Source organism: Castor canadensis, chromosome 11 (assembly GCF_047511655.1).
Source record: "Castor canadensis chromosome 11, mCasCan1.hap1v2, whole genome shotgun sequence".
Taxonomy (NCBI): domain Eukaryota; kingdom Metazoa; phylum Chordata; class Mammalia; order Rodentia; family Castoridae; genus Castor; species Castor canadensis.
In genome coordinates, this window is record NC_133396.1 from 91,724,382 (window position 1) to 91,796,470 (window position 72,089).

The window sequence follows — 72,089 nt, forward strand, 5'->3', positions numbered from 1 at the left end:
ATCCACAGCAACTCCTCAAACCAAAAAGATGAAGACAAAGATGTGCCCTGACTGTGTTTCACTTTATATTACAGAATAGCATTTATGATGTTCTTCAAAACTTACTCCATGTATATATACAAAATTTGTTTGCTTAAATTTAGGAAAAAAAAAAAAACAGCTTTTTTTTTTTTTTTTGTCTTATTGTGGCTACATGACCAGGATGATTTGATTTTTCATTCTTTCACAACTTGAAACATTGTGACAAAGCCAGTTTCAAAAAAGGAGTTCCAATAAAACATAACAGAATTATGTAAATAAATGAATATAATAAACCCTACTCTCTGAGTTTCAAAAACTAATTCTGCAAAGCAAGTTAAAGGATTCACCTAAAGGAAATCCTTAGCACAAAATGGCAGTGTTGGATAAGTCTGTTCACAAGAGAAGGTTTTGGAGGAGCTGCAGAATCTCCCAGAGAAGTTGGTCAGGGCGGCATGCATTTGCATTCTCCAACATGTCTGGCAGCCATTCACTGAAGCCTGCTCTTTACATTTGTGTGAAGAGGTGATGAAAGTGGACAGTGTGGCTCTAGAGACTCCTTACCCTCGTCTTGGCAATTTTTGCAGAGTCATTGCAGAACCCAGAAGAAAAAACACCAAAAGAGAAGTTTTAAAAGGAAAGAAAAGAGAAAGAAAAAAAAGGGGCGGGGGGTAAAAAAGGAAGAAAAAAAGAACAGGCACTCTCAGCTCCAATGGAAGCTATGCCAAAAAGCAACTAACTAAAAACAGACTGAACAGAGACAGAAATGAGGAAAGAATAAAATGGTTTGGAGTCAGGCATGAGAGAAAAATTCACTGGTTTCAGAGCAGTCCTTGGCATCTGTCTGAGAGATTTATGTGTGTATGTATGTATGTAGCTTTAAATTTTTTATTTCTGGAAGAATATTTTGCAATTTCTTCCTGAACATTTTTCTTCTTTAAGATAGTGAAGAGACCACCCCACCTCCCATCACCTGCCATCCCCCAAATTCTACCTCCTCTAACTTACTGCGGTTTTAAAATGGTTTCTTGTGTTGAATCACTTAGATCACTTCCTAGGGTCTCCAGCCAAGTAAAACGCTAAAACCCAAATGTGTAGGACTACTGTCTTTCAGCTAGTTTCCTAACACCCCCTTTTGAGGAGTTAGAGGACCTCTTGGGTTTTTTATTCAGCCCATTGTAACAACATCAGCAACTACGAAAAGAGTAGCAGTTTCAAAAGAGAACAGGGTTCAGTGAGGGTCAGTTTTGATTCTGTATTTGAGTAGTTTAAGCAGCCATGGCTGAGGTCTGCAAGTACTTGGCTTATTAGTTCTAATCTGCTGATGGCTTGTGTGGTAATGAATGTCTGAAATGCTTGTCTATGATTAGGAATTTTTAATTCTGCCCTAATGGGCTCTGCTGAACTATCTTGTTTGTAAATAGAGACTTAACACACCCAAATCATCCCTGGAACTGTGCAAGCTGGTGGCACCCAAAGACAAAGCTCACCATGGTGCTGATAATTTCACTCTCACCTTTGACTAGGAGGAATAATCATATATAATTTGTGGAATGAGTTCTTCTGGAATGAGAAAACATAAAGGAAACATGGAAATGGTTTTCCTTCTCCCCTCTCCCACCTTCCTCCTCCCTCCATCTGAACTCAAGGCCTCACATATACTAGACAAGTGCTCTACCACTGAGTGACACCTTCAGTCCCAGAGATGTTTTAACAAATTGAATATAAGGAATATAAATAATTCAGACAAGGAATATAAATAATTGCAAATATGTCTATCTTGTCATCAAAGCAATGGGAAGATTTTAACTGCTCTGAAAAGCAGCATAGCTGTGTGGACATTCTTATTTAGACCCTTCCCTGCAAGACTACAAAGACCAAGCTTGATCCTCAACTGCCGCAGACTTTTGAATGTGATAGACACATTCTGAAGGCACTAATAGTGACGAATCCTAAGACTGACTGCCATGATTGTCCAAAGAGTAGCATTTAAGCGTCTATTTTCTGTGTTTCTCCCTTGCCATCCCATTCCTTTTCCTGCCCCCATGAACCAACCTTAACTGGGTTGTACTGGGATAGACATAAGAGGAGAGTCATTCTGAAGATGCATGCAGTTGGCTTCTACCCCTAGGGTAGCCCCCATTATTGCCTTGAGAACATTTGTGTAAGCATCTGAGTTCCCTGTGCCTTTAACAGAAGACTTGTGAAATGTATATTCTGCCAAATGCACCCCCATTTGTAGTATTTTTTACAACAGAAGAGAGCTCCTCAGTGGTCTGAACTTTCCAGTGGTATGGTAAGAAGACAAAAATCCAAGCAAACTGTGATGTGGATAACAGTGATGATTTTTATGGACAGACTAATCTCTTTTCTGGGTTATATTGTGGGAGCTGGGGTACATGCATTTTAACCAGTCGAGCAGCCATAATGTTTGTATTTTAGTGTTGATAAACATAATCTTTCAACCAGTTTCTGTATGTATATGGCTGAAAGTTCCAGACAAGTGAAAGTCGAAGCTGGGCTCCCAGGTAGGAAAGATAGCATGAGCTTTAAAGTTAGACAGCTCTGGATTCATATATTAACTATACTATATATTAATAATATGACCCTTGACCTTCCCGAATCTCTATTTCCTTACATCTAAAATGAACACCATATCAAGAGAGTTTTAAAATAAGGTATAAAAGGTGCTTGGTAGCTGGCACCGGTGGTGGCTCGCACCTGTAATCATACCTACTCAAGAAGTAGAGATCAGGAGGATCAAGTTTCAAAGCCAGCCTGGGCAAATAATTCATGAGACCCTGTTTCGAAAAAATCCTTCACAAAAAAAGGGGTGGTGGAGTGGCTTGAGGTGTAGGCCCTGAGTTCAAATCCCAGTACTGTAAAAAAAAAAAAAAAAGAAGGTGCTTGGTACATTAAAACAATACCCCATAAAAGTTCTTTTCTCTCTCCTAAGACAAAAACAATAATTATTTTGCAATGAACTATTTTGCTGCAAATCATCCTAAAGTCTAGTTATCAGTTCTTTAATAATTGATATCTTGTTCTACCATAACTAGGAAAAGGATCATGATAGAGTTGGATAGCTGCAGAAATTACAGGAACAATACTTTAAGTGGAATATACTCTGAAATTTACCTTTATTACCAAATAGCCACAGACTCTTTTCTAATACCATAACGGTGGTGATAATAATAAATCTTTTTAACACTATGTTGAAAGCTGTAGTTAAATTATTTCATTTTTTTCTCCTAAGGATTTTATGAAATAGTTATTTCTATTTTACAAATGAGGGAACAGAGACTCAAAATGTTAATAAATAAACAAATAATAAAATAAATAACTGCCACTACACAAGTAATGGAGATGAGATTCAAATCCAGGTCAATTTGACTGAGTCCCAAGCTCTCAAGCACTGTGCATATTATCTGATGCTAGCTAACCACCTAGTGCAGAATTCACCTAAGCATCATTGCAGAAGTCATTTAAAATCTGCTCAATACTTGGATGACACAAAACTCACTTTCCCAACTGTGTAACTCATTTCGTTTTTTGGTAGTTTTCTTTTTTCTGTAGTCCTTTTGCTTCAAGAGTGAGGATTGTGTGGAACAAAAATTTTTTGTAAAAAAGAAAAGCTGCTGGATTCTCTACAGGGCCCCTGGCCACTATCTGGTGCTAGTTATGTTCTCCAAGTGTGATTTTTTAATTGCTGGGATATTTTCATAGCTGATATATTATTATATTATTTCGTAGCTGCACCTGTGCTGAGGCAGAAGGATCATGAGTTTGAGGCCAGCCTGGGATACATATGGAGATCCTGTCTCAAAACAAAAAGAACTGTGTTTGCTGTGTGGCAACTTGAAATGTGGCTAGTCTACACTGAGATGCACAAAATGTACAGTGGATTTCAAGACAGAACAAAAAGAAAGATGAAAATGTAAAATACCTCATTAATTTATTTTCTATTGAAAGATAAGATTTTGGATATGAGTTAAATACATTATTGAAAGTATTTTACCTTTCTTTTTACTCTTTTAAATGTTACTACTAGAAATTTTATTTTTAGTTTTGCAGAATCCCTTTTTTGCTTAGCTCTGCATAGACTATATGCAGCTTATACTTGTAGCCTGCATTATATTTCTATTAGATAGCACTGATCAGGAACCTTGAAAGTAGAATGTTCCAAGTCATACTTTACCCCACGCAAATGCTTATTTAGCTTCCATCCTTTCTTGCTTTAATGTTTTGGCTACAAGTTACTTTGTATGCATGGAGAAATCACTTCTCTTTTGGTATGTGGCTTGTGTGAAAGTAGATAGTCCTTAATCATCCTTGTTTAAGGTTGCTGAGAAGCCAGGCATGGTGGTACATACCTATAATCCCAGCTACTCTGGATGCAAAGATAGGTAGATTGTGAGTTTGAGGCTAGCCAGGACAAAGCTAGAGAGACCTTATCCTTTGAAAAAACATGAAAAATTTCAGGCATTTGCGTCAGTCTTTCTGGATGTGGGTGGGTGGGAATGGAAGGGAAGCTTGGAGTAGGGGACAGAGAGTTTTACTAAACAGATTCAAGGTTCAAGGTCATACCAATATCACCCTGAGCATCCATATCTTTCCAAATCCTGAGTTCTGCATCTGTACAGAACAGAACACTATCCAGGGTAAGTACCCATGGTGAAGACCTGAGTTGGCCCTGATACCTGTTCCTTGAAAAATCAGACATTGTCAACCTCCCTCTCCACACCCCCTCCACACATACACACCGCAACTGATTGGTTCAGGTCATAGAGAAGAGGCTACAGCTGATTTCCATCTTGGAGGAAGGAGCTGTTTCCTCCGTCAGCCTGCCTGCCTGAGATTGCAGCTGAGCCATATTTAGCTCTAAGGCAAGATGTTTTAGTGCCTGGCTCTTTTTAACTGGCATATGTTAAGAGCTTTGAATTAACAGGTGCATAAAAACTGTCAAAAAACACTTAAATCTCAAGACAGACTGTCAGTTGTATTAAAAAATATGGTGTTACATAACCATGCACTCTCAACACGTCCAGCATGTTACAGCTTGGAAAGTCCTTTCTCCCTCCAAGCAATGCAGCAATGTTAATCCATACCATGAACCACAGGCCACGGTGCTTTAACTCATACAGAGGGTATTGGGAGGAGAATGGGATAGTAGATCCGAATCATGAGGCGAAGTTTTTCTCTTCTGCAACAGAATCTTCTTTTGGGCTTTGGGGTTCCATTTGTAAACCAAGCTTACTGAAGGGGAAAAGAACTCCTAGAGTTCTGTTACGGCGTTCTTAAAGGTGATCCTTTAAGGAAAATAGTTTATCATATAATGTAGTGAAAGCTAAATTTAAGTTAGCATAGAATGACAGAGAAAATGCTATGCTTAAAGCTGTATGAATTATAATAATTTAAAGTGAATGTACAGAAAGACACTTGGATGAAACAAGTAGAAGCAAATATGAATAAGTTAAAGCAGAGGATAAATCACATTTATTCTATGATATCAAGAGTCCCTTTATTAAATGAGAGAAAATTTTTGCCAGCTTTACATCTGACAAGGGATTAAGAAACAGAATTTACCGGGAGCTTAAAAAATTAAACTCTCAAAGAATCAACAACTCAGTGAAGAAACGGGCAAATGAACTGAACACAATTTTCAAAGGAAGAAGTTCAAATGGCCAATAAATACATTAAGCAATGCTCAACATTCCTGGCCATAAAGGAAATGCCAATCAAAACTACATTAGTATTTCACCTCACTCCAGTCAGAATGGCTATCATCAAGAGCAAAAACAGCAACAAATGCTGGCAAAAGGGTGAAGGAGGAACCCTTATAGCTGTTGGTGGAAATGCAAATTAATGTAGTCTCTATGGAAAGCAGTATGGAGGTTCCTCAAAGAACTAAAAATAGAATTACTATAATATCCAGCGATCCCACTCCTAAGCATATATCCAAAGGAATGTAAGTCAGGATAAAATAGAGACACTTACACACCAATGTTTATTGCAACACTATTCACAATAGCCAAGCTATGGAAACAACCCAGATGCCCTACAACTGATGAATGGATTGAGAAAATGTGGTGTACATACATAATTCAGCCATAAAGAAGAATGGAATTATGTCATTCGCAGGTAAATGGATGGAACTGGAGAACATCATGTTAAGTGAAGTAAGCCAAGTTCAGAAAGACAAAGGTCATATGTTTTTTCTCATATGTGGAAGATGATAGGTCCAAAAGATAAATATATACACAACCATGATCATATATTCATACATAATATGTATATATTCACAACATTCACAATAGTGTGACCAGTTGAGGGGACTAGGAGGAGGAAGGAAAGGACAAGAGAATGACAGCGAATAAAATTGAAATGCATTGTATCTATATAGGAGGATGGCATAAGGAAACACACTGAAAGCTGTGGAATAATAGGGAGTGGGGAGAAAAGGGTAAGGGAGAGTAATGGAGGGGTAATCTGATTAAGGTACAATATATTCACAAGTGAAATAACATGGTGAAAATCCTTTGAACAATACATATACACTTACAAAATGAATAGAATACATTAAGAAAAATGTATTTAAAAAAGTAAAAAAGTGCCTGTATTATATTTTTAAAGACTATAATTGTACATCACTAACTCTAAACTTGGGATGGGAAGAACCTAGCATTTCTGACTTAAGTACTTTCTTGAACAAAGTATGTAGCATAAAAGCATTGCTAGTGAAATTAATGAGAAGTTTGGAATGACCTTGGCTATGCTTTATAGTGAAATCTTAGATTCAGTACTGAGCACTAATCTACCAAATAACTGGGTGACCATGGACAAATTGGTTACTGTCTAAGCCTCATTTATGTTTTTAAACTGTAATATGGATGTAGATAGGGTGGGACATGTGAAAAAAACTCACTAACCATTTTAATTCTAAAAAGAGCAAAATCTTGTGATTTATGATGTTCTACCTGAAATAGAAGTATCATTATCCCTGATGTATTAAAATTTTGGGGAAGGTAGTTTTTATTTTATTTATTTTTTTCTGTATCCTGACATTTAGATTTTCAGATTTTTAAATTTTGTTTCTTTCTGTCATTATTACTTATCATTTTAAGGTGCAGTCCAGACCCAGATGATGGTCATAGGTCAGATTTTCAAAGAAATAGCCTCAGAGCCGGAGATGTGTGTACAAACGTCGATTGGGGAGTATGTTTGAGCCTGGTTTGTTACCATAATAAAGGCCTTTGCAGATCCTGTGGGGAGTTCTGACTGCTCTGTCCCCCATTCTTCCTGGACAAACATCGTGAGCTACGAGCAGCCAACACTTTCCGAAGCTGGGACAAGGGGTAACACAGTCCTGAGGGAATTACCTGGGCAGGACGCCTTGTGACACAGTATCCATTATAAAGGAAATACAGGATCTGTTCTGGAGGTTCTTACTGTAGTTCCTCTCTTATTAGATATGTGACCTCAGACAAGATATTTAATTATTGCCCTTATAAACCCACAATATCCTTGTTCCTAACCTGGAGAACAAGGTAAAGTTATGAAGACTAAAAGAATAGTAATTGTAAAACATTTAACAGTGTCAGATGTGGACTTTCTTTAAAAGTTAGTTTCACTTTAGTTTCACTTTCTTCTCTTACCAAATAATAATCCTTCTTCATGTGTAGGATAGTTTTAAAAAATAAAGAAGATGTCCTTAAAGTTGCAGATGTCCACAGATGAAAATGTTTTATTGTTGTTATAAACTGTCTTGCTCCCTGAAAGGGCTGACGTTTTGGACTGTATTGTGTTATAAAAAAACACAAAATGATGCAATCTCTTTTTTTTCCAGCTATCTTAGATGACTTATTTAAATTCTGGAACTTTGTAAATGAGGATAACCATGTCTACTTTGCTGGTTTGTTTCTTTGTTTTGAAGATCAAGTTTTAAAAAGTAAAAAGGTCCTAATATACTCCTAGTATGTAACCTAGGATCAAGACTTTAAATGTGGCCTCATTTGAAATACTTTTATATAGATAATCATTTGTGCCTCATTCTTCCAGATTTCAGTTAACTGATAAACAAGTATTATTTTTGTTATCCCATTCTATTCCTAAAACATTATTATTATTATTATTATTATTATTATACTGGGGTTGCATTGTGACATTTACAAAGGTTCTTAAAATAGATCATAGTCGAATTCATCCTATCATTCTCCTTTATCCCCTCTCCCACCTTGCAATCTTCCTACCCCAGAATCACCTCATCCTATCCTCGATGTTCTCCCCAACTCTACAGTTACTCAGCATTTAGCATTAAAACATTCAGAATAGAGACCAGAGGTATTCTCCAAAAAGGAGAATTTCTGCTCGTCTTAGGTGTGAATTTGAGGGATTATCATTAAGTATTCTGCCAGAGTCCTCTGACATCAGTTTATTAAAACAAAGGGGACTTGGATGCAATAGAAGGGAGATAAACAGAAGCATTTCGTTCTTTTGCCAAATCCCTTTTTAAATATGAACCCAAGCCAAAATCAGTATGTTATTTTATTTAATTACGTTATTATATGCCATATGTTTTTATTATGTATTATTTGTCATATATGAAATTACACTGTCAATTTGTTATATTATTGGAAGGTGTTATTGTTATTATTTTATCCTTATTGAATGGCAACAAGAAGTCAGTTTCTATGAAGGGCATTGAGGAGAAAGGATTCTTGCCAAAAGGAATTACATTCTAAGAAAGATCAAAGTGTAGATGTTTCAACTGATACACATTCCTCTCTGGATACTCAGCCTTGAGGCCTTATTTGAAATTCCTATGTGCATGTCACATAGTCAAGACTTGTTCCTAATTCTTGCTTACTTCTTCCTTCCTTCCTTCCTTTGCCCACAGAGGTTTTCTTCTGGTTTTTTCCCTTCTCCACTTTAGCCAGTCTAATATAACTATCACAAGAGGCCAATAAAGGAGATGCAGTGTCATAAAACCAAACAGTGCTGGTAAAAATTCTGACTTTGAAAAACTGAAAACCAAATTATTTCAGAAATTGAAGAACCCAGTTTTGGAAGGAAATTCCTGAAAAGGAATCTGGCCCTGACATTGACAATTTCTGTCTTATTTTGTTTTGTTTTGAGTCAGGGTCTTAGTATGTAACTCAGACTGGCCTCAAACTTGATATGTACCCAGGCTGGTCTCTGACTCAAGATCTTTCTGCCTCATCCTCTTGAGTACTGAAATTGTAGATATGCACCACCATGCCTGGCTTTGACAATTTCTTTTGCGGGAAGATATTTTTGTCTTCAAATATGGAACAGGAAAGATTTTTTTCTCCTTTACCAGCCCACCAACAACTTGTAATGGAAAAGAAGAAATTTCCTAAGCTCTAACCATGGAGAACTTAAAACCATAAAAATAAAATAAACTCAAAAGACCCAAGCAAAAACCATTTTTCATTCCACTATGTGAACTAAACAATCCCATTCTGCAGGGTACATTGGTTTTTATTTTAGTTTATTTACATTTAGGCATCAATTTGTCTCTCTTTGAAAGAGTCTAAGGTGTTTTAGAGATGGAAATGAGTTTTTCAGGGTTATTTACACTGGCAGTTTTCATTGTGTCATGGTGATTATTATCGAAGATGTCAGGTACTTCTTTTTTTTTTTTTTCCATCTTTAAAGAAGTATGTAACAGGTCTCTGAGAAATATTATTTAATTAAAGCTGTTTATTTTAGTACTTTAGATTACAGAAAAGGATATGGTCCATGGCTTCATAACTTATTCTTACCTGACACGTTGTCAAAATTTAGTGGACTGTATTTATGTAGCACAAATTTCAAAATAAACCAAGTCTTGTGCTAACTTATGGACTTCTCGGGGAATTCTGAATAATCACAGACTGGGAGGAAAGAGCATGGTGGAGATGTGAGGGGAGGGAAGTGATCTGACACGTCCTAAATATCTCTGGAGATTGCTTTGGAGTCCCTCATTGTCTTTGCTACAGTCTACCTACTCAGTGAGTTGGTGACCTCTGCCACCTGATGGCTCACTTGGTGGCTCAAGAGGTGAACAGTCTCCTGCTTTGTGAATACCAAGTCCTTCCCCTCAGCTAACTCCCCTACACCAAGTGTCTGTTTCTTCCCATCACTTTCAGACTCAGGGAAGCAGTACATCACAGGCATAGTATATGTAATACGGTATCAGCCACTGAGATGATGTAATTCAGAAGGCTGAAAAGTTAATGCCTTCCAAGGCAAATTTCTTCTAGTAGGAGAGAGGAAAGAGGTAGGAGTGGTCAGATTAACATCCTCGTCTTCCTGATACCCAGTGAGCTCCCTGAAGCATCATTTCTTAATATAGCCTTGCAGAAGTTCTGCTGGATATATTTGATGCACTCCTAGCTAAGTCTGTTTATTATGGTTGCAAAGCAGTGACCAGCACTATTGCTGTCCATTCCTTTACTTCCTCACTGCCTTCTTCCTCACTCTACATAACTCCTGAGAAAAACATCCGCAGTCAATCCTTACCTAGGGATCGATTTTCCTATAAAGCATGAGTCAAACAGCAGGGCTGAATGAAGTCTTCCAAGAGACTGGTCTTTTAACAATCTGCTTAAAGTATTGTTTGACTCTTAGAGGAAGGATGTAAAAGTAATCCTTCTGAGGAGTTAGAAATGCAGGATAGGCGAAGCACCGGGTAGCTCACACCTGTAATCCTTGTTACTCAGGAGGTAGAGATCAGGAAGATCATGTTTCGAAGCCAGCCCAGGCAAATAGTTCGAGAGACCCTATCTTGAAAAACCCTTCACAAAAATAGGGCTGATGCAGAGGCTGAAGGTGAAGGCTCTGAGTTCAAACTACAAAAAAAAAAAAAAAAAGAAAAATGAAAGCTAGTTCTCCTTTAGATTCTAGTAATAGAGAATGGCAAAAATAAATATGCATCTTTCAGGGCAGATCCTTCTGCAAGCCAGTATGGGCAAAGGTGGCCCTCAGAAACCATTAGATTGAAAGGCTAGCAGCAGGCAATAGTCCAGCCTCAGTGGGTGCAATGAAGAGTCTCCATATATCTTTGTAGGAGAATCACCACAGAGAAATAGAGAAGGAGGGATATGGTGGATGCTGCATGCTGGTAAGAAAGAATTTGGTCAGAAGAACCTGTGAATAGGAGTTTATAAACTCATAAGAAATTTGGGAGAGGAGAGGATTAAGTGAAGGGTAGACATTCTGAAAAACAAGTTAAACCAAAGCCAACTTTTGAAATGCTGTTGTTGGGTTAAAATGAGTAACAGCATTTTGTGTGTGTGTGTGTGTGTGTGTGTGTGTGTACATGTATTCAGCTAAATATATATCTAAAGGAAATGGAAACAGTATGTTAGACATCTCCACTCCCATGTTTATTACAGCATTATTCATAATAGCCAGATATAGAATCAACCTGAGTATACATCAACTGATGAACAGATAAGGAACTGTGACATAAATACAATAGGATACTATTTAGCCTTGATAAAGAAGGAAATTCTGTCATTTGTGACAACATGGTTGAACCTGGAGAACATCGTGTTAGGTGAAATAAGCTAAGCACAGAAAGACAAATACAGCATGATCTAAATTATACATGGAATATGAAAAAGTTGAATGCACAGGAGGGGAGAGTAGATAATGGTTACCACAAACTGGGGGTGGGGTAGGTTTGGAGTGATGTATGCTAAAAGATTCCACATTTTAGTTAGATAGGAGAAATACTTCCAGAATTTATTATACAACATGGTGATCACAATTAATAACAATGTATTGTTACAAAAATGTTAACAATAGCTATTAAGTGTTCTCACCACGAATATAATAAATACAGGAAATAATAGTTAAATAAATAAATTTAGTCACAGCATAATGTATACATATATCAAAGCATCATATTATATACTACATATATAATTTTTCTCAATTCAAACTTACATAAGGAGATGGGTTTACCTCAGTGGTAGAACATGTGCTTAGCATGAGCGAGGCCCTAGGTTTGTTTTGCAGCACTAAAACAGAAGTGGGAAAGGATGCAAAGGTGGTTAAGAAGGAAGCCTCAGGAGGCAGTAGTATGTACCAGACACAAAAACAAAAAACACTGAAGTAGATTCTGGGGACTGGCTTTGAAATATTACTTAACCACTTGATCCTCCATCTCCTCAAGTATAAAATGAAAATAATAACTGTAATTGCTTTGCCAATCTTAACTCATTGTCTGGAATATCAGTGAAATCTGTACTTGTGAACTCTGAAGTTTTGTGCGGCTATCAAGTACCATTATTATCCATATAATAATCTATTTAGAAGCTAACAGGGCATTAGAATCAGACAGATGTGGGCTCAAATCCTGAGTACACTACACCAAAACTGTATGATCTTGGATGGGTGACTTCATCTTTCTAAACCTCTGTTCTTCATTTTAAAACGAGCTTAATCCTATCTGGGAGTTGATGTAACAATAAAAGAGCATCATGTTGCCAGATTCAGCCTTTGAATTCTTTGTTCATGTAAAGTTTGGTTTTTAAATGTGATCATTTAAGATGAACAGACATTTGTTGGAGGCTTTCAGCTCAAGACTTTGGCAAATTGGACACTGTCATTTGTTTAGTAAAACAAATGGGATCTTTGATGCATTGTGTAAAATACATAATGCAAACTAAGCCAACTCCCTGAAGCTGAGGCCATCATGTGTTTCCTCACTAGTGACGAGACCCAGGAGGACATGCAATTTCAACCAAATAGCAGGATCTACATGAATGATGTTCACAAACAGGATAATTTATTTCCACCAGATCCTCAGAACTCAGTAGGTGAGCAGTAAGTGAGTTACCTGTGGTGAAGGATAAAAATGAAGGTAAGAAGGTTACACTCCTAAAAGTGTTTACAAATGACAGAGAATACAATAGCAGACCATTTAAATCAAGTTTTAAAAATAGAGAAAAGACTGGAAACAGAGACAATACAGCTTTTTCCCAAGACCACTGGGTTTTATGGACAAAAAGATTTCAAGTCTATTTGACCAGTTTACAAGTTTGCAAAAGGGCAAAATTACTATGTTGTCTTTTTCAGTGTTATTTTTCTGTTTCTGATGGAACTTGAAGAAAGGCACTTGCTAATGGAAAGGGAGCAGTGATTCAAAGGTGAAATCATTTTCCCTCATACAGTGACAAAACATAACAATCATGAAGAAATATACTAATGTAAAAATCCAAAGTTTAATAAAAAACAACTGTGAACATTTTCCACAGATAGACAAGAATTACCTGAAAAGATAAGGGCCTAGAATCTCCTGAACCAAGAAGATTCACAAGCTAAAGAGTAAGAGGAGAAAGAGGAGACATGTCCAGGTATGTGGCTTATGTGTGTAGCTATGGAGTTCCCCTGGGGCAGAGGAGTGGAAAGTCAGCTGCCTGGTGACAGCCGAGTTGAATTCTTGGACATTACACTGAAATATGGGACTTCTATCCCGGCTATTTGTGGAATGCTCTCCCATGTCCACCATCTGATTCTGTCTGTTTGTGACCGTCGCCTTGCCAATACTGTTGCAGTCACCTGTGTCCTGTACTATATTCCTGTGTCGTTCTAGATTCTTCTGTTCTCTTTTGGGCTGAGTACAACATGCATTTTTAAAAAAAAATCCTCATTGCTCTCCACTTTTCTGGTTGGAAACAAATGTAAACAGGAGAGTAGGTGGAGAGCAGTGAGAGTAATTAGTCCTGTCTGTAATCACAGGTGCCTCATTAGGACTGATTTATGTTTGGACAATTTAGAAAATGTTTTTGCCAAAACAATCCAGTCCTAATTCATAGAGCTGTGTAGCCTTTCACCCTCAATCTGACTTAAACTACTAACATGATTTAAACTCTGTAACTCACACATTGCCCAAGGCAAGGATTTAAAGTGAGAGTCAAGTTTGCAGTCTTTTGCAAAATATACTTTCTCACCCCCCTGTCACTTCTCTAGTTACCAAATCTTTTCCAACCTGTCTGGACCTTCTGGGGCCAGTGCATAAATCAGGAGAGATGTGGGTAGAAATGGCTTCCTTTTCTTCAAAGCAATGTGTACCAACCTCAGTGGAGCACTAGAAATCCATAATGGTGCATGTGGTTTCCATTATGCCAAGGGAAAGCCTGTCCTAACAGCTCTAAACTGTGGGGCATGACATCACAGTCTTTCCTTTGGAGAAAGCTGGTTTTTAAAAATCTGGAGACATCCCTGGGTTAAAACCAAGAAGAGATCATTTAGTCTCTTAGATCTAGTTTCTTATTCTGACAGATACAGAGAGAAGACACTGATGGTATGGTAGCTTGGCAAAGTCTCCGAAGGAACGACTGTTCTGAGGTTTCTGACTTTAAATGCCACTATTCTTTAGGGATTTCAGACTCCTCTGAGGCTGTTTGCAGCCTAAGCCAGAACAGTCATGGAAGGCCTGGGAATAAACCTAAGACATGCAACCTTAAGGCATCAGCAGTCTTTGTTTCCTCTTTTCCCTCTTTCCTTCCCATTTTCTGTCCTTCTCATCTTTCTTCCTTCCTTCCTCTGTTTCTCCCTTTCTCCTCCCTCCCTCCTTTTCCTTCTCTTCCTTTCTTCTTCAATATTGTTAATAATGGTTTGATTTTTGAGTTTTATGGCATACTCAGCATGCCAAGCAGGTGGCATCCATATTTTTCAAATGACACATTCCAACTCCCTGTTTTCCCTGAGATTATTTTAATTTTTACCTTGCTATTGCTCGCATCAGGGAGAAATAACATTGAGGCTCATAGACAAATGGATTAATTATTATGATAAATGGATCATTCTATGCCTATCTAATAGGAAGACCAAAGATTCATGAGAAAACTTTCATCAAAGCTCTTCGCAGTGAGTGTACCAAGAGAGGTATGCGTAAGCCTTGTCTTCCAAAGAATTACAGGTTATTGGAAGTAAAAAAATAAATAAATAAAAGTGAATCAATGTTTACTGGGTATCAAATAATCACCAGTTCATTCAATAAGCATTAATTGAGTATCTACTCTTCTAGGAACTTCGGTGCCAAAGATAAAGTAGTGGACACACAAACAAAACCTTACTGATTTACTTTGTGGTATCAGGGACTAGGCATTTTGTATGTGTAACTTTATTTGACACCCCCAAGAATTCTCTAAACTAGATACTACTACTCCCAATTTACATTTGAGAGAAGGAGAGGTTAAATTACTACAGTTTGTTAGGGAAAGAATCTGGATTTCAAACCAAATCTATTGTCTAATTTCAAAATCTATATACTTTCTACTATATGGCATGATCTTTAGAGACTAGTGAAATCATAAGAGATATCATTGGATAAGTGCCAATTGAGAAAACTCCAGATGAGAGAGACCCAGCAAAGGAAAGGGGAGGCTCATGAGAATATCACGGAGGCCCTGAATCTGAAGGACAGATAGAGCTGAGATGGGAAAATGGAGAAAACAACCCATAAAGTGTAGAGACAGACATGTGGCTCATTTAGGGACCATGAGTAGAAATGGCTAAAATGAAAAGAATGATATTCTTAGGAGAGAATTTGGAAACTATCTGGGATATGCCTTGAACACCTGAGTTTGGACTGCATCCTGGGGGCAGTAGAGAGTGTGCAAGATTGGAGTTGGACATTAGATGTCCTCTTGCTCTTATTAAAGATTTTTACCTTTCAAAGTTATTTCCTTATCTGTGAAATAGAGGATAATCAAGTGCATATTTTTAGATGACTTTAAGAATTACCAACTATTAAAAAAAATTTTTGTAAATTGCTGGACAAAAGGACCAGCCTAGGATTAGATTTCTACCCTGAATATATTTTTTAATACCTACTCAGATTCTTCTTTGAGCAGGCTTGATGTTCATATAACTGGATACATGAATATTAAGCCAATAAAACCGGTTGAAGAATGTGAGAAATTTATCTACTACATGAAGTCATTGTTTCATATTTGCCTGAAGCTCCCAGTGGACTCCGAATACCAGATTTTTGTTCCTTTCTGCTTTCCACATTGCTCTTTCCCATGAGGAGACTCTTTTGATATCAGCATGGGGTATATGGAATTCTTTGGGGGTGAAAGGTGTAACTTTTTATTTAACTAGTTCATTTCCACACAAAATCTGCTATTGATGCAATAAAATGTGAAGGGGGCATAACCAGATCTGTGTTTCAGTTTTCCTCTGGTGGGGTAAAGTTGCCGAGCAAATTTGTTGAGCAACTGGAATTGTTAAGGTCATACTAACATTGAAAAAAGAAGGTCCTGACATCAACATACCCAAAGATCTGAATAATTTTGGGTTGCCTCCAATTTTGAAATCCATTTCTCTGTACTGTGTTCATTTCTTCTTTTCTTTCTCCCACAGTGGTTTCTGGCTTTTCCCCTTTTTCTAATGAACCTAACTCTATGTGGACTTTTAAATTTTGCTTGCTGTAATGGAAACAATTCCTATGGTATAACCTATAGGTCAACTCTACCAAGTATTATTCGCTCAATCTGTTGAGGGGTGGGGGAGAAATCCCTTTCTTCTGCCCAGAACTTGTGTAATTGCCTGAATTCTCTGATTTGATTGACTCTGCAAATCTATCCCAAGGTGCACTGGCTGCAGAGATGGAGGAGAATTCATTATACATTCCCTGCTGAAAGTGACCTGCAAATAATGATGGGGAAATCAACCTTGATCGCTGTGCTTTTCCTGTAGTCTAATTTCTTCTGAACTTTAGGTTGTAACTTGTTTTTTGGCTGGGTAGCCCCAGGACATACTGCAGTCTGACCAGGCGGGTGCTGAGACTTGGATTTTCACACCATGACCTGGTAACAGTTTTGACTTCAATGCCTTGAAAAGTAGGTGATTTCAATTGCCCTGTTTCCTTTCAGGGGAAAATGCTTTCTTTGCACCTAAGCAATCTTCCGGTGCTTTTGACTGACAAGCATATTGTTATGATTAGGACTGGACTTCTTGACTCCTGCAGGGATAGCATTTAAAACTGCCTGAGACTGGCACAAATCAAAATACTCATCAACTTAAACTATGTCAGCTAAAATGGAAAAGCCAAAATTGTAGTGTTTTATATCACACAGTGTTTTATATCACACAGTGTAAAACCACTTAACTGTTTCCCAGCCTAGAGAAAACTGAGTGTGCTTCGTAATTGAAGTTACCTGAATAATTTTTTCAAAATGATACTTACCATATGAATGCCTTATCTTTCTCCTTTTATAGTGACCTTTGATTGCATGGACTCACTGATTCAATTAACTCCTTGATTTTCATTTATTGATTGATCATTTAATGCATACTTTTGAATGTCAATTATGTGCAAACACTGTTTGACTATGAGAGGAAGAGGAGCTATATTCACACGCAGTTTGCTGGTGGTAGGTGAGAAGAGAGAGACATATTCATGAATAGCTATAAAGAAACAAGTATAAGTCCTATGTGGTAGGCATGCATAAGCTGTCCAGGTAGTTCAATAAAAGTGAAATCATTTCCACGTAGGGAATGGTAAACTAGACATACAAAAGGTTGTCTGCCCAGCCTCCACTTTTGCAAGAATTTTTCTTTCCTCCAATTGGACGTGGGCACTTTGCAGACGTTTTGCTAAATGGGATCCTGTCCTTTCTACAAGTGCTCTTCCAGCTCCAGTTGACTACACTGGCTCATTTAGAAGCCCTTCCATTAGAATTCAGGTATTGTTGTAGTCACTGGTACACAGAAAATCCAGATTCTTATATCCCACATGGATGCATCCAGGCAATATATGTAGATGTAGTGAGAGTGATAATAGAAGTTTATTAAAGGTTAGGGGAAGAGTTACAAATAGCCATGATGGGGCAGGTAAGAGGCAGAAGCAGAGGGCTTTTCCTATATTCAGGTGCTTTTAAAACCTACACTAACTTATGGAAGGGGAAAAACTCGAGTAGTTCTTGATCACCAATAATGGATGAATGGGGAGGGGTTTGGTGGTCCCTGGGCTAGGAGTTGTCCCAAGGTTAGGTGTGAATAAACTGTACATATTTGCAATTGAAAAGAAGGCTCAGAGAAAAAGAGAAAAATGTTCAATCTGAAATACAATATTAAGTCATATATGTTTTAAGAGTCCCAAACTTTCCCTATCTTAGCCTCCACCAGTATCCCAGCAAGAGTTCATTCTCTCCATGGTAGGAGGACTGCAAATTTAGGCCCTTTCTACATAGGGGAAGTGAAAGTCATGAAGAGTCTGTGAAGTCAATATGTATTGAAGAACAGAAACCAAAGAAAGTATGGTTCTAATGGCAATTCTAGTATTTGATACTTTCATGAAGTGTGATCTGTCTGGGACTCCTGTTCTTTCCACCTCTTCCCCTAGCACCTGCATTTCATTTTCTCTGGGGAAAAGGGGGAATTGATTTCTATTACTTATATCTAAAGAATCCTATCTAATGCAGAAGACTTTGTAAGCAAGGAGAGCAGGTCTCCATTTAACAGAGAATGGGAAAGAGAATAGAAATCCTAATGTAGCAGACTAATATTTTGATGTATTAACCAATCTGTTTTTCCCCATGATTTCCTGTTACCCTTGACCCTCCCCCATCTGGGCAGCTAGACCATGAGTCATTCCTTGCCTCAAGGGAGGGTTGTCACAGCAGAACCAGAGAACAAAAGAGACAAATTCTTGGCTTTGGAGTTTAAAAAGCTCAGCTTCAGGCTTCAGACAAAAAAGATTTGGAAGACTATTTGATCCATTTGAGCCAATTTTTTTTTTCCCTGCCCATGTAAGATAAAAATTCCCCTGGCTGGGATACAAGAGGCAAGTCTAAGACAAAGCCAGAGGGTTAGAAGTTATTCAGTTCCTAAGAAAGAACTCCAGTGCTCTTCTACGAACCCTCTCCCTGGCTAAGACCTAGCTGGAGTGTGGTGTTTTCAAGTTCAGAGAACAAGGAGACCCGTGCCTTATGGACTCCAGTGCTCTTCTGCCCCTTTCCCTGGCTAAAACCTAGCTGCAGTGTGTGGTTTTCAAGTTCAGAGAACAAGGAGACCCGTGCCTTACTTCCTTCCTATTTGGACTCCAGTAAATGCCAAACCTCAGAGAGACCCTTTATACCCAACATTGTAACAGAGAAGCTTCCTGGCACATTTAGAGCAGAAAGGTCTGGAGTTGCCTCAAAGAATTTTCCATGATCCCAGAGAAATCAGGGAGATGAGCCTAGTATTTTCTGTGATCCTGAGAGAGATACAGAAGTGGCCAAGAGAGAGTCAAACCCGGAAGAATCCCATAGTTTGGTTTAAGGGATGATGATGTAATCCACATAGATTAAGTACCAGGGGCCAATAACATCATACATAACTTAGAGTTTGCAAAGCTGGACAGACAACAACCAAGAACCAGACGAGGAACACTAGTGTGTACTTTAATCCCAGCACTTGGGAGGCAAAGGCAGGAGGAGGATGACTTTGAGTTCAGTCTGGGCTACCTAGAAAGACCCTGTCTGAAAAACAAATAACCCCTGCTAAGAACCAGACACTTGCAGATGCTGAAGATCTTGCACAATTCTGGGAAGGCAACTCAGCTTCTCTTTGTATAGGAATCTGAGCTTGTTGGACTTACACGTCTCTCCTATCTACACTGAATACTTTTTTAGACCCTTTTGGGAGAAGTAAACAAGTGACCTAAGAATTTTGCAAGACCCAAGTAACTTGCTGGGGCTCAGAAAAATGATACCTCAAAGACCGGTGTTTTGACATGCTGAGACACTTTAGAAGCTTCTTCAGCTACAAGGTTCCTCTGACCATCCCTTGCCTCCCTTCCTCAGCAGGGAGAGACTTTCTGCAAAGTTTCCTCATCTACCAGATTCACTAAAAGAGTTGCATTTAGTTTTCTCACTTATTTCAGGAAGGCTGAAAGTCAAACATCACATCCAGATTTCAGAACTTTGTCCCATGCCTTTGTCTCATCCGAGCCCATTTATCTGCCCTAAAAAATAATTTACTATCACTTTAGAATCACTTATATCCCCATTTGCCTCTCCCTTATGAAGACAATTATTTAAGCTTCAATTATCTAATCTCTTCTTTGATTCTCATACTCTGTGTCTACTTTGTTTCTACAGGTTCACAATTCTGTATGTTTTCTCCTGTAATCTGTCTGTTGCCAGTTTAGCTCATAAATTAAAATTATCAAGCTTTTGAGGGAAAGTTGGAACTTCCCTTCACTGTCTTTAGATATTTTCCTAAAAGCATATTTTAACCTGAAAGAGGAGCTGATTGTCTAAGAGAAGTCACTGTTTGTCCAGACTTCTGTCCAGGACACAGCCTTGGGAGACATTAAGGAGCATGACCCCTGTCCTGGGTTTCATACAGATTTTAACTATCTTATGAAAAGGTACGACTCAGACCCATGGCAAGGAATCTAGCAATAATATACCTGCTCTTTAGGGCCTTTTCCAGTTTGAAGATTTCTCTATCTTAAGATACTGAGAACCTCACCTCTCAACTTGGCTAAAGACCTGTCCCCAACACAGTGCTAGTTGGTCACTAGCTCTAGGGTCCTCCCACTCTTCTAGGAGAAGCAGTAAGGAGTAGGAAAGGGAAAGTTTAAACCAAAAGGCTCAAGATACTTCTGGATCTACACGACGCAGAGGCAGGCCATGTCTATTTGTCATTTCTGAGGGAAATGCACACAAGGAAAATAAGCCAACATATGGAAAATGACTCAACGTGGTCACTTCAGTTATTTTTTTTTAGTTATAAAATTCAGGTCTAAGCAACTAATGGTAATTCTAGCAGACTGTAGTTCCATGTATATGGCTATGGATTTGCAAGTTTGTATCTGCATTGCTTGGTTTTCACTTGACTAAGCAAATGAGGAGATGCCAGTTTTGTGGCGTTTTTAATTAAGTGAAGGCTCTGGTGTAAATACATAGCTTAAGAATTCTGGGGTACAATTAATGGCTGCATGTACTATACACATGGCAATATTAACCAACAACTGAAATAACAGCTCATGAAATGACTCTTCTAATTCCAATTATTCATTTCCTTCTCCCTGTAACAGAAGTGACATTATACCTTATAGGGTCATTATTTCACTCATCACATGAACCTTTGGCCTAGTGACTTATCCCTGGAGGCATCCTAAAATCACTGAGAAATGTTATCCCTGTCACGTCTTATTGCTTAATTATATCTCTATTTTAGGCTACTAAAGTCATTTGGCTTGGAAAGACCTGTGTGATCTTTGAACAAAGCTCCATGTTGAGTTATTCTTGAACTCACACTGCTCCATTTCCATCTAGTTTTGGCTTAAATAAGAACTATTTGCCCTTGGTTTCACAATAAATTGAATAATTATAATGAGTTCTTACACTTATGCTATTCTCCATGTAAGAAGATACTTTTAACTTTGTCAGAACAGTCTGTCCTTACTCTTTCCTCTTTCCAATTCACTCTTGCTGTGGTGACTATATAAAAAAGCTCAAAATCTGTACACATTGTCTAAAGTATATTTTTGCTTTTATTTTGGTTATATTTGTTCCTAGTACAAAAAGTGAAGTAAAAATATGGCAGTTTTCAGACACATCCATAGATTGCCAAACAACTGAACAGAATATTTAAAATTAGGAGTGCTCTAAAAATTTAGGACTTCTGAGGGATTATTCACATGCAATATTCCAGCCACTTATTTTGCTTCCCATTACTAAAATACACCTGTATCAGGCTTTATCAGTATAAATCTTAGTCCCTCAATTAAGAACTCAGTAGACCGTTGGTATCCATGGGTATATGGTTCCAAGGAGACTGAATGCTCAGAATGTATAGAGTTCAGTACTCTAAGCTTACACTGTACCTATACCACATATACAGTAGGTCTGAGCATTCATAACTTGAAACTGCATGGAGTAGGCTACATTACTGTCCTGACAATTAACTAGTGTGTACATTAATATTGCTCACTGAAAGCTAAATCATATTTCATGCTCTTCACCTTGAATACTGAGGATGCTTGATTCATTTTTTTCCATACTACCACCCAACTTCTGCTAAAGACATGCTACCTTTCAACAAATCTAAACTTTTCACTTTATCACTTAAATCAAGCACATTAGGTGCTCTTTTTGGCTTCCCTTGCTTTTTGGGCACTATCTGCTTTCTGGGAGGCAGACAGTCACAGAATTAAGGGCAGGGAAACAACTCAGCAGATCACATAATGCTTCAAACACAACTGACATGAGACTGACCAAGAAATTCTCTACATCAACTGAGCTGCATAACACACATGAGGGAATTAAAAATTTTTGGTTTTGAAATTACTCTTTTATTTATTAAGGAAGGTTAACTATGCAAGCTTCTTAGGGACAGAAGGCATTGCTCATTTACCTCTTAAATAGTGCTACCTGTGTAGGTTGCTACATGCAGTTGTTTGATCAGTTACATAAACAGATGACACTGCATTTTCAGGACAGCTGTTTGGGATTAGGAGCTTGCAAAAGTAACCTAGCATTAAGGTAAAGGCAGACTGGAGAACAGTGTTCTGCTTCATTCCTCCAGAGAGCAGTTCAAGTCAGGCTTGGGGTAGATCTATGTTGAGAAGAGGTATAATTACCCTGGTCCAGCGTGGCCCGGTCTTGTCTAGCAGACTGAGTTATATCTATCAGGGTCTTTTAAAATGCTGACTTGGCTCCTTAGAAATACAAAACCCCAAACATCATTTATAAAGGTCACGGGGAATGGTCTGGGTCAGAATAACTTAAGTCCATTTTGTGCCAATGCCACGAAAGAGGAAGTGGCTGAATACTTAGATAAGCTCCTTGAGAGTACTATATTGCTAAATCCACACAAAGGACAAGGGAGGTTTATAGCTGAGGTTTTTTTTGCTCTATAATTCAAATGCCAATCCAGCAATGAAATATGCTCCAGAAATTCCAATTGGAGATTTTTATCATCTGACTTGGAAACCAGCTGTGCTCTTAGTGAGTATACAGATTTACCACCTGCGAGTGCTGTAATTCAGCAGAATTATGCAAAGGTGAAAATTTTGAGGAAAAAACTCAAGTTATTTTCAATGCAATGAGAACCGTGCTTTAAGTCTGCTTTTCTGAAACCCACAGACATGGATCGGTTTGTTTTTTTTTCAAAAAAAGGAGTAGGGAATCAAGGTTTAAGAACTCTTAAATTCAGAAATTCAAGTTTAACCAATGAAAGTGTGCTTTAAGACAAGTGAAATTTACAACAATTTAGTAAAGACTACCCTTTAAATAGAACAAGTGATGTAACAATTGTTCTATCAGTAATTTTAAACCAACAATTTCCTTCACAGAAAAGAACAATTATTGTATATTTGTGAATTTGTGTATCAAATCCATTTAAACATTTTTTTAAAAAAAGATATAACAGGGTTATCCTGGGAAAGCCAGTGCATATGGTCCTCATATCACAGAGCCCCCATTTCTCATTCATTCACTCTTGTTCCTTGCACACATGGGCCACAGCTGCTTTTGTATAAAACTGATGCAATAGAATTTTGTCACTTATATCATCACCTGAGCACTCGGATACCACCCTGGGAAAAATGAAGCAAGATAATATTTTTTTCCCAAAATAATGGCTTCAGTGGACCTTTTATAACCATATTTGAAAGCATTTCACACACAAACACAAAACCTCTAAATGACTTATAAAGCAAAATTGTTAAGTATAGGGATGAAGTGAGCTTCATAGTCTGAGATATGCAGGCTGTACATCACAAGTGCAGAGCTGCACTTGGTGTAGTTAACGCCGGCATTTGGGAGACTAAGGCAGGAGGAATGGGAGTTTGAGGCCAGCCTGGGCCACAGAGTGAGACTTTGTATTTAAAAGGAATGGAAAGAAAAAAGAAAGGAAAAGAAAAAGAAACAAAAGCCACTTAGATAACAAGCTGCTACCAAAATTTCTGGCTCTCAGTTTCTCCATTGTAAAATGAGATGACTAAATCAGAAGATGTATGAAGTCTCATCCAACTTATTCCTTCATGACTTTTATTTCTCCTTATAGTTTAGTTTATAAGTGTCTAGACTGAGAATTAAGATTGCACAAACCTGTTTTAAGCAGTATTATAAACTTCACTTGCTAATGAATTTTCTTTAGCAGCTCAAAGAATATAGTTTTGTCAACCACGAGGAGACCCAAGATTCATTACTGATACATATTAAACTGAAACTCTTAAGGTAAAAGAGAGATCATGCTATAAACATATCAGATTTGTTTATTCCTTAGAAAAATAAGAGTGTCTTAGGCAATAAAGTTTCAATTTGTAAGCAACTTGTGTGTATGTCATTCATAAATAAAAAACAAATATGTACATAAAATTTCTGTTTGGACAAGTCAGTAATGGAAAATTAGTTTCAACTCAAATTATATAAAAGTACAAAGCTCATCTATATTACCAGAAGATAACCTTAAACAAACCCATTTAAAAACAGGAAGTTCCTAACTTTTCTACAAACTATTAGGGATATAACTGTCTTTATCTTCCTTTACAACAGTTCCTTTTTTGAAGACTTAAAATGGAAGATTTTTATTTGCTGTAATTTCTAATAAATAGTGCATAATTTACGATAATATTGACAGGTTTTGTGACAAAACTACAATAATTATATACATATGCATATATAGCACAATGTAGTGGTCAAGTATCAGTAATATGTAATTAACAAACTATTAAAGCAATAAAAAGGTAGCGTTTTAAAAATTTTAATGCTTTATGACAGGATGATTAATGTTCAACATCTAAAATATAGTCATAGAAAACTTTAGAAGGAAAATTCATAACTGGATATTCAAAAGTAGTGATATGATTTTTTATATTTTTAATCTTCACTTTAGAAATGATTATCTAAATTTAACTAACCAATTCACTGACAAAATAGAACACATTAAAATTATACATATATAGCATGTTCATATGTGTGTATGTATGTCAACAAACAAAAACTAAAACCACTTAAAGACAAATTAAAGCAAAAGTAATGTTGGCTTAAAATATCTGATTTTGTACATAAACTTTAATTTTCAAGTTGTGTTTTAAAACTCTAGTAACATCCAGATAGGGCTAATTCAACCTACTACTTTTGTTTTTTCTGTTCCTGCCTCTCTCTGTTTAAATAATAATTTTGGCATCTTTTTAAATGATTGCATAAAATAGGATGTACACTCTCAATACTTCGCCCAGAGTTAAATAAGTTTGATTAGGCACTGAGTTGCCATTCTTCATTTTACTCTTCTGTATTTACTTAGTTTAAAACCACCCTAGCCAGGTAATTTTTCTTCCATCCTTTTTTTTCTTTTTTGCAATGCTCCAGCTCAAACTCAGGGCCTCATACTCTTCAACCCTTTGAGTCACTTATTTTAACTCAGTAATAAGGATTAAAGGAAGACTGAAGGAACTGAACCAAAGTCAAAGTGAAACATGCCCCTGGATATAAAATTATCATAATTAGGGACTCTGGAATGGTCAAACATGTTAGACCTACTAAAGCTAATCAGATTAAGAAATTAACAGTTTTAAAGAGGTTTTTATGAGATGTCAGGATATAACCTACTGCAATGTCATACTAACTGAAAAGAACACTGGCACTTCACGTGGCTAGAACAGCTGAGCTGTTATTAACTCTTTGATTTTGGCTATCTGGACTATGATGGGGGAGGCTACTACCATTTTCACACTGTTCATCTACCTTTGGGGAAGCAGCTTGTTCTTGAGGCTTTTTGTTCTCTTTAGCAAAGCTTAGTGTCACCCTCTCTCCACCAGGCTGACTTGGCTTCTCTACCACTTGCTTCCTTGCTTCTGCTTCCTGCTCCTGAAGCAACCTTTCCACCTCCACCTCGAGTTCCAAAGTCTCTTCATCAGCTTGTACATCCAGTTGTTGCATCAGCTCCTCCAACTTCTTGGCCTTTCGGAGCTCATTTTGCTGTATGATTGTACACAGATGCTCAGTGAGTTGCTCTTTTATCTCAGTCTTGCGCTGTAGATCTAGCTTTGCAGTAATGTACTCAGCTTCAGCTCTGTCAAACCGCTTCCTATCAGAACAGGTACAAAAATTGGTCCATTAGTTTTCCACTTAAGAAGATATTCAAAAGACAGTAGATAAACAATAAGCACCAAAAATCAAAAAAGAAATGTAAAATACAATGCAGATATTAATATTCCACAAACACTTGTCTGTACATTAAATAGGCTAGGTTATGGGTGCTGGACATTGACATCCTTACTTGGATTCACCTTCTATAACAATATTCTTCTGCACCCACTTCTTCTTTCCAAAGTTGTGTTTGAGTGAAAACAGGGTAATTTTAATTCAGTGGTATGCTAGCTCTGGGGTGAGAGTGGAGGGCACACAGCTGATTTGTAGTGTTTGCCAGTTTCTGTGGTGTAAACACTACCACTCTGGTCAATTTCCAGTTATCAATGGTACATCAGTAAATGTTGAATCGGGAAGATACACCCAAAACCTGGTTATACAACTGGTTAAATTTATGAGAGGTAAAACAAGAGACAGAGAAAGCAGAAAATCTGTATCTTCTATTAGTGGCTTAGAAAAAGCAGTATTTTGGTAGAGAAGGACACAGAAGGTAATTGGAAAGTAAACATAAATGAACAGAGAATACCCAAAAAAATGACAGTAGGTAAGGGTAAGAAGTAAATGTAAAGTGGAACAGAAAATGCTCAGGACAGGTTTGACAGGATTTCTCAATGTTAGCATTACTCACAATTTGGACCATATAATTCTTTCTTGTGAAGAGCTGCCCTATTCACTGAAGGATGCTGAATAGCATCACTGACTTCTATCTACTAGCTGCCAGTGCCACTCACTAGTTGTGACAACCAAAAATGTCTCCAGACCCTGCCAAACATTTCTTGATGAAAAATCTCTGGGTTAAGTGGTTACTTCTCTCTGTACTTGGCAGCAACAGACAGAAATTTTATGGACTGGCAGAAAAGGCTTGCCTAGCATGCACAAGGCCCTGGGTTCAATTACCAGCACCAAAAAGAAAATTTATGTATCTATGTATCTCTAAACTGTATAGATGGGTAATGCCAGTCTTATGGGAAGTAGGATAATTCTAATGGAGAAACCACCCTGTAATCCCTCTTTTGTCTTTTGCATTAGGTTGGTACAAAAAGAAAACCTATCACATCTTCATGGTCAGCTAATGCTTGACCTACCTGTAAAACAGTGATGGTAATGTTGTCTTTTATGAATGATTTAAGATTCAATAGTACAAACAGGCCAAACATCCTGTTCCGTACCTGAGAAACAGAACTTCCCCTTCAGAGCACCAGAATAAAATAACATTATTATTATATTAGAAAACATACATCTAAAATTAAGATTACATAAAACTTAGGGACCTGGTGTCTATACTTGAAAGTTGTTATTTACATAATACTCATTTACAAGACTTCTTTTTCAATAGTCCCCTATGTTAAAGGAATTATTCTAAAGGAACTCTGTTGGATATCTGGGTCCCTTATTTCTACAATCTGTAATATATCTTGCTTATGAATGTTCTTTCATCAAGTCAAGAGCACTGACAACATTTTCTATAGACCGAATACCTATAGAGATCAAGGGGTGTGTGTATGTGTTTCTATGAATACCTTGCCCCTTCCCCACTCAATTTTCCTTCTCTGAAAGCTTGTGGTCTCCCTCAGCCAGTAAGTCTGTTAGAGATTGTCAGACTAGGCTCATGAATACTGAATTGAAATTAACATTTGCAAGTATATCTCTAGGTTTCCACTGACCTTTCACCCTAGATAAATCACTTATGATTTTGTATTTTGTTTATTTATTTAAAGTCCTTCTGGCTAGAAACATACATATATATTCCTGTACAGAGTGATTTATGTTTAAAATATTGATTAGTTTCACAAACTGTACTACCAGCCTGGGGGTCAGGTGTATAATACCAAATCAGAATATGATGACATACTTTGGAACAGAATAATGAGAGCATTATATATACAACAAAGCAAGACATATTGAACTGGAAATGTAATTATGTAATTATTTTGTTATTTTAAAGGGATATTGAATGATTTAATGTTATTCAAAAAATTTTAAGAACTGTCTCTTGGTTTTGGTATCCCTGAAACTTAAAAAAATTCAATCGTTAACCCCTGGTATACCATCAGATTCCCGATTCAATTTTAGTTTTTTAGTTTCATTTCTGAGTGGCTTAAACTATTTATATGGATTAACATATCATTTTTATCTTTTCTCAGATATCTTTCAAAAAACAAAGCAATTTTATGTTTTAAAAAAATAAGACGAAAATGAATTCTATTTTGCAATTACTAGATGGGTCAATGAACCCTTTGGGATCATAGAGATGTTTTCCTATAGCTTCAGATATTTTGCCATCTCATCACACTAGGAATTTTTTTAAGCATTTTTATCATTACTCATTAATTATTCTTGCTGATGCTGATAATTAAAACAAAACAGAATGATGGATGGTGAAAAAGGATGATACAATAAAGAAGTATCATCACTGAGTTTTCTAACTGCTTTGTTCAAAATATTGTCACTTCAAGAGGGTATAAAAGAAGACTTAAAGCATCATCTTTATAACCTGTCCTTAGTTTTCATTGAACACAGCTGAGGATTTTTTATTTTTCATTTACTGTATTTATTAGTAACATAGAGAAAACTGACAGAAAAGACATTTTACTGTTGTGAGATAAATCAAAAAATGAATGCTGTGGTAAGTAAAAACAAAGCCTCCCAAAGATTCACTTCTTGATCTATGCACTTGTAAATATTACTTTATATAAAAATTACCTTATAGGAGAAAAGATGTGATTAAGGATTTTGAAGAGTTATTCTGAATTATCTAGTTGAGCCCTAATGCAATCACATCTGTCCTTTGAAGAGAGAAGGTGGAGGAAATGTCAAGAAAGAGGAGGAAGCAACGTGATAATGGAGGCACAGGATACAGCACTGTGGCCACAAGTCAAGAAATACATATAAGGACTGGTAGAATGGCTCAAGTGGTAGAGTGCTTGTCTAGCAAGTGTCAGGCCCTGAGTTCAAACCCCAGTATCTCTCCCACCCTCAAAAAAAAGAAACACATATTGGAACCACAAGTCGGAAAAGACAAAGCATAGAAACCTAGAGTCTCTGAGGAAGCATGACCCTCTAGAAATGTCTTGCCTCCAGAAATGTGAGAGGAGAAATTTCTGATGTTTTAAAGTATACAGTTCATGGTAATTTGTTAGGACTGTCCTAAGAGACTAACACAAAATAGATACACTCTGTAGAGTGAAGGTGGTAAAAGTAATCATCAGACTATGAGCCTTCAGAAAAACCCACTCAAGGGAATTTCTTCAAACTCAGGAATCAATGAATGAAAAATATACTCCTAAGGACAAAAAGGAAATATGATATTCTCATACAATTAATAGTAATTTCAATTAATCAGTCAATATTTTCCTAAGTATCTGGCTGTCCTGTGTTGCTAAAAAGATGTAGTTACATTCTCTCATCTCATTCTGACTTATTTACTATGCAAGAACCTTTTGTAGACAGAATTTGTACTAGGTACTATAGAACTAAAAAATTATTTTTATAAAAAAAAAAAAATCAAGGAAACTTCCTACAGAAACGGACTGCCCTGAAGATCACCTTCCAGTAAAAATCTGGACCATGATCGTTTTATTAATGACCATGCGAGGGCTCAAACGCAGGGCTTTGTGCATGCTGGACAAGGGCTCTATCACTCATTGTCCTCAGTCCGGGGCAATATTACATTCATCTACCATTTCTCAGTAACCACAAAGGCAATTTAGAAAATACTATGTTAATCTTATGCTTAAATAACACAAAACTCTGGTTCTAATCACAATTGTGCACAGCTTCTCTGACTTACTTCAAGAGCTTAAACTTTTTGTTTGTTTTTGGTCTTTTGAGTAATGATCTCATTATATAGTCTAGGATGGCCTTGTACTTACTTTGTAGCTTAGGCTGGCCTCAAACTTGCAATCCTCTTGTCTCACTTTCCTGAGAGCTGGAATGGTGTGCCACCATGCCCAGTGTGAGCTTAGGCTTTTAAAACAGCACACCACCACCCATTTACATGTAGCAATGTCAATACCACTATAGTGAAACTTGGTATGTTTAGCTCATTAAAGATGTAATAGATAAGAATTTACCAAAATTTCATTAATTCCATCTTTTTTGTGGTTCTCTGAAGGCTAAAACCGACATTTCTTACATAATATTCAATATTAAAAGGCATCCTTCTCCAGCCTCTACTAGGATAGAATTAAAACATAATCAAGATTATTTTCCTGTTGAAGTACACAGCACTGTACCTTGTACTATGAATTATTCATATAAAAGGCTACAAAGGCACACTCATATTACAAAGAAAAATGTACTAAAAATCAAGGCTTATTTTTAAGCTTAATAAAATCTTGGTTACCTCCTTAACAAGCTTATTAATAGAAATCTGGAACCTTTAGTTATCAGGCATTTAGACTGTTAATTAATAGAGGCACCCATTATGTCTAAGAGCATATGGTCAAAAACAATTACAAAAATCACAAGGACAACCACAAGCCTCTTTCTTAAACACTAAATAGTGAATTAAAAACCATCATCAAGCATTTCCGCTTTATTAAATTGTTATATAAACATTCTGATGTTGTGGTTTACCCTGGAGTAATGAGGCATCCTGATTGATTTCTAGTGTTACAGAGAGGCAAAACTGAGTCGTTAACACAGCATTCCCTTGTGAAAAAAAGACAAACCAGGATGATTAAAGCAATGTTGAAGGGACTGAAAACCTTGAAATTGAACATATTTTTTTGCCCTTTTATCTGTCTGTGAACCCATGTAATTCTTCACATGTGTTAGTTTATTTAAAAAGTATTCCATGATTTTTTTTCTTAACAAAAATGCCAATGGTTAAAACCAAGGAAACATGTATCAAACCATTCTTACAAAGTATAATCCAAGAGAGAGACAGAGAAAACCTCAAGAATCTTAAGAGTGGTATTTTTGTTAAACTATTCGTAAGCTTTTAAAAAATAAACTAGACCTTACTTTCATGAAAACTGAAGTGCAAATTTGGCTCCAATTCCATAAAAAACCTATCAACTAATCAAAAATTGTAATGGAAGGATACAGACCTGGTGTTAGAATAATACAGTTTGGGGGCAAATCACTCAGACATTTAAATTGCAAGATCTGAAAGATTAATGAGAGTCCAAAACATTAAATAGGCCAAGATTCACCAGGAAAAAACTAAAATGTAAGTAACATAGCAGGGAATGCTCTAACAGGCATTTAAACAAGGCTAACTAGGAGGGCCGATGTAGCCATTGGATCAGCACAGAAGAACAAATACAGTATTTAAATGGGGTTGATATGAGACTTAAATGATGGTATACAACCCACTGGCCCAGCTAATAATAAACATTAATTAAACCAGACTCCTTGTTCAATTTCCCCAACGCACCGCGCATATGAATAGTCTAGGCTGGCCTGATCAATTCGGTTCCTGAGGATTCCAATGTCAGCAGACACCAGGTCATCTAAAGCCTGTAACTCCTTCTGGATTCTCTTTAGTTTCATGGTCTCTGCCTGAGTTCTTTTAGATCTAGAAAACCAGGATGAGTAGGGGAATACATTTTAAAACATGTACCCATATACAATACAAGTGAAAAAGCAAGATACTATCTACATAATTATAGCTCATGATTTTTGTTTAAAAAGTAAGCAAAATCAGAATCATAATAAAATAAATGTTAATAACATTTTGATACAGCATTAGGACTACAGTTGAGGATCTTTCCCTCTTATTTTCATAAATTTTCTATTAGTACTTATTATTGTCATAAACAAGGGAATTACAAAAGATTTTTTAAAATGTCCCAAGAAACAGTTCACTTGCAGACCTATATTCATTCATATCTGCACTCCCTTTATATTAAAGTATCCAACACAGCTTTCCAAAGTTCTAGCATTACAAATTTTTCTTGTGGTGCTGAGAAAGGAACCCAAGGCCTTGCACATGCTAGACAAACCCTCTACCACTGAGCTACCCCAGCCCTTCATTTTTTGAGACAATCTTACCATGTAGCTCAGGCTAATCTTATACTTGCTATGTAGCCCAGACTGGCCTGAAACTCAATCCCATTGCTCCTACCTCCAAAGGCTGGGCTTACAAGTATTTGTCACCACACCCAGCTTATATTCTTCCTTCCTGCTAAGCCCATTTTCAGTTCTGATACTTACCTGACAAGAAGAGCAGATACTTACATTAAACACCATTACTTTATACCTGAAAATATCTATTTGCTTTTAACTTTCTTAGGACTCATTTCCCCATACTTTTATTGCTTTGGTTCTTATTCAAAATTATCTCTGGAGCTTCTTATTTCTTTGTTTAAAAGCACATGCAACTTCATTATCTCTCAATCCCTTGACAAACCTCAAGTAAAATACACAATTAACAAACAGAATAACAAATACAAAGCAAACCTTTAATAATGATTTCCTTCATTTCTAAATTTCACACACATTCATGGAGGAGCAGAAAACCCCCATATGACACCACTATCCTGCAACTTATATTCTTTTGATTTCTACTGAATTATGCATGTACCTCTCCTTTCTACCTACAAAAGATCACTTAAAAGTAGGATTCTTTTACTCCACATACTTCACTACACATTTACTAAGGATCCAATCATGTTGTATTTCCTTACATTTCTGCCTGTATCAGTATTTCCTGTCTTAAATCAAAAGCACTTAGAGAAGAAGTGAACTGAGCCTATAAATCATTTTATTTTTTTCTTTTTTTTGAGACAGGGTCTCACTAGGTAAGGTTGGTTTCAAACTCATGATCGTTCTGCTTCAGCCACCTGAGTGCTGGAATTATAGGTGTGGCCACCACACCCAGCTAAGCCTATAAATCCTTTTGTAAAATTCACACTAAAATAATGCTTCTTAAAAATAATCATTTGTGGGGGAAAAACAATTATTTTCTTATAGTTTCTTCTTTCTTAAAACTTGGTTAAATCAGTGATTTGTTATTTCCTATGCGTCATGAAAGATCCAGATGCTTCAGTAGAGGGAAAAAGTCATTTTTATATACATATATTGTATTGGTAGAAAAAATTCGGAGTTACTCTTATATCCACTTACTTACCTTCCTCTGACCAATTCTCTTAACTCTACATATATTCCACCTTAAGCAGTAACAGTTTTGCAAGACTTTCCTAGAAGTTTAAAAAAGAAAATGCCACTCAGGCCAGTGGCCCACACCTGTCATCCTAGCTACTCAGGAGGTATAGAGATGAGGATAGTGGCTTGAAGCCAGACACCTGGCAAATAGTTCCAGAGACACTATGGAGGGAATGGGTAACATCACAAAAAAGGGCTGGTGGAGTGGCTCAAGTGTAAGAGCACTCCAGTTCTACCAATAAATAAATACCTATTCTCAACTACCACTTTACTCACTATGCTGTTTCCTAAAGCCACCATTTAGAAACTACAAACTACAAAACCAGCAAGAGTAGTGTGGGATGAGAAGAATGGCACAAATGGGAAAACTGACATTTGGGGCAGGTGCAATACAGTAGAGAAGGGGGATCATTGACAAACTAAAACTGGGAGGTGTGAGAAATCAAGTCTCACACAGAAATCATAATGGCTACCCTGAGTCACCAATAAAAACTTAGATTATATCATATATATGTTCTATTAGTGGAGGCAGGGTAAATCATTTAAGAAACATGTCTATAGGAAACACAATTACGATTTGTGGTAGTAGGGCTGGGAGGCACAGTTCAAGTGGCACAGCACTTGCTTAGCAAGCGCAAAGCCCTGGGTTCAATCCCCAGGACCACAAACAAACAAAAAAATTTGTGAGTATAAGTCACTTGCGTAGAATAACCTTACCCCGCTACATGTCAGATTATGGCCTCTCCACATCAAAATTTAAAACCTATACTTGTTACTCATTTACTTTTTTTTTTTTTCCTTTTCGGTACTAGGGCTTGAACTCAGGGCCTTCACCTTGAGCTACTCCATCAGCCCTATTCTTCTGAAGGGTTTTTGAAGATAGGGTCTCACAGAACTTTTTGCCTGAGCTGGCTTTGAACCATGATCCTCCTGATCATGAGTAGTTAGGATTACAGGTGTGAGTCACCAGCACTCGGCTTCATTTACGTATTTGATAGCAATTTATACCTTTTCTTGTGAATGTCTAGATGCTTACAACCATAAACAGTGATGCTGGTCCTTTAACTGCAGCTACATTTATAAATTCATCATGATCTATGTTTTAAAACTTGCTCCTGAGGGCTGTGACTTTGTTTAAGTGATAGAGCATTTGCCTAGGCCCTGAGTTCAAACCCTACTACCACCAAAAAATAAATGACATAAAAATCCTCTTGAATAAATGAAAACTAGAATTTTAGTATCATTTATAAAAACAAGCATAATTTGTTTAGTTAGCCTTTAAAAAGCAATGTGTCAAAACAGGCATGGGAAAATATAAAACAATAGCAGGAATGACTACAGGTAACAACCTCTCATGATTCAGATCTCACCTTTCTGCAATAGCTTTCGCCAAAAGAGCTTTCTTACGTTTATTTTTCTCTTCCATTAGACGTTGTTCTTCTTGGAGGACTTCCCAACGAGCTTTTTCTTGCCTTAGGAGCAAAAAAGGTATAAAAATGAATTTATGAAAAAGACCACTACCCTAGCCACACCTCGCCAGACTGTCTTCTATGTATAAAATTTAATCAAGCAGATTACATAAATTTTCTTTCAAAAAATCCTCTTAAAAGAAACCCATCTGTAGCTCATTATTCTGTTCTAATAGGAACAAAGACTATGATCAGAGGCAAAAAAGCTTACATAAATCGGACCTTTGAAATCCATTATATGTATGTAATCTAGGAATCCACAAAACTGGAAGGCAGAGTACTATGGCATTTTTTGTTTTTTAGAAGTACAAAGAAATGTGTAAATTAGTATGTGTTATATGTAAAATGGAGATAATATAAACTGGTGTGCATCTGATGTCACGCCATACCTTTTAGGGTTTTCTCTAATAGAAGTTCCTACTACTTTAACATCTTTAGGACAATAACCAATGTTGATTTCATAGACTTCTTTCAATTTGCTCACTTTTTCCCCACTGTTAAACATTTTTAAACAGAGAAAAGCACCATGAACTAAAGCTGAATGGAACTAGGCTAAAAAAAATTTCAAAGACTTGAAAACACATATTGTCTTCCAATGTGTCCAATTCTAAAGCAAATAGATTAAAATTTCCCATAAAGTCACAAAGTTGATGTCAACTAAATTAAAAAGGTAATAGCAAAACTATTTATTCCCACTACTGGCATTTCTTACAGCCATTATTTCAAGTCTCTATTCACAAACCTAGTAACCACAGCCAAAACTGTCCTCTCTGTTCCTACAGCTTGCACCTGAAAGTGTTGGCACTGGTCTTTTCATCTTTACAACTAAAGATGTCTCCTGACCAGGTGCCTTAGTTCCAGCCCAATACTCCCAAATGGTGACACCTGGCATTGTTCTAGCTACTACTTTGATCAGAACACTTCTCCCTCCGAGTGAGTCCTTGTTCTGACATCCTCTGCCTCATAGTCTTTCCTTACTCTATTTCTCTACTATTCTCTAGTATACCCTTTACCTCTCCTAGAGAAGTGAGATGTCATCTTAGACCATTCTGTAGGATATACCTTTCCTTTCCCATACTTATAACTTCAGAGTTTCTCCTTTTCATCAATGGCTCCTCAAATTCCATGTCTTCTATGAATATTCTCCCAAGTACCTAAAAAACCAGTTATTTTCCTAGTAACATTCAAACAAAATTATCTAACTCAATCATGAGTTTAAGGCCAGCTTGGGTCTTTGTGACAAGGGAGACCTTGTCACAAAATAAAACAAATTATCTATCAAAATTTAAACTCACTCCTCCTCCAAGTGATCTCAGTTGGTAAAATACACTTAAAGATATTTAAATGTATTCACTTTCAATGTTGATTTCATTATTCATGTGTTTTTTATATCTCTTGTCAAAATGAATTTTTAATCATACCCCTCAAAGGCAGGAAGTATTTTAAACTTACAGTACAGAATATGAATCAGCTGAGATTAGAAATGCATGAAATTAGAAAAAAATATGATACTTTGGAAAAAATTCTGAAAAGAAAAAATAAAAACAAATACCATCATTTCTCCCCTATTACTATTCTAAGAATCACAAGTGACAAACTGGCAATTCCCACAAGAGTGTGGTCAATCTAAACCATGTAAGTTCTAATAAACTCATTAAATAAAGAATAAAAAGAAATCTAGTTATGCAAGTGAACTGAAAAATTAATCCACTGAATTTCCTACAGTCTCTCCTTTGACCATCCCTTCACATCTCTTCATAACTACCCTTTTCAGGGCTGATGGAGATGCCATCTGGAAACTGAAGAATGGATTTAGTTAGGGAATGGCACTATGCCTACAAGAACTGCTTCTGGTGAGTGTAAAGGGCAGACTTTGGATCCAGTCAGATTAATATGTGAATCTCAAGTCCTTTGCTTACTAGTTGTGTATTAGGTTGGGAAAACATTTTTTTTTTTTTTTTTAAAGAACAGGGTTGTGTTATCTGGTGCAGGCTGGCCTAAAACAGCCAAGGCTGGTCTTGAACTCACTCCTGATCCTCCTGCCTCAGTCTCCTGGGTGTCAGGACTACAGGCATGTGTACCACCATGCCACGTGTTAGGAAGATAATATCTTTTCTGTGTTCTAGATACCTCATCTATAAAGTGAAACTAATACATTTATTGTAATGCCATTGTAAAGACTAAATGATATAAAACATAAAATGCCTAACAATACCTGGCTTATATTTAGGTGGTAGCTTCTTTTCAATAGTTTATTGATCACAGTTCTAGGTATGAATATAAAACAGAGAAAATGTTACAACAAATCAATAAACTATATTTCCTCAAAGCCCAATGGGGCAGGGGTATAAACCAAAGTCTTAAAGACTTACTAACAATTCCACTTTCTTTTTCTCCAATTTGCAATCTGGATTTGGAGGTATAACCTCAACATTTCTGTGACCATCATGGGAATTCTCAAGTCCTGGTTCCCTTGGTTGACTTTCAGTACCCTGTGGTATTCCATCACCAGTGGGAGAAGTAACTATAAGAGGATTAGAAAGAGTAGGGGAAGAAGAATGTGGTTTTTGATTGTTAAGTCTCTCTTTTGGTGCAGATAGCAGCTGCTCTGGAGGTAATGAGGTTGATCCATCTTGAAGTCCCAGTTTTTGGCTTTGTTCTAGAAGGGCTTTTTCTCGCTGAAGTTGTTGTCGAGTTTTCTTTATGGGGAGACGGCGTTGAGGTTCAAATGGCTCTATGGAAAAGAAATGAAGGAAAATTCCTTCGTGTAAGCAGCAACTAATTACAATTTCCTCTAAGAAAGTACAGCATTGACATTACACTAGAATTATCTGATAATTATTCTAGAATACTTCCACCCCATTCTCTATCTTGGAAGTCCAGGAAAAATCAACCATTTTCCTATAGAGTTTAACACTCAAATCATAATATTTAACAAAACCTCACCTACCTCTCAGTTTATCTTTACAGGAAGTACATTTTATTGTGAGTTAAGCCTTAGAACACAAAGCAAGATTTCCTTTTCAAATTAACTGGTACTGCCAAAAGAATCAGGTATTTTTTTTTTTTTGGTGGGGGAGTAGGACTGGAGTTTGAACTCAGGGTTTCCCACTTGCAAAGTAGGCACTCTACAAATTAAGCCATGTCTACAGTTCATTTTTGCTCTGGTTATTTTGGAAATGGGGGTCTCATAAACTATTTGCCTAGGCTGATCAAGAACCATGATCCTCCCAATCTTAGCCTCCCATGTATCTAGGAGTATAAGTATGAGCCACCAGGACCCGGCAAATCAACTAATTTTGATCCAACTGATAGACAAATGAATTCTCTGGTATGTTTGACATTTGATTTAAAGTTCTACCTGTCTTTATGAAACAAAATGGTGGTTAGTTTTTAAAATGGGATTCCCTTAATTTTAATAGTTTTAGGACAATCTGATACATAGGTAGATAATACAACAGAAATGGATTGAATAAAGTCTCTTGCCAGCTAATTCTAAATTGTTTTATTTCACCTTACAGAACAATCAAAGGTTTTATTCCCTGAAGTCTAGCCAATCAATACATTCAAACTAATTTTAATGGTAACTTTAGCAACAGAGGAAGGTAACACAAGTGGGGGATTTTTTTTTTAAAGCATAAACTAAATAATACTTCTATTATACTTTCTGGACTGTCCATGCTAGTGGTAACCTCTAGGGTAGTCAACTGAAGAATTTGATTTTCATATTATATTTAATAAAATCTGTAAATAGCATTTTCTATAAAATGTCTGGAAAATGAAATTATGAGCCCTTATAAGAACTCAAATAGGAATTTTAAATTCTATATACTGACCTTTGAAGTACACAAGCTTATTATTTCCATTTCTCAAAGTAGAGTTAAAAGCTCTGGAGTCACAGACCCAGCTTTGCCTCAGACTAGCTCACTGACCCTAGGTAAGCCACTTAATTGTTCAATACCTCAGCATCTTCATCTGTCAAGCCAGATGAAAATAATTTGCTCTGCTTAACTTATGAGTTATTGTAAGAATCAAATACATGTACAAAAAACCTTTTTTGCAGTACTGAGGACCCACCTGAGTCACTCCACCAACCTGGTTAGTTTTGATAGAACATCTTGCTTTATGTCCAGTCTAGCTGGGACCATGATTCTCCTATTTGTGTGTCCCTGAGTAGCTGGGATGACAGGTACACACCACTGAGCCCAGCCATTGGTTGAGATGGGATCTTGCACAGTTTTTGCATAAACTGACCTTGAACCATGATCCTCATTTCTGCCTCCCAAGTAGTTAGGATTACAGTCACCGTGTCCAGTTAGAAATTATTATTTTTTGGTGGGACTGGGATTTGAACTCATGACTTCATGCTTGCAAAGCAGGCATTCTATCATTTTAGCCACACCTCCAGTCCATTTTGCTCTGGTTATTTAGGAGATGGGGTCTTGCAAACCATTTGCCTGGGCTGACTTCAAACCTCCTGATCTCAGCCTCCCACAAAGCTAGGATTAGGCATGAGCTACCAGCGCCCAACCAGAAATTATTTTTAAGCCAGAACTACCATCAAAAGTAAATATGATCAGGTATGGTAGTGTTATTGCTGACTTTATCCAGAAACACATAGTATCCTCCTGTATCTTGCATTAGGAACTTATTGGCTAGTGATCTTATTCACACCATCAGAAAGTATCACTGAACCTATTCAAATCCCAACTGAGCTCATTAGCTAAAAGTTATTAGTAGTTTCTCTGCAACTTGATTATTGTAGCTTCTGTTTTATTCTGCATTCTACAGATACTACGTAAGATTAAAAATGCTCATTTTTCACTACCACACAATAAACAAATCAGGTCACTTAAAAATGGAACAGATTGTTTTTACATATTGTGTACTGGGAGCTGCAAATAGAAAAGGGGGCTGAGAAAATTGAGACGTGTAAGTCTAGTGTAAAGGGAGCTCTCCACCATCACTTCTAGTCATTAAAAAAATTAGGTCAGTTTTGCCAGATATTTTCATTTTTCACAATTAAAAACCAGATTATTTAATTTAATTTTTTTGTGGTGCTAGGTCAAATCCAGTCTTGCACATGCTAGCCAAGTGCTCTACTGTTAAACTACACCCCTGACCCCAAAGTTAAGATTTTTATATAAAACATTCTGGTTTTTAAACATAGGGAATTATATCAATTGTGAAAATCCATATTGTGCTATGGGGGAAACAACTTTGGAATCTTAATGGCTTTAAGCACCAAAGGTTTATTCCCCATGAATGGCATGTGTCATTCATGGGAAATAATGTGTCAGTGGCAGGCTGGGGATGTAGCTCAATGGTAGAACATCATGAGGCCCTGAATTCAACTTCTAGTACTGCAACAAAACAAAACACCCAAAGTTCAGCAGGGAGGTTCTGTTGATCCATCTGTACAGTCACCATTTAGTGGTGCTAGCCATTAAGATTAGGAGAAGAAGGGACAGCTTAGGCAGGTCTTGCTACAGCAATTAATTACTCCAAATCATTAGTTCCAAAGCACTTCTAATCAGAATTCAATGGCTGAACTAGTACCTTGTCCTACCTCAAGAACAGTAAGAACAACAGGTATATATTCTAGTTTGGTAAATAGCACTAATGACTATCACCACGATTAACTTAAAAATTTAAAGACTGGGCATATAGATTCTGTGGATGCACTTTCTCTTCAATACATGGTAGTCGGATGTTTTAACTTTTTTCAATAAAGTGGGTATAAGGTAGCATCTCATGGTACTCTTGAGTTCTAATTCTCTTTTCATTGGTGGTGATATGCATATCTTAAATTTCTTCTTCTATGAAATATCTATTCATGCCTTTTGGCTTTTTGTATTTTTCATATATCAATAGCAAAGAAATTTAAAACATAATTACAGGGAAAATATTTAAATATAAGAATTATCATGCATCTAGAAAAAAATCCACAGAAAGATGTTTAAGACTTCTACAGGAAAAATTTCAAAATTTATTAAGAGATATTAAAGAAGGCCTAAACAAATGGAGACATGTATTACATTGACTCAATGCAATTCTAATAAAAATTCCTACAGCTTTGTCCAGAAATTTGGTTAAATTATTAAAATTTTTACATGAAAGGATAAAGGCTCAAGAATAGCATGGAAATTTCTAAAGAACAAGGGGGACCAGACGACTAATATCATGAATATTATCAAGTTTTCTGACACTGGTATTTGTACAGGAATAAACAAAATGACCAATGGAACAGAATAAAGGACTCAGAAACTGATTCATCCTTATATAAAGCATGACAGAGGCAGCATTGTAAATCAACCATAAAGGTGGGATTTTAATAAATGGACATGGGGAAAAATCTAATCCACACTTCATTTCATACAAAAACAAAGTCTCTTAATAAAAACAAAAAGATTAGTACCTTTTAGACCTTATGGTAGGGGACTGATTTCTTAAGACACAGAATATGTTGGCTACTAAACAAGGGTAACAAATTTGAATATATTAATATTAAATACTTTGTTCACCAAAAGATAATCAAACACAAGTTACAAATTGGGAAAAGATTATAACTGGCAAAAAATGAGTATCAAGAGTAAAAGGTTCACCAAGTGTGATAGTGCATGCCTGTAATTCCTTCCACTTGGGAGGATGAGGCAAGAAGATTGTTGGTTTGAGGCCAAAACAAGACCCTCTCTCAAAACAAAAAGATACATATGAATAAACATTTTGACTAGAAATTGGCAGGGCTTGGCTGCACTGTGTTACTTCCATTTTTTTCATTATGAAATAGATCACATGTCACATGTGTAAGCCTAATTACTCAGGATCAGGATCGTGGTTTGAAGACAGCCCAGATAAATAGTTCCTGAGACCCAAAATACCCAACAGAAAAAAAGGCTGGTGGAGTGGCTCAAGTGGTAGAGTGCCTGCTTAGTAAGCATGAGGCCCCGATCTCAAACCCCAGTACCAGGGAAAAAAAAAAAGCATGATTTAAAAAATAAAACATGACTGTGGTAGACATAACTGCTGTTTGTGGACAGACATCTCCCCCCTTCTGAACATACAAAGAGAAATTTATTTCCTGTCCCCAAGTCATATGCTTTACTTTCATTAAATGAAATATAAGTAGGAGTGGCACTTGATTGAATTGGAGAAGTTTTGCATAACCAGTGTGTTAATTTAGACTGCTACATTAAATCTTCTTTGTCCTGACAAACTCACCTCTGCTAAAACATAACTTCTGTGAAATATTCCCATGCTCTACCCAATTCCCAACACAGTGAGTTTCCTCCAGCTCCGTAGCAACCTCTTGTACAACATCTACTGTCACATTATTTCATTGTCTATCTCATTAAGCTATAAGCTCCCTGAAGGCTAAGATGATGCCTTGCTCATCTTGGCATCCCTGATGCAGAAGCTGATACGTGGAACTTGGAAGTCAGACATAAGCAAAGGTCCCTGTACTCTATACATCTAGATATGTGAATGGATGCTGGAATCACATAGCAAAAGAATTTGAGAACATAAAGCTAATCAGCTAACCACACCCTGTAGTTTAACCTTTATGACTTAGATTTTTAAGACCTCTGTAATCAGTCCAGAAATTTCCCCAGTCTACATAATCTACACTGAATCTTTGTTACTAAATTACTTCCTTTTTCACTTGTCAGCCCTAGATTATTCTCATGTCTACAGTAAAAATGCACAGGGGACTTGAGCCATATCCAATTTTCCCGCAGACAACTGGCAGGATTTATTTTTCTTCCTCCAATAAGTACTTAAATTATGGTACCAAGAGTGGCAGAAACTTCTCACAGAAGTGGTGTCCACTACCAGGATCACCACACAGATCTTTATGAAATTTCAATCACAAGCAAAGCACTAAGAGTTTCTCACTTAATTCTTTCATGAAAATATATATTTTAAAAATACAAGCCCATTCATGATCATTCTATAAAGCCAGAGGGGGAAGCACAAGATTTTAGTTCACACCAAAGTTAGCAGGGATATATAAGGATTAGATAGTTCACGTCCAACCTCTCAAAGACCCTTTCGCTTTGCTGACTCTCAAGAGCTGGAAAGAACTGTAAAAATCATCTGGCAACCAGAAGTGACTGTTACACTCCAGATGTATTATAACAAACACCATTTTTTTTTTTGCGTTTATTTGTATCTCATGTACCTTCCCCCCGCCCCTCCAGTAACTGTCTTCTGTAAATGCATCCCAATTCTACATTGTGTGTGCTGGGCCCCTCCTACCTTTACTCTGACCCCAATCCTGCAACCACTGATTCGTACAGCAATCCTCCCTATAGGAGACACCCAGGCAGTGGGCACACTTTCCCTCCTAAATTCCACTCCTCTCTACAGGAAAAAGTCAAATCCCTATTACGGATGCCTGAGCCCTCTTTCCTAAGACAGGGACCCGGCCTCCTAAGTCCACACCTCCTGCCACAGCCCCAAGTATATCCGCCTCTGGAGCCCCATCAGTCCGGCCCCTGCCCCCACTCACAATCCCTTCCTTATCCCCAAACACAGAGCTTCTTCCACGCCCCCTTCTCCCTCAAATGCTACAGCTCCGCCCCTTCCCCTTAACGGAGCCAAGGACTAAACAGCTGCACGCACATCCCATTACCTTTATTCTGCTTTAGTCTTCTCAGCTCCTCCTCAGAGAAGCCCGCCCAACCCTGCGCCATCCGTCCCGGCTGCCAGTACCCCAACAGCGCCTAAATCCCAGCGCCCGGACTGCCAACACGGCGGCACAGTACATCCGGGTTCTTCTCTGGCTGCGGCAGACCAGCCAATCAGCGCGTCGAGTTCTGGACCCTAGTGCCCTTCGGGCGGCGGACTTCGGCTCCCTTTGTGGCTGCCTTCAGTAGCGCCGGATAAACTGCTTTAGCAAACCTAGTGCAGAAATTCATGTCCCTTGACTGGCCTCTGTTCTCTCTCCTGGTTCTCATTCTCATTGATTGGTTGCCTCAAGAGACGAGAGGGAGAAATGGCGACGTGAAAAAGAAAGGAGAAGAAAAACAGGCAGTTAGGCAGTGGCCACGAGTCGGTGGCGGAAGAGGGAGGGCGTGACTGACTCTTGGGTCCTCTGTAAATCGTGGGGCACTGTTCCTGCTATGCGGAAGCCCTGCGCTCTGCGGTTCGCAGAGGTAGCTTTGAAAGCTCTTGTTTGCCTGGGAGGGTGAACTGCGTGGAAGCTTCCTTCAGTCTGACTCAAGAAGCTATCAGATTTAGTTTCGTGGGGAGGGGTGTTGAGACAAGGTCACGCTAGCCTTGGCTGGACTGCAACTCGCCATCCTACCTCTGCCTTTTGAAGGCTGAAATAACAGGCGTGCACCACCCACGCCCTGCTAGATTTAGGATTTTAATGTTGGAACTTTGATTAATGATAAGGGAACATAGTCAGCCCTCTCACAGGAAATAGCGTCTCCCAGATTTCTTTTGCTTGTGAATTGTTTCTTTTGGATGTGATTCTAATATGTAACCTCTCTCCTAAGGGATTAGTATCTTCCCTTAAAAAAAAAATCTCCGGAGAAGACAATGTAAAACATCAGCGTAGAGGGATGAGAAGCATTTCTTAGGATACTACTTGGAAGCCTGATTTATTGACTGACTGATCGATTAATTGACTGAGGCCCAGGCCGGCCTAGAACTCAGGATTCTTCTGCTTCAGTCTCCCCAGTGCTGTGATTACAGATGTGGACTACCATGCCTATCTCTTTGGGCTTCCATTTCTTTATTTTAAATAGCATTTAGAAGATTAAAAGGTAGAAACTTTTTCAAAGTATGAAAAGTCAGTATGATTTGAAGGAAACCGGTTATCCTATTTTTACATTTCTCTTTTCACTTTTGTGTAATAACAACAGCAAAACCTCCCCCATTACCTTGGCTTACATGTGAAAATCCAGGATGTGACTCAGCTTTAATGTATCAGTTCTGTGTTTAAATAAATAATATGCTTAAACTAAATGCAATAAAGACATAAACAGGAAAATAAAATATCGCACAAAAAAAAAAAAAAAGAATTGAAATGAGTGCTTTAGGTTTTATCTTCGTGATCAGACCGGGGAAATGATGTTTGGAATCTCTTGTAAGTTTTGAACTTTGAGACTTTAAAGTGTTCTCTGAAATTTTGGGATGCCACAGACATTTATTTTAAATGTGGATTCATTTTTCAGTACATTTGAAAAGTAAAATGTTACCCAAAAGAATTGGAAGACCAAATAGCCGTCTGACTCCAAAAGGATTGGAGGATATAGCTTCATTCAGTTTTTCTTTGTTGTTCTTGTTGCAATTATGGTTTTAAAAAAAATCATTGTTGTACTGAGGATACGTTGTGACATTTACACAAGTTCTTACAATATATCATAGTTTAATTCATCCCCTCCCTCTCCATCATTCTCCTTTATCCCCTCTACCAACATTCCGGGAATAGTTCAACATGTGTCATTTTTCTATTTTCATACATTCATTCTCCTTTTCTTATATAAAAATACAGAATGCTTTACGAATTTGCGTGTCCTTGCGCAGGAGCCATGCCAATCTCTATCTACTGAAGCGAGACCATCCAGTTTTTTTTTTAATTAAATATGTTAAAAAATAGATTATTTAGCTCCAGAATAGGAAATGTGAATTAGTGGCAATCTAGTAGCTAATTCAGTTTCCCATTTGCAGGCAACAGCCATGCTGATACTTATTTCATCTAATAGCAATATTGAACCAATTTGTGTGCCCCATGTTGAATTTTATAAGTAAGTTTTCTTTGGCTCTCTCTGGATGAATTTCAGAAATTATAAATAATTTTAATAGAGATGGTAATTATGGTATTTTAAAAGGTTTTGCACTAGCCCTAAGTGAGAACCAAAGCATGAACAAGATATAATAAAAGATAATGAAATCCATCTGTATAAAATTATAATTTCCAGTTTGCAATGCTCTAAATCTCCAGCTTGTTGTTTCTGTCGACCTTCTCTCATGGTGGCCATTTTCTTCAAATGATGTATATTTTACTGGGAGCTTTGTTTTAGAAGGTCTTTGTTTTGTGGAAGTCCTCATACCCTCGGTTGAGAGTTATCTCTGCAGATTGATTTTTCTGGGCCTGAGAAGTGTCAGTTGTGTTAAACCAGATTTAAGATAATTTTTTCAGCTTATGCTATGAATTTGGATTTTACCAAATATGTGATACAGGCCTCGGTTGTCAGGTGGGGTGTGTGTGTGTGTGTGTGTGTGTGTGTGTGTTTAAGTCACAGATGGCAGGCTCCCTTATTAGTTTTCCAGAGCAATATGCTGAGTGGTAGTTTTCTTTTAATCCTTGTAAGGTCTTTTATTTCAGGCCCTTGCCTTCAAATTTTTATTTTCAAATATGTGTAGGAATTGCAATCTCAAGGACCTAAATTATGTAAGTTCCCCCTTTGCTTTTAAATATTTTTTTCATTTGAATAAAAACATGTTATGTAATATTCAGCATTTTATGTGTTTATGGAACACTTTCCATAAACCCTTTCCACACCCTGTGTGACAACTTAGACTGTATTGTCTCCAGTTGATTCTCTACCAGAGCAACTAAAGTAAGATTTTTTTTCATTGTACTGGGGGTACATTGTGACATTTACAAAAGTTACGGTATATCATAGTTGAATTCATCCCCTCCATCATTCTCCTTTTTCCCCCTCCCCCATTCTTAGAATAGTTTAAACTGGTCTCATTTTTCCATTTTCATAAGTGAGTACATAATAGTTCCATTATATTCATCCTCCTACACACTTTCCTTACATCTCCCCCTGACACCCCAACCCCACTAGTATTAATCCCCAGACAGGACCTGTTTTACCTTCCTGGTCTCTGTTTCTGAAAAAAGACATTTTTGTTTAAGATAGCTATTCAGGAAGTTTCACTGATGTTTCCATGTATATATGTGTTATAACCCAAATTGGTTCATCAACTCTATTTTTCTCCTTTCTACCTTCGTCCCCTTCTTATGGTAATTTCAACAGGTTTAAAAATTCTATATTCATTCTTGTATAGAAAGTCCATCGACCATAGTCACCTTCTTAACTTCCTCTTTTACCTCTCCTAAATGTGACATGTTTTTCAAAATACTGCTTATATTTGTATTGAGCCTATATTCCACATATGAGTGGAAAAATGCAGCCTTTAACTTGGCCCAAGGGTAGATTGCCTGCCTAGCAAGCATGAGGTCCTAAATTCAAACCATAGTACCACTACAAAAAATAAAAAAGAAAAGAAAAAGATAATAAAGTAATATTTTTAAAATAAAAATCTAACATATAATCATGTAGATACCCTCGACAAATGTATAAAATAGCTTTCCACCCAGCACTAGGAAGGTTAAGACAGGAGGATTGTGAGTTCAGGACCAGCTTGGGCTACACAGACTCTGTTTCAATGTTCTATCCCCACCAAAAGGTTTCCATCACACTTTGAATAAAACCCCAGTTTCCTGCATGATCCTACATGGTTTGACTTCTGTCTACTACTCTTGTATTATGCAGCCTTTCCCTTTACTCCACTTTGTCTACCCTGCTGCCAGATTGGCTTTCTTTGGGGCTTTAGAATTTACCAGATTTCCTTTTCCCACTCCCTGCTTACCTACCTAGTGCTTTCCAGAATTTTCTTCCTTAGGCTATGTTCTTTGCCCTTGTCTAGCTGGTTCTTCCTCCTTCAAGTTTTGACTTCACTGTCCACATTGACTTTTTATAACCACTCTATCCAGAGTGGTTGTATTTGTTTATTTTTTTTTAATTCAGTATTTCCTTCAGTTAGATGGTAGTTTGCTGAGATCAGGACAGCATCTTCTATTTAACCAGTGTACAATAAGAATATTTGGCAACTACTAAGCACTAAATAAATATTGAAAGAATAAACTTCACTGAGTTAGATATAGACTTGATACATTTCCCTATTTAATGCATTTTGAGATACCCTTCTGGTACAAATTTCTATGATGGTGAGTAACATTTACTACATTTATTACTCATTATACTTGCAACTATGAATTCATTGGTTAATAATTAAAAATACATTAAGAAAATCAGAGTGTCATTTTCTTTTTTTAAGGCCTTAAGTCATGTTTCAGCAATATTTGTAGTTTTCAATATATATATCTTGTATAGATTTATTCCTAAGTAGTCAACAACATCATGCCTTTATAAATAATATCAGATCTTCTAAGAATTTCAACTATTTTACATCTATATATGCTGCAGTCTGAGTGGTGGTATCCCTCCAAAATATGCATGCTGGAATTTAATCCATAATGTGATAGTCATTAGAAGGTGATTAGGTCACAAGGGCTAGCAAACCCTTATGAATGGGATTAGTGTCTTTGTGAAACAGGTTTCAAGGAGACTGCTTGCCCCTTTTGCTATGTGAGGACACAGTAACAAGGTCTATTAAGCAGAAAGCAAGTCCTTCTCAGACACCAAATCTGCTTATGCCTTGAAATTGAACTTCCCAGCCTCAGAATTATGAAAAATAAATTTCTGTGTTTTTAAACTACCCAGTCTAAGATATTTTGTTACAGCAGCCAAATGTACTATGACAATGTAGAAATAAAATTGATTCACATTCATTGATCTTGGATCCTTCACCCATGAGAAACACACTTACTAGTTTTGATAGCATTTTTGAAGGGTAGATTTCATTGGATTTTCTATATAGATAATCATGTCTGCAAATAAGCAAGATTTTACTTCTTTCTACTGTGTTTGTGTTTTATTTCCTCTCTTGTTTTATTGCACTGGCTAGATCCACCAGTACAATGTTGAATAGAAACAGTGAGAGCAAATACCCTGTTTGCTTCTGATGGTGATGGTTAATCTTGATTGTCAACTTCATTGGATTGAGAGATACCTAGGAGATTAGCAAAGCACACTTGGTGGTGTGCCTGCAAGAGTGTTTCCAGAGACAAATTACAGTTTGGAGCTAATTAATGGTTAAATTAATTGATGGATTAAAGTTTGAATAGACTATTGAGAGGTAGTGAAACTATGGGAAGGGTCCTGGTTGGAGGAAATCGGTCACTTGGGGCTTGTTCTTGAAGGCTATAACTTGTCCCAGGCCCCTCCCTCTGGACTCCTTTCCCCTTCCTGACCACCATGATGTGAACAGTTCTGCTTCACCATGCCTAACTGCCATATGTTCAGCCTAACCACAAGCCCAGAATGCAAGTCATTCTGGACTTAACCTTTGAACCATAAATCTTCCTTTTAAATTATTTCAGGTATGAGTCATAGTGACAAAGAAATTGCCGAGTGCCAGTGGCTCATGCCTGTAATCCTAGCTACTAAGGAGGCAGAGATCAGGAAGATTGTGGTTCCAAGTCATCTTGAGCAAATAGTTTACAAGACCCTATCTTGAAAATACCTATCACACACAAAGAAAGGGCTGGCAGAGTGGCTCAAGGTGAAGGCCCTGAGTTCAAGCTCCAGTACTGCAAAAAAAAAAAAATTAACACACTGTTCTTAAGGGAAAAACCTAAGTCGTTCATCATTGAAGATGATGTTAACTTTTCCATGATGCCTTTTTCAGTTTGATGAAACTGCTTTCTGTTCCTAGTTTGCAGAGAACTTTTGTGAGAATGGATGATGGCTTTTCTTGCATGCTTTTTTGAGTATATTGAAATGATGATAAGATTTTTTCTTTCATTCTCAGAATGTCAATCTGGTCAATTACATTGGTTAATTGCTCAATGTTACACCAATCTTACATTCCTGAAATAAAGTCGACTTAGACCTTTATATTCATTGCATTTGACTTGGTAAAATTTGGTTTAGACGTTTTATGTATTCTCATAGGGCATTAGTCTGTGGTCTTAATTTTTCTAATGTCTATCTGATCTTGAGATCAGGATAATACTCTGTGGATGAGAAATAGTCTCTCTTCAATTATCTGGAAGACTGTGAACCATTGTTGTTCACTATTTCTTATGTATTTGATAGAATTTACCAGTGAAGCGATCTGGAGTTTCCTTTGTGGAATAGTTTTTAGGGGCAAATTCAATTTCTTTAGTAGTTATAGGGATAGTCATATGATCTATTTCTTCTTGAGTGACTTTTGATAGTTTTTCTTCCAATATATTTGTCTATTTCATCCAAGTTGTTGAATGTATTAGCATACAGTTTTCATAATATTCTTTTGTTGTCTAATAGGGGATAATTCAACTAGCTTGGGATGTTCAAACCCCGCAAATTCCAAAGAAAGGACCGGCACTTGACTGGCTCCTGGAAGATAAGTGCTGAGCTTTTGGAAGATCCTGCTTCTTTTGGAAGAGTGTCTTTATGTAGCTGGGGGCTTTTGTGTCACCAGATGGTTTATACTAACAACATGATTTATTGTGAATACCTATTTCTAGTTGCCTGACTTCCTGGGCCATTCTGTATCAGTCTGACTTCTGGAAGGGCTGAATACTGGCTAACTAATGTGTTATTTGAGTGCTCCATGCCTATGGGACTGCTCCTCCCAATAAAGAACCACACACACTACGGTTCTAGGTGAATTTTCCTGGTTGGCAATACTTCATACATATAATCACATATTGTTGCTGGCAGAATTAAGTGCTAGCTGCACACATGTACTAATGGGACAACTGGAAGCTCACACCTGATTTCTCTCTGGATTCCCTGTGTGCCTTTTACCTTTACTGATTTAAACCTGTATCCATTCATTGTAAATAAATGTGAGTCATTTCTAGAAAGTCATCAAATGTGAAGGTCATGTGGAGACTTCCGACGTACTCATTATCCTTTTACTGCCTGTTGACTTTGTAGTGATATCACTTCTCTAATTTCCTTATATATTGGCTATTTATGTTTTCCCTCCCCTCCACTTCCCTCTTCTTTCTCTCCTCTCTTCTCTTTCTCACTGGAGACTTTGCAGTTTTATATTTTTTTCTCCAATAGCCAGACTGCTTTGATTGAATTTTTCTATTGATTATCCTTTTCTATTTTGTTGATTTCTACTCTAATCTTGACAATTTTATTTCTTTCTGCTTATTTTTTATTTCATTTGTCCCCTTCCCTTCCCTTCCCTTTCTCCCCTCCCTCACTCCCTTCTTTCCTTCCTTCCTTCCTTCCTCCCTCCCTCTTTTCCTTCCTTCCTGATGGAGTCTTGCTGTGTCACCATACCCAGCTCTGTTTCTTAGGGGAGAAACTGAAGTCATTGATTTAAAACTTCTGTTCTAAACAGATGTTTAGTACAATAAAATTTCTCCTATATCTGCTTTATCAGTAGCCTATGAGTTTAGATATGTTGTGTTTTTATTTTCATCCATTTAAAAATACTCTTTAGTTCCTCTTTTGATTTTTTTTCTTTTTTGAGTCATGGATTATTTAAAATTCTGTTATTTAGTTTCCAAATATTCTGGAGTTTTTTCTGGAGACCTTTCTCTTACTAATGCCTGTTTTAATTCCATTGTGATTAGATAAGTAGTTAATATAATATGAATAATTTTAAACTTATTGAAACTTTTTTATGGGATATAACATAACCTGTCTTGGAAAATGTTTGATGTGTAAACAGAAAGAGCATGTATTCCACTAGGACATGTATTCTACTAGTGGAATTGTTCTACAGTGCTAACTATATTGATTTTGGTTGATTATATTTTTAAGTCCTCTGTATTCTTACTGATTTTCTGTCTACTTGTTCTATTATTTTTTGAGAGATAGAAATTGAGAAATCCTCTACAATTGTAGGCATGTCCATTTCTCCTTGAAGTTTTCTTAGTTTTGTTTAAAGTACTATTTTTTCACTTCATTGAACATTATTTTATTTTGATTTTTAAAAGGCATTCCTCAGTGTACAATTAACAAAGAGATCAGTTGTCTACTCTACAGTATTTAGGATGCTCCAGAAAGTCAGGTAGATTGAGTTTTACTTTAACAACTAGCAAACTCAGGTCCCAGCAGCAACAACAATAACAACAACAAACCGGGGAATTTCAGAAGTATAACTACAAATCTGAAGGAACCTCCACTATCAGTCTCATGAACACTACACGAGGAAATATCATTGTTTTCAAATATCTGGTTTGAATATTACTGCAATTAAAATGAAAGGATCTCTAAAGGTTCAACAACAAGCCCAAACCACGTAGAGCTTTGTTTTGCTCATGGTTTCAGAGAGCTCAGTCCATGGATGCTCGGTCCCCTACACTTCAGCAGAACATCATGGCAGTGGGAGCATGTGGTGAGGTTTCCTTCACTTCATGACCAGCGGGGAGCTGAGAGCAGAGAGGAAGGGACTAAGGGGACTGGGGATCAGATATAACCTTCAAGGTCATGCCCCAGTGACTTGCTTTCTCCAACTAGGTCCCACCTCTTAAAGTTTCCAGAACCTCCCAAAATAGCGCCCCAAGCTGGGGACCAAAGTGCAACACATGAACCTGTGAGGGACATTTTATGTTCCAACCATACACCCAGGTAGATACCATTTCCTGTTCTCCTCATTTCTTTGTATAGATCCATAAAGGACTTCCTTTAACATTTCTTCAGTCTGCTGGTGAAGAATTCTTTAAATTTTTGTCTACATGAAAATTATTTTGTCTTTGTTTTTGATACTTCATTGGGTATAAAATTCTCTTATTTTTTTTCACTGTCTTATTTTTTTTCACCTTGCCTTGTTTCTGATGAGAAATCTAATATCATCTTTGTTCCTTCATGTATGGTGTGTCTTTTTTCTCTATTTTTAAGATTTTTATATCATCGCCATTGGATAGTTTCAAGTTCACTGCCATGGTTTCATTTATTTTGGATTGTTTTAGGAGTGATTGTAAATTTAGCCCCTATTACAACACTGTATTTGACAGTGCAAGCTTTGGCACTATGTTAAGTGCTTTAAGCTTCTCAGTAACTGTGGAGTAGTTTCAACCATTGCTCCTATTTTACAAATGAGGAAAGTGAGGAGCTAAGAGATTAAGTCACTTAATCCACTTTGTACAACTTGTGTTCAAACTCAAGCAGTATGGCATCAGAATGAGTAACATTTCTCAGTTTGCTAGGAACTGTGGCAAATATTTGTTGAATATTTTGGTGGTACCGGAGTGAGAACTCAAAGCCTTGTGTTTGCTAGACAGGCATTCTATTACTTGAACCATACCCCCAGCCATTAGTGAATTCTTACCTGGCTCATATGATCAGAATGTGGATAATTGACTCTCTTTAAGCCCCATGGTGTTTGCATCTTCAAGTGTATACGTATCGGGCATGGTCCAGCACTTGGGAGGCTGAGGCAGGAGGATCCCAAGTCTGACCAGCTTGGGCTACATAGCAAGACCCTGTGTGGAAAAAGGATATGCTTATTAACCAGATTAATCTTTAATAAGTGAAATATTTTATATTGGCTATTCTAAGAAAAAATAAAAATATTTTTAAAGTATAGCAGAAACTGTTTTTAGTTGCCAACTCTCCCAGTGTCACTCTACCTTATAATTTTCTGGCTTTTTTTCAAGTTGCTCTTGAGGAAACTTTGCCAACTTCTCTTAATCCGTTCCTTAGATTGTTACAGATGGTCTAACAGATGGTCTTTTATTAATTTTTTAATCCATGGCATCAAGTACTGGATAAGATGGTAGTTATTTTTAAAAGTCATTTTCAAATTAAGTGCTGTAAGTAAATTAATAGCTTGCTTTTCCATTTGGGAAGCATAAAGAACTTTTTGCATCAGCTTTCAAATTGAATTTGTCCTCTTATATTAGAACATTTGTTCTATACCTAACTGTATAACTGTTAGGCAGCAATGAGAGATATGTGAGGAAATTTTTTTTATTGCTGCATTACAAATAACTAGAACAAGGCTGAGATGCTTGCTTAATATTGTTGGATGGATGGATAAGTGGATGAATCAAGGCATGCTGGTGGCCAGCTGGAAGAGCCAAGGGAGACCGACTGGGCAAACCATGTGGCAGACAGCATATTCAGTATGAAGTAAATACCTAGCACAAAGGCAATTGGGTCTTAACTACATGATATTTTGGCTTTGGGGTATGTTTTCTTCTTATATTGTTTTGACTTCAGAATTCATCATACTTAAGTATGAAATAAGGAAATCATACTGAATCTAAGACGATACTGGAAAACTGAATTTCTTCTTTCCCATATGCTATCTTCACTAGGATATTTTAAATATGTTTTCCAATGAAGAGGCAATTCCTTTCCATTGTGCTAGTATTTCAAGAATTTTTTAAAAATGAAAACACATAAAAAGCATTAACTAGAACTGCTGGGCAAAATAACTCCCCTGTTTAACAGTTTCCATCAGTCCTCAATTTAATTACCACATTATTCTGCCAGGTTTCTCCAGAAATAATTGACTGAATGAAGTCATTTCATTGGATATTTACAAACACTAGACTTGTAAAGGGGGTATCTGTCAATTCCCCTTTGGCTTGGAAATAACCAAGGCTGACCAGGCAGTGCACAACTGCTACTTGAGGCTCAGCATATTTTCAGAGTCACTAACTCAGTAAGATGAGGGGAAGGAAAGGGAGAAAGGTAAAACTTTTGGCTTTTATGTTCAAGTCCTGGCTTTGCAATTTTGTGATTTTTTACTGTGAAAAATGAAAGCGTATAATCTTGATTTGGTCTGACAAAATGTTTGGTTAGTGATTTTTTTGTGTGGTGTTCAGAATATCTTGTGAAATTGTGAATAGTCTGGGAGGAATCTACAAAGCTTTGGGTGTCTTTAGTCAAAGCTTAAACATTGGTTTATCAGTCATGGTAACAATGAATTACCAAGGTTCGTTCTGTTAATGATATTGATTTTATATTCTGCAACAAAGTGTTTAGGAGTAAATAATAAGATTTGATTTTGAAGGCATAATGTCAAATGGAGAGCACACAGGATGAAGATTGGGCTGGAAGTTATTTTATCTCAGGTAGCCTACAGGACCTTCCAAAAGACAAGATCAATATAAATGAAGTTCTTAAAGAATTGAAGTGAAATGCCAAATTATGGTACTGTAGATTCAAGTTTTAAAATGTCAATCCCACTACATAGAAAAAAATTGATACAGAAACATCAATTGGTCTTTGCAAGGAATTCCAGCTGCAGTATTATTTACAATGTGATATATTCAGAGTGGTTATTCACAGTTTAAAATACTAAGGGAGGACAGAATGAAAATAAGATATTCAAAAAGTAGCAGAATACTAAAGAATAAACATTTCAAGGTGTGATATGGTTGAAGCTAGTATAATTATGAAGAGTATAGAAAGCATGAACTGAGACTTGCTATTTAAATCTACAACTTAGCTATACAGGCACTAAAGGTAACCTCAAACTAATCCAAAGTAAGTTTTACCATCTTATTCACAACTTAGAAATTTGGTGAAAACGCAGTTTTATCTTATATGGTAGCAACAAGTTTACAGAATATGAAAGCTATACAGATTTGTGGGCCTTTTTGAGAAAGAAAATACAACATTGTAAATAAACATTTAGTTACAGGAAGTAGGAGCCTCAAGTGAGAGGTCCTCAGATTCCAACTTTAGTAGCTTCAGATAAATCAGCTTCTGGTTAACATATATAATTTCATTTATATAGGATGAAAAGCTACATTATAAGTAAAGAAGAACTAGAATATCAGAGCAGTGGAAAGATAAGTGGACTGGGATTTAAGACCTCCATTCAAGACTATACTGATTCACTTAATTGTTCTTTTACTGAGTACAACATTATAAAAGGTATTTTGAATGTAGCTGTCAATACACAGGCCCTGTGCTTAAAGAATGAGGCATTCTGGTCCAACCTGGATTTGAGAAATGGTACACATTACCCCTGTTAATGGATACAACAGACTTATGCATATTAATAGCTCTGAGAATTCTTACTTTAAGAGGCAAGCATATCACACATACATGATTTAATTTCATTTATTCCAGGTTTTAGAGTTGTCTTTTTTCATGTGTATAGCACATACCGCCATCGCCTGAAAGACATTTTAGTAAATGCTCTTATGAGGTATTATCTCATTTAGCCTCCTTGACTATTATAGCTGCACTAAGGTAGTTTCTCTTTGGTCAAGTGGGAACACTCATGCTTACACATACACTTAATGCAATCCATATTACCAGTCACGCATTTTAGACTGACACACTTTGGACTTCAGTGACAGCTCTTATTAAATAGTATCACCCTCCAAGTAGAAATGGGCAGTGGAGTATGAGGCCCTTCATTGTCTAGATTGGTTCTTTATGACTCCTGGGAAGACTTTCCTTTAAGTGTCCTTCCTTTTCCTTAAATGAGCTCTTTGCTTTTTTTGAAGGGTATTGCCTTCTATGCTTGTTTGTAGAAGTTACTGTCCACAAGGGTGAATACCACCCAAGCAGCCTGTGCGGTGGTTGGAAGCTCAAGCAAGATTCTACTCCCCCTCCACAGCATTTCTGAATGTAGTGGCCTGAAAGGAGTCCTCTTGCTAAGTATGGCTTGGAATTTAAACTTAATGCCAAAGTCACTACACCTTTTTTAGGATAATTACCTCTTAACCAAACATTTCTGAGTTCCTTATAAATTGGCCCCCTCAGTCACTTAACCATTTTAGTAGTTCTTCTCTGAACTTGGTCCAAGTTTTCCATAATTCTGGTTAACAAGGTGTTCTGCAGGGAATGCAGTGTCCAGGTGCAGTAACCTTGCCAGGGCATTTGTTGCAGTGGGAGGGAGCAAAAGAAAGATGACAGCCATCCAATATCCCTTAGGCTCTTATAAATGTATGGCAGCTCTCCAACCAACAAAGTTGAGCTCAGTAAATGAGTAGGCAAGTGGACTGGAAGTGGTCCCTTCCTTAATTTAGGTGGAAGAAAAGCCAGTGGCCCCTGGCTTGTAGGCAAGTAGTGAGAATATGTGTGAATTTGAAGAAATCATTCACTTTAACAATGTTGTAACTACACTTAACAATAAGAAATGATTGTAAAACAGAGGCTAAGAAGGGATATTTCAAGGAAGGGCAATGGCCTAATCTGAAATTGACCATTTCTCTATCTTTTCCCACTACATTGTATTTGTCTAAATAAGTTCACTAAAATATTGTTTATTAGTTTTGTTTCTCAGTTTTTGATGATTCTGGAAGGAAATCTGATAACAGAAGTCACTTAAAAATGATTGACTTTCTCAGGATCAAACAAATGAGTATGTGAAGAAGTCAGAATTATACTCCAAGTATACTTCAAGCCCTGGACTTTTCATTTGACTTTATAAATCAAAACAAAAACATTCCTGCTTCTTTTTTTTCCCCCCCAGTATTGGGGCTTGAACTCAGGGCCTTCACCTTGAGCCACTCCACCAGCTCTGTTTTTGTGAAGGGTTTTTTGAGATAAGGTCTCATGGAACTATTTGCCCAGGCTGGCTTTGACCCACAATCCCCCTTATCTCTGCCTCCTGAGTAGCTAGGATTACAGGCATGAGCCACCAGTGCCCGGCCCATGTCCTGTTTCTAACACTGGTATAGGAAATAACATGCAAAAAAATTATTGGTAAGTCTTTTTTAATTTAGTAATTGCATCATTTATGTCCATGTTTTAAAATTTTTTGATAAATTTTTTATACCAAAAAGAAAATTCCATAGACATCAACATGAAGCACTAAGGAAAAAGTAAGTTATGTTAGTTTTGGGGGGCTCTGGGAGACCCTAACAATGGTTCTAATGAAAGATTGTTAATGTTTAAGTACAAAATCAACAATAAATATCTGAAAAATATAATGGACTCTTATTTCTTAATATTTGGGACATTAAAATGAATATTTAATAATCTGATTCCAAAGCTAATTAAAAATGTGTATAATGGACCACCCCCAGACACATGAGAAAGTTACTTTTGCATGGAGCTACATCTTTATGGCCACCAATGTTTGAACCATATTCGAAATGCATAACTTGCTCTACAATAAAACTAAGCAAGGAGAACCATGCCAGAGGAACATAATAGTTTACAACAAATATGCACATTATTGCAGCATTTTAAAGATACTTTTTATAATCATGAGAGTTTAAGATTTCAACAGAAAAGCTATTATTTCTCACAACTTGGAAGATTGCTTGCTACTAAGATTCTCAATTCAACTTTGCTGACATGGCCTCACATGCTATTAATATTGGAATTAGGCTTTTGTTTCAAGCTCCTTGTTCTGTTATGTATTTTCCTTTGACCATCGCAGGATGATTGATGGATTAAGAAATCTATAATCAAGTGAAGATTTGGGGGAGGTAGAATACTAATATTTCACCTAAAATTAGTCTTCCTTTCTCTGGTCTAGCAACTCTTTGTATCAGCTGTATCTAACTCTGGAGGCCGAGTTCTGGGGATCAGTATCTCCTTTGAACACAGCTGGACTCTTAGGTAGTTTGGTCTTTGGGGACTGATATACCTAAAATAGCTTTGAATAGTTAAATCTGACCACGTGTGAAATGGCAGTTGCCATTTAATTTTAATGGAATATTTTAGAGCATTTTTATGGAAAAGCTCTTAAAGTGCTTTTTCTCAGTGCCTTAATGAAAGGGGAAAATGTGTTACTGTAGCTGTTATTTTTTATAATAAATTTAAAGCAGTTCCTGCAAGTCTTAACAAGTAAAATCAAATATTTAATACTTTTGGCAAAATGCCTTTATAAAATTTACAGGACAAAATAAAATATTGTGGATTTAAACTTTTTTGAATAAAACACTGAATTTCTAAGAGCACTTACATTATGTATCAATATTTCCACATGATTAGCACAATAGTATTGCAACTGAAGATCTGGGCTCATATTTTCAGATGGAATAGAACGCTAGATTGAAAACTATGACTATTGCAGAAAGAAACACATATTTTTGTGATATATACATATTGGGATATGCTGTAGTGCCTGCTCTTGATATAAGTTACAGTTATGAAAGGTTATGTGAGCACTGTGATTCTGGGGCTTCACCAAGGCTGATTCTCTTGGACTAGAGGCAGTGATGTGCTAGCAATATTTAGCACAGGTCATCCAGAAAAAGAACAACATACACAATTTGCTTATTTCCATGGTGTAAATATGAAATGCAGCATTAAGAAGAGAGTCATAGAGCCTCTCTACCTCTACCAGCTGATGCAAGAAGCTTCAGGGATTCTTTTATATCTGCTAAACACGCAATCTGAAAGCCATCAGTTATAAAGGCTCAAGTTCAATGAGAAAAGCTGGCTCACCTAGAAGAGATGGACTAGTACTATTACTTTGGGCATAGATAACCTGGGACATTTTGTTTGTTTTGTTTTTCCAGTGCTGGGGGTCAAATCCATGGTCTTGCACATACCAGGAAAATTTTGAAGAGGTTTAGTTTCCCCTATCAGATGCCACACTTTGAGTAAATGCCCAGTCAGAGGCTTAAGTAGCTTTTGGATAAGGGCTTGAAAAAAATAGATAGAAATAGGAAATTTAAGGCAGTTACTTTTTATTTGTTACTTATTACATATGAAGAATGTTTAACACTATTTTGCTCTGAATGGGCTTTCATTTGGATCCTTCAAAGTGATCATTAATTATATGATAGTATGTTAGCATGGTTCTGGGAAAGATTTCTTCCAGGAAAATATTTTATTAAAATGTTGTAGCTAGTATTTATTTCAGCAGTCTCTGTTCTAAGAATTTGTCATTGAATCCTCATGACAACCTTATTGTCCTTCCCATTTTGCAGGTGAAGAAGCTGAGGAACAAGGAATTTAAAAATTGTCCAAGTTGCTATAGCTAGTAATTGGGATTAATTTAGGCAGTCTGACTCAAGAGTTTATTCTCTTAATCAGTGCATGCAATGCCTCAAGTACTTTTTAAAAGAAGCATCATTCTTAATTATTTGTGTGGTTATCCAACAACTTTGGATATTTTATAGTTCCTTATGGTAACTGAAAATGTGGGTAAGGGACATAGTAAACTGTCATTGATATAGGGTAAAGGGTAGGTATTTTAAGTTTTGAACAATTCTATATCAGACAATCTTTGGATTACATTAATAAAACTGGGATTATATAGTCATGTGGCTGATCTTTGCCCTTGCCTTTAGTTAATAGAAATCATTTGCCAGAAACTAAATTTGTGCTCATATTTATATTGCTCCCTTGGTCAGAAAGAATTTAAAGTGTCTTATACATACACACTCTCACCTGTATACACACAAGTACATATATACATCTATACACACAGCTATGCACACACACATGTGTGTGTATATATATATATATATGTAAGTAAGTAAGGGCAAAATAAGAGCAAGAAAAATAATGGAACAATGTGAGGATACCACTCCAAAACCATGAATCTAGTTCTTATATACTTTCTAGAGTTTGTTCACAATTATTGTTCTGAATCTTTTCAAAGCCACAGCAGAGGGAAGAAATGATTTGCTATGTCTATATGTCAAAAAAGAGTACATAAAAAGCATACAAGAAACTTCATATGAATGATAATAAAGATTATATTATGAAAATTTTTAATGAATGTCTTCAACATATTTAGAGTACAATGTGTGCTTCACTTTTTTGTGAGAGGTAGGGATAGAACTCAGGGCCTCATACATGATAAGCAAGCAAGCACTCTACCACTGAGCTACATCTCCAGCCTTCACTTAAATAAAGAAAAAGAAGCACTGATTAATTGCCGAAACTTAGTGGTCAAAGTATGTAGTCCATCTATGTAGCAGCAACTTGCCTAATGGATAGATGGATAGAAAAGTGTGTGCTATAGTTAATGTCATACACTTTTACTATGGAAAATAATTGCTACTTTTTAATCTGATAGGGTTTTAGTAAAAATTATGAAAGAAAGAACTTCATTGGTATAAATCATGGTGCTTGCACAATTAGCAAGGTATTAGCGGATAACAGAATGTGATCAAATTGTACAATCGAGCAGAACTTATTGAAGGGGCTGTTTACAAACAGGTGCACTACAATCACAGAAATTAATAAGGGATGGTAGAAACAGTGAGGATCCAGACTACCAATGCCTACAGGGACCAAGGGGGAGAGTGGTAACCAGAAACCAAAAGATTTGTTGGTGTTGGTAATGTTGTAGTTGTAGACAAAGGTACATTTACAGGATTGTGACCCTCTGCAGAGAAAGTCAGCCACTGCTATCCTGTGGCTTGGCAGGAAGGAGCTGGGGGAATAAATACTCCATCCTGTTCTCCTCTGAGCCTCCATCTCCTGCTGGTGCCTCCCAGTAAGCTAACCCAACTGGAAGACTGAAGGCAAAGAGCCTGATCAATATTGTCCTTGGAATTCAGCCCCCAGGAACACAGAATAGAGAGGAACAGAGAAGAGAGTTCATCTGGAAGGATAAATGGTATCTAGCACAATATATAAATTTCTTTATTGGTTTCCTCATTTTGAGAGAAAAAATGTAAAGCACAGCAAGATTATTTTGATTTTCTCTTGTTAATGACATCTTTCATATGCTTATTTGTTATCTGTATTACTTCTTTGATGAAATATCTATTCAAATACATTTTCCTTTTTAAGCTGGGTTGTATATTTTATTATTGAGTTTGGAGTATTATTGTACACTGCACATACAGAAAGTTATTGATCACCCCCCTTTGAATGAAATTGCAAAAAATCCAAGTCTTTGCCTCAAGATTATTTTAGCTTCATATGTTGAGTTGGGAAGATTTCCTTCATTTATGTGCTCATTTTGGAATAATTTCTTATCTTTTTAGCATTCCGAGTTAAATGTTATGATCATTTATCTTTCATCTTAATTTAAATAACTTCATTTAAGGCTATACTTTTCCTCTGAATTTGAAAATATTCAATAGATTTGTATATAAAGTATTTTCGCTACCCTTCTATCTATCTATCTATCACCTATCATCTAGGGAGAGGTTCTGGGTTTTATTTCTTTGTTGTTGTTTTGGCTATCATTCACTCTCAACATTTAATTTTATTGCATGGTGTTCAGTAAGAAGGGGTGTAAACTGTAATGTTCATCTCTTTATTTTTTTTTATTTCTGAGACAAGTTCTTCCACTGTTACAATGGGTTTATCATTTCTTCATGCCTTTTTAACAAGATGATTTATTTAACCGCTACATTTAACTTCACAGCTATCAGTTATAGATTTTGTAGTATAAAAATACACCTTTTTCCAAGTGAATACTTTTTGTCCTGAATTTTTAAATTATAAAACTATTACCAATATGACTATTTTTAAAAGCATTTAGCAAGTATGGGTTAGTCAGTTTTCCAATACCCAATACCCAAGAAGCATCAATTTAAAAGGAGAAAAAGGTTTTTTTGGCTCATAGTTTCATAGATTTTATTCCATGGCCAATCAAGTCTTTTACTTTTTTGGACCCATGTCATGTCAGGGAGCAGGTGGTGGACCAAAGCAATTCACCTCATGACAGCTGGGAAGCAGAGAGAGAGAGAAAGAAGAGGACCCAAGTTCCCAATATCTTTTTTAAGAGCATGCTCTTAAAACTTTTTGCTACTAGATATGACTTCCTAAAGGTCCCACCCACTCCCAATGGCTGTTGGCTAACCTTTCAGCAATAGCCTTTCAGGGATGCTTAAGATGTAAACTATAGTTAAGATTTCATTCCTTTATTTTCAGTCTTTTTATGTTGCTTCTATAAGTAGCACAAGGCAAGTTAAAAATATTAATGTATACTTTAATCCCATCTGGGAGTTTGTCTTTTGAATAGGAGAGTTTGTTCATTCACACTTATTTTGGTAATTAATGTTTGGTCATAGACTTGCCATTTTGACTTTGTGTGTTTTCTTTTTTTATTAAATATAGAGCATTAGGTTTCTTTGCTTTGCCTTTAGCATTGTTGCTTAGAATTTAATTCTTTTTTCTTTCCTCTTAAGTAGTTTGAGTGATTTTCTAGGGACGGCCATTTAATTTTTAAGCAACTTACTATACTAATATCAACTATTGTATCTATTCTATCAACATAAAGAATTTACACATCTTGCTGGGGGAATGCTGTAATTGGGAGACCACCTGTCTAGCAAGCATGAGAACCTGAGTTCAAACCCCAGGACCACCAAAAAAAAAAAAAAGTCCATACATCTCTTCAATTGCCCAGAGCATTATTTACCATACTTTCTCTTTAATGCCACACCATCAACTTTTACTTTAGGATCTTTTGGAATCCTTTTCATTGATTTCGATGTATTTACATTCTCTTCTATCATTGTGCTTCTGATTCCTGATTCATTAGGAATAATTTCTTAGGAATTAAACTAATTTTAGAGTCACTTATCAGCTACTGATTGAGTGTAGCTATAGGTTTTATCATTTTTTATATTGTCCTCTTTCTTGAGTTGAATTTTTACTTTATTAGAATACATTATTTCATGTTTTTCAGTGAAATTATGGGTGCTAAACTTTGAGAACTTCCATATTGTTATTTGCTCTGCACTTTGTGGCAGATAAGAAGACTGATGCTGTTTTAATTTTTCTTTCTATTTCGTTATACTCTATTTCTTTCATAGTTTATTAGACTCTATTTATTATTGAAATTAATATATTTTAATTGAATGAGTCTAGATATTATTCTCTCTCTCTCTCTTTCTCAGCAGTACTGGTGTTTGAACTCGGGGCTCATAGTTACAGGTAGCCACTCTATCACTTGATTCACACCCCTAGCACTGATGCATTATTTTTGCATTGATGGAAATGTGTCCTTTCAGTATGAAAAGATTATCTGGAGGAATTTTCTCACTGCTTTTGTTTTTATTATTATTTTCTTCTATTTTTTTTTACATACTCTTTCTTGATGCTGGCATTCTCTTTCTTGATGGATGTCAGAACATTTAGATCTATTCTACATATCTCTTATCTTTTTCATCTCTTTTGTTGTTGTTGATTTCCTGATAGGCCTATTCTGTTTACTTCCAACTTACTAACTTAATTGTGAGTCCCATTCATTCTATAATTTATCGTATATTTCAGTAATCTTGATAATTGCCAAAAAATTCTACTTTTTTTTTATAACATCAGGAAATTATTCCTGGTTTGCTTGACACCTTTTCATTTTGAAACTATCTACAATTACTAATTTCACTATTCTTTGTAATTTCCTATAATTTTCTTTCCTCATTAATTAGCTCTTTGTAAAGTTTAGTGCCTTTTAAAACATTTGGTTGACTTTCTCATGTGTTGGATATGGCCCATTAGAGTGCTTGCTCAGCATTCATGAGTACCTGGGTTTGATCCCAAGCACTAAACACACATACACACACATACACATACACACACACAGCGAGAGAGACAGAGAGAGAGAGAGAGAGAGAGAGAGAGAGAGAGAGAGAGAGAGGGAGGGAGAGAGAGAGAGTTATTTAGTTGAGAGCCACAAATAATTTAAGACTATCTGAATAGAATTCAAGTGCCTGAGCATTTAGATAGAAAAGTTAATTTTTTAACTACCTTTAAGGCACAGTTTAGAAATTCCTTCAGTTATGAATGTAGGCAGCTACAGGAATATAATAATATCTGTGATTTTATCACTCATAGCCATCACAGATATTTCCATCTCATAATAATTTGTACATGTGGACTAAAATTATTACTGCTTCAAATTTTTGACAGTATTAGATTTATTTCTCAGTCTTACTATTTTATGTGTTAATTAAAAAATGAGTATTTTATAATAATTCTTAAAATATTTTGATGCCCTCATTTCAATGCAAATTTCTTCCTTTTTCATCCTTTTAGAAAAACGTATATTTAAAAAATTATTCTAGGATACGGTACATAGGCTTCATCAGACAGGCAAGAAGTCCATGTAAGAAAAGAGGTCAGAGACTTCTATTCTAGACTGATGACCATTACTTGGCAGAACAGATTTCATCAGTCTAGGTAATGATACTGGTTCCTTGTGCCTCTTTTTTGTTGTGAACATAAGATATATCTCAAGCTCAGGTGATAGTTATTTGCTTTCTGATGCAAGAATTTCCAACCCTTGTGATAGCTGGGGGTTACATATTTCTTCCACAGTACTTGAAAACTATTATTGATTAGGACTCCAATTTTTGTGGGGGAGTTATACTCATGCTTTCTGCTTGGGGCAACACAAAAGGAACAGTTCAATACATGAAGATTTTTTTCAGCTATTCTGTTACCCTTAATTATCTGCCTGCCCTGAGTTCATTTCTTTTAGCGCTGACTGACTCTTATTCACAGGTTTATCTAGGGTTCTACCACATTGGCTTAAATTTTCAGGAAGTCTCTCTTTTAATTTTTATTTGGTTTGTCTATTTGTTTATTCTAGCTCATTTGGAATTTGCAATCAATCTTGGTAGACATTAAAGCTATTTTTTTAGGCTTGCTGTGAATTTGCTCTTACTTTTATGCTTCTTCTGATTTGGGAGAGGTAGAAAGAAGTCTTATCTACTTTAAGTAGTTTAAGTAATGATTTAGCATATATAAAAATGGTCCTCAGCCTCTTCAACAAATGTTGCCGGGAAAACTGGATATCTTCATGTAGAAACCTAAAACTAGATCCATGTCTTTCACCCTGCACAAGTATTGACTCAAAGTGGATTAAGGACCTTAATATAAGACCTGTAACTTTGAAGCTAGGGCAGGAAAGAGCAGGGAATACACTGGAACTAATAGGCACAGGCAATGACCTCTTAAATAGAACTCAAATGGCTCAGCAACTAAGAGAAAGAATTGACAAATGTGACTACGTGACATTAAAAGGCTTCTGCACAACTAAAGAAATGGTCACCAGACTGAAGGGGCTGCCCACAGAATGGTAGAAAATCTTTGCCAGCTATATATCTAAGAAGGGATTAATAACCAGAATATACAGGGAGCTCAAAAAAACTAAACTCCCCCCCAAAATCAATGACCCAATGAAGAAATGGGTAAATGATCTGAACAGAGCTTTTTCAGAGGAAGAAGTCCAAATGGGCAGGAATGAGGGAAAGGGGGATAAAGGAGAATGATGGAAGCAGGGGACTCAACTATGATATATTTGCTACATTATAAGAACTTTTGTAAATGCCACAATGTACCTACCCCCAGCACAACAATAAAAAACAAAAAAAAAATTTTAATGGTCCTCAAACTTGTAGACCCCCCTTTAAAAAGTCAAAATCTTTGCAGGTTCCTAGAATCTACTGACTTAGGATGAGAAACATTAATATACCTAAAACTTCCATTAGGTTTGAACTTCCTTTTTCCTTCCTTCTGTTCGCCTCTCTCCTTTCCTCTCCCCCCTTCTTTATTCCTAGTTTAACAAAAGCATTTATAAAAAGAAAAGTCATGCCTCCCTCAGGGCAGAAATTATCCTTCAGTACTCGTCCTCTTGATCCCTTAGCACAGTTATCCAGAGTTTTTAGTGGTTTGTTTAATTACATCATGTCCTTTGGTGAGACACTTATCTTAGGTACATGTAACTGATCAATTCAAGACATGGACTATTTTGAGCTAAAGGAATGTAAAGATCAGCAGACATAGCAAGAGTTTTCTATGCTTTTCCTGAAGTAGATCTTAAGACCCTCATGTGCCTTCCCTAGTGCCTGAGCAAAGGAGCACTTTTATCCAAAGTAGAAGGATGCCAAGAGGAATCCAAATGAACAGGCCCTGTTAAGTGTCCCTGTTTACTGCTCTTAGCTTATATCTTCTGTCCTATGTGAAAGTCAACTAAATTGAGTCTTTTCTGTCAAAGGGCTAGCTCAGTTATAGAGCATGAGAATCTAAATTTCAGAGTAGTGGGCTTGAACCTCTTCCCCATCCCCACTCCATGGTACTACCCTGTGGACAATGTCATTGTGTGGATATTAGCCCATTTCTCCACTTGCCTAAGTGCTCTGTGGCATTTCATTAAACTCTGTAAAGGTTCTGCCTTTAATCAGAGAATTGTTTGTCATTGGATGTCCTAAAACTCAAGCTGCTAGTTTTAAGGTAACCATTGTCCAAAGGAATCTCTGCTTCAAAGTCCCCTTGATCTCTGAGTTAATTATATACTTGGTGCTGCCATTTCAGGTCAAGCAGTCATGTTAGGCCTCAGTTTCTCTAGAATCCTAGAATTTCCAACTCATGGGTCACTCCTTTAAGTACACTGAACAAATCAAGTTTCATGACCATGCTCTCCAATCATGTCTGATCTTCCCCTATGCCCTCCCTTAGTCAACCTTAGTCAATTGCGAAGACTGTGAACTGAGCTCCCCCCCACGTCCTTCCACCCTGGTGTGTTTGCTTGCCTGACTCTGGTTGGAGGCACACCCTTGTACAGAAGTAAATTTTGCTTTACTCATCACCTTTTGAGCACATATCTGATTTGTAATTGTGGCAGCACCCCAATATTTCTAACACTTATCACATTTTCCCAAGACTTCCCACTCTTCATAAAACCTCTGGGCATAGAAATGCTCCAGTTTGACCACTTCCTGGGGTTTTCATTTCCTTATGAAGTCGACCATATCACATACCACTTATATTAAATTTGTGCATTTTTCCCCCTGCTAAACTGTGTTTTGTTAAAAGAATTCCAGTTGTGAACTTAGAAGAGTAGAAGGAAAAATATTTTTCCTCTTCTACATAAATATGTTTTGTTGGGTTGCTATTAAAATAATCTGTGCTATGTATTTAGTAAATTCACATGAATGTTTGACCCACCTACTACTGTACTCTTTCACCTGAGATCAAGAGAGTTCCTGTGTTGGAAACATCAGTATTAACCCATAGTGAGTCATAGAAACTACCTACTATAGAATTCTGTACATTAGATTTTCCCACATTGAGAAAGTTCTAATAATTTGACATTGAGGTAAAGATTTAGAGCTATTTTGGTTTGCGCCAAGTTACTTTGTCACTACATTAGAGACTTAAGATACAGCCCCTGGTTATATTTTAGCTTATTGAATTTTGGCTTCTTAAACTTATTTACATTTTATTTTAGAATTAACTAATGATAGAAGTTCTTTTAAATTCCAGTTTTATAATTATAGTAGAACTTTTTAAATGATAGGAAAGATTAACATTATTTTGAAAAAAGAAGGTTAGGAATTAAAAAGCCATTTGAGGATGGAACTGGAGAACATCATTCTTAGCGAGGTTAGCCAGACTCAGAAGACCAAAAATCGTATGTTCTCCCTCATATGTGGACTTTAGATCTACGGCAAATACAGCGATGTGGTTGGACTTGGATCTCATGACAAGGGGAGAACACATACAGGAGGTATGGGGATAGGTAGAAAACCCAAAACATGAAAGCATTTGATGTCCCCACTCCAGAGGAACTAATACAGAAACCTTAAAGGACAGAGGTCAACACGAGAAGGGGATCAGGAACCAGTGTAAAGATCAGTTAGAGATGAATCAACCTGGGTTGTAACACATTTGTACATGAAAGCAATGCTAGGAATCTCTCTGTATAGCTGTCCTTATCTCAACTAGCAAAAACGCCATGTCTTTCTTATTATTGCTTATTTCTACTCATCAACGGAATTGGAGAAAAGCACAGAACAGGTTCTGCCTGGAAGTGAGGGGGGAGGAGGGGAAGAGGGGAGGGGTGGGGGTTGAGGGGAGAAATGACCCAAGCAATGTATGCACATGCGAATAAATGAATAATAAAAATAAATAAATAAATAAAAATAAAATAAGAATAAGAAAAATAAATAAATAAAAATAAAAAGCCATTTGATCCTCTCCCCATCATTTAAGCATAAAATTAAAAACCTAAAATGCTAGTACCATGTCAGGTCATGCTTAAACAAGAATATCAAGAGCTGGCTCCTCCAGTATCACCAACACAAACTGCTGGAAAAGTAGAGCTGAGTTTATTGCTTACGATTGTAAGGTAATAAGTATCACATCACAAAACTTTGACTATATCTGGAAGCAGGGAAAGTAAAGTCAGGATCTGTTCCATATTGGAAGTTTGATTTAAACCTGCTCTTTCAACTTGGGGACTTTATTAAGATTATGTAAGAATCACAGTCCAATAGTTCATAGTCTAGTATTAGTAGAAAAAGCAAAGGAAGGATTTTTGAGATAAGGGAGTGAGAGAATCCAAGGGATATCTGTTGGTACTTTGAGAAAAGACCCAAATCATTTGGTTGTCAGGGTAATTCTGGAAAAGTAAATTCTGGAATAGTAAAGTTTCATGAATGTGAACAGCAAGATGTGGCTTTCTTTCTCAGTGCCCAGACTGAGCGTGGGTAAATGGTTTTGATTTTCAAGTTTTCTGGATTTGATGCCCTGTAGTCAGATCTCACTGAGATCTTCCTAATTCTTTATTACTCCTCATTAGAAAGTTCTGGAATAAAGTGTCACCTGAAGTGGGAATGCTGATGGTGTAAATGATACATTCTGATGTCATTGGGTTAAAATGTGGTTATCTGAAGCTCACATCTCCTCTCCCCTTCAGGGGCAGGGGCAAGACATATGACTCACAAACCTTAAGCATTATGACAAAGGGAGCTTTAACTATGGAGAAACAGACAAGGGGCTGAGAAATGATATCACTGAAGCAATTTACTCCCAGTTACTGGGGAGGCAATCAGGAAAGGATTAAAAAAAAGAATATTCAAGGGTAATCTCTTAGTTTGGTCAGGCTGCTACACAAAATACTGTAAACTTGGTGTCTTAAATAATAAACATTTATTTACTCCAACTCCAGAGGCTGGAAGTTCAAGATCAGTTGGCAATGTGGTAGGGTCTTGAGTAAGAGCCTTCTTTCTAGTTTACAAATAGCTATCTTCTTGTATCTGACATGGGGAAGAGAGAAAGAGACAGAGTCAGAGAGAGAGAGAGACAGAGAGATAGAAAGAGAGAGAGAGATCTCACAAGAGCACTAATTCCATTACAAGCTCTACTCTTGAGAATTATTACTCCCCAAAGGCCCCTTCTCCAGACATTATCACATTGAAGATTAAGGTTTCAACATATGAATTTTGGGGTATACAAGATTTTGGCCCATAGCAGGTGGCTTTACATTATTGTTCATCTGACTTCCAACCAGGCCCTAAAACAGTTAACACAATATGAGTAAGATGAATAAATCTATCTTGGGAAAACATGTATAGCTACTCTTCTCCTTCTACCTCCAGACATAAGACCCAAATTTCCATTTTGTTAAAATTTGCACCAAAGCTTCTGTTAGGTTGCCATTTTCTATCATTATGGAGCTACAAAAGAGACATGAGTGCCTGTTTAGCAAGCATGAGGCCCTAAAGTTCAAGTTCTAGTACTGCCAAAAAAAACCCCAAAAAACCAAAAACAGCTAAAGTACCAGAGCATAGATCACATTATTTTGTGTCTATTTACTGAACCAGAATAAGGGGAGAAAATAAACATTTCAAAGTCTTTTTCAGTGATGCTTAAAAGTCTCTCTTGCTCTCAGAAACTTTAGAGCAAGATAGGGCCTTTTCTTTTTTGTGGCTTAAAGCAACTTTCCTGTCAACCACCCATCTAACCTCTGTCACTAGAAAGCTATGTGCTGGCAAACTGTCCTCAACAGTTCAAGGTTGGAGAACCCCAGCCAACGCCTGAGGGTGGGACAGAACCTAGGCGCCAAGCAGTATCCTCAGGCTGCTAATTTGCTGGACACACAGAGCCCTGTTCTGTAACCTCCCCCTAGGTTGTGGGTGAGTGGAACCCATTAACATTTAAAAATATTTGCAGAAATCAGAAGGGGAAAAGGTATTTCTGGAGGGCCGGTACTCAGTGCACTTTCATGCGTGCCAAAGTTTGCTGGCATGGCTCAGGCTTTGATAGAGAACATCTGGGTGACTGCTGCTGCAGCATATAGATGGGGCGGAGAGCAGGGAACAAAGGGGGCTTGTGAGAGAATGTTCCAGCGAGGGAAATGCTCTCTGTGAAGGAGGCTTTACTTAATGCCTACTCCAGGCTCAGCTGGGGGAGGGGAAGGACAGGAATGGGAGATTTTGCCCTCTTGGAGACTTCATCATGAATACTCAAGATGGAGTGGCAGCATAGAATTGGACCATTTGGTTGCAGAGACCCCTGCTTCCCCTGCTAGACAGCCAAGCATGTGAGTGGCAAGATGCATGACAGCTTCCTGCCCTGATGTTGCTCATTCTTCTGGAGCTTCTCTGTCATAGGCAAGAGAATTGACCATGCCTTAGAAGAGGGAGATTTGTCATTGCTTACTCCACATTGTTTCATATGGAAACAAGATGAGTTACACATCTTGAACAGGTATATTTCAAACACAAAAATGCTTTTATTAACTGAATATTAAGGTCAGATTGTTGAAAATTTGTCATTTATGAGTAGCATTTTGTAATGGATTCTGATTTATGCATACCTCATCTTACCCAGCAAGCATGTATACCTAAGAAAACTCCATGTTTGCATTTACTAAATCAGGCCAGTGCTGATACAGGGTGAGAGCCACTATAGTTCTTTTCAAGAATGAATAAACTACTATGCTCTTTCACAGACAGTGATTGTGAATATGAACTATCCTACGTAGTCTCACAAATGTGCTTTATATACTTTGCTTACAATGTTCACCTTTTTCTCTTCCCTTTGCTCCCCAGCTCTTTGCTCACCTCGTGACTCCCAGAAACTAGTCCCAAATTTTTAATATTGCTAACAGCAATATGGGGAAGTCATTTAAGAACCCAGACACTAGTACTATAGGATTGTGATGGCAGCAGAGCTGATACCAATTGGCTGCAGCATGCCAAGCATGTGAAATCTTCAGATATCATTCAACAAATGTATTGAGTGTGCACTATGTCATGGGCTCTAGAGATACAACATTCAATTAAATAATTCCTGCTTTCCAGGACTGAGCGATCCAAATAACAAACTTTATATTTCAATTAGTATTCAATTTATATTCAATTCTTGCTCAAGAACTGGTAGGTAAACTTTGTCTCATTAAATTACCCTCATTGCTTTGATTTCTTATATTTTAAATTATCTTTTACTACTTCAGATTGTCCACAACATTTTAAAACTTTTTTTTTTAACTGAGATTGCCTGTTTTGCTATTTTAAAGCTGGTAGTAAAATGATAAGGCTAACTTTCTGAGGCATTGCATTTTAGGTGCTCTGATATTCATAGTGTGTATTATGTTCAGAATTAAATTTTCTTGCTAGTGCTCTCACATTATTAGTTGCTTTTTAATATTTTAAGATCTTCTTTACTTTTAATTTGTTCTGAGCTCTTTTCTTCTCTCCTTCTTCCAAGCAACATACCAGCTATATCTGAAAACCAAATTTATGGTCAGTTACTCCAAGGAAGAGTGTTGAAAACTAAAAATCACTGGAGGTTATTTCAGATCTTATCAGGTATTTGCTCTATTAAGTATAATTAAAGTAAACTTATCAGTCTTCTTATTTGAGAAATAATAGATAAATTGTGCTATCTAGAAACAAAGTCTAGAATTCAAAGTCCAAAATAAT

General features: G+C 36.8%; 1 protein-coding gene across 4 annotated transcripts; it reads right to left on the reverse strand.

The window, feature by feature from the left end:
- Positions 1–24,236: 24,236 nt before the first annotated feature.
- Gorab (golgin, RAB6 interacting) lies at positions 24,237–43,526 on the reverse strand. Of its 4 annotated transcripts, none has more exons than XM_020171061.2 (5): positions 43,350–43,526; positions 37,091–37,448; positions 34,616–34,717; positions 31,516–31,656; positions 24,237–26,070 (listed from the first exon to the last, which is right to left on the reverse strand). In XM_020171061.2, the coding sequence occupies exons 1-5, from the start codon at positions 43,408–43,410 to the stop codon at positions 25,629–25,631; spliced, it is 1,104 nt and encodes a 367-aa protein (XP_020026650.2). In that variant the 5' UTR covers positions 43,411–43,526; the 3' UTR covers positions 24,237–25,628. The 4 variants fall into 4 exon arrangements, with proteins under 4 accessions (XP_020026650.2, XP_073903613.1, XP_073903614.1 ...); XM_074047512.1 differs by lacking the exon at positions 43,350–43,526 and adding an exon at positions 36,930–36,981 and having other exon boundaries at positions 37,087–37,223; XM_074047513.1 differs by lacking the exon at positions 43,350–43,526 and adding an exon at positions 36,930–36,981 and having other exon boundaries at positions 37,091–37,222.
- Positions 43,527–72,089: the final 28,563 nt, after the last annotated feature.

Excerpts from the sequence above, each read along its gene's own strand:
- Gorab (XM_020171061.2), bottom strand. The coding sequence starts at position 43,410 with ATGGCGCAGGGTTGGGCGGGCTTCTCTGAGGAGGAGCTGAGAAGACTA. Across the intron at positions 37,449-43,349 it reads AAGACTAAAGCAGAATAAAG|AGCCATTTGAACCTCAACGC; the intron begins GTAATGGGATGT and ends TCTTTTCCATAG. Across the intron at positions 26,071-31,515 it reads CTAGACTATTCATATGCGCG|GAAGCGGTTTGACAGAGCTG; the intron begins GTGCGTTGGGGA and ends CTGTTCTGATAG.